At 35.5% G+C, this 61,537-nt stretch overlaps 1 protein-coding gene and 1 long non-coding RNA gene across 3 annotated transcripts; one reads left to right on the plus strand and one right to left on the minus strand.

The window, feature by feature from the left end:
* Positions 1 to 403: 403 nt before the first annotated feature.
* Positions 404 to 24,639, minus strand: LOC125674786 (uncharacterized). Of its 2 annotated transcripts, XM_056158754.1 has the most exons (9): positions 23,973 to 24,639; positions 22,101 to 22,163; positions 20,991 to 21,045; positions 20,504 to 20,676; positions 12,918 to 14,171; positions 12,797 to 12,833; positions 12,291 to 12,708; positions 10,234 to 10,412; positions 404 to 3,925 (listed from the first exon to the last, which is right to left on the minus strand). In XM_056158754.1, the coding sequence occupies exons 2-9, from the start codon at positions 22,160 to 22,162 to the stop codon at positions 2,552 to 2,554; spliced, it is 3,552 nt and encodes a 1,183-aa protein (XP_056014729.1). In that variant the 5' UTR covers position 22,163; positions 23,973 to 24,639; the 3' UTR covers positions 404 to 2,551. The 2 variants fall into 2 exon arrangements, with proteins under 2 accessions (XP_056014729.1, XP_056014730.1); XM_056158755.1 differs by lacking the exon at positions 23,973 to 24,639 and having other exon boundaries at positions 22,101 to 23,889.
* Positions 24,640 to 27,661: 3,022 nt separating this feature from the next.
* LOC130052790 (uncharacterized) lies at positions 27,662 to 37,195 on the plus strand. The gene is made up of 3 exons (XR_008801182.1): positions 27,662 to 27,746; positions 29,428 to 29,499; positions 37,065 to 37,195. It is a non-coding gene; the product is annotated as an uncharacterized LOC130052790 (long non-coding RNA).
* The last annotated feature ends 24,342 nt before the right edge of the window (positions 37,196 to 61,537 follow it).

Genomic DNA, 61,537 nt, shown 5'->3' on the forward strand with positions numbered 1-61,537 from the left:
AAGTTATCGTATTTAAAAGTAATGTTTTTAAAAGAATGGGACATGTGGGTGTAGTAAGAGAAAATCTCTCCTTGCTCAAAAGCCGTAAGCGCTAAACATAGGACTAAATATTGCAGCACTTCACCGACAATGGTGACACCTCCATACAAGTAAAGCTTTTTAAAAAAGCTTGCCGTCTTTAGCAGCAACTCTATAGAGCGAAGTTGAATTATGTCCCTTGTCTTCATTATTGAATTGAGCTAAAATAAATAATCTCACGGACATCATGCCTACAAAGCTGTGTCCTGACTCCCATTGTAAAAGTTTGTATTTATGAAGGGTATATGTACTGGAAATCAAAATCACTGTTCCCTGTATTAGCACTGATAAAAGCCTCTATATCAAATGAAACTGAGATTTTCAGTGTCTATATCAAAATATTTATTTTTTAACAAAGTTATGAAACAAAACAAACTAAAAAGATTTAAATTGCTCAAATTTGCATAAAAATTTTTCTTGCATATTGTACAGTACAACTGCTTTAGAAATTAACCAGGATAAAGACCTGAGAATATTGTAATAGTTTTGCCAAAAATTATGTCATAAAATACATAGAGTTTGATGGAAAAGATTAATAATTGTTATTCAAATTTGAGCAATTGTAAGAAAAAAAAATATTCTGAAGGAATAGGATAGTTTTAGAACAGATGTGTTGAAAAAAAACAAAAAACTTTAAGTTTACCTGATACAGACAGTCTAAACTTACAGCAGGGGTAATTTTAAGCAACATAATATGTAATGAAATTTTACTATCCTATTCCTTCTTAAGATTAACAAAGTTCTCAAATGCCACTGATAATACAAACAAAAATGGTTGCATTGGAATCACTGATTGTCAATTAAAATTATTCTAAATGTCTACTTGCAACTTATTTTAATAATATGACATATAAACTAAAATGACAAGTGAATATTGTAATTGTCTAAGATTAGACAGCAATTTTTTTTTTTAATTTGTGCATGAAAATCTTACAACATAATCTAAATGTAACTGTTCCTGTAGTGACCTGTACTTGAGACAAATCTTTATCACTATCATACAAAGAAATTCAACATTTATCACTCAGACTACTTTGTCTTCAGCATATGAAATGTTACTGTCCTACTCCTTCGTTAGCAAAGTTTTCAAATGCCGCTGATAATACAAACAAAAATGGTTGCATTGTAATCACTGATAATCAAAATTATTTTAAATGTCTACTTGCAACATATTTTAATAATATGACATAAAACGTAATATGACATGTCAGTATTTTAATTGTAATTGTCCAAAATTAAAACTAAAATGACAAGTGAATATTGTATTAGTTGCTTTTAAAAAAGTAATGTGTCAATTTTGTGTCAATTTCATGAATTGCATTTTTCTTTTTAAAATTTGTTCGTTTTGTCGATTTTTTTAAGATTGAAAATCTTGAAAAATTGTTAAGTCGTACGAAAATTAGAACACCAGAAAATTATCTCCCTTGCCTTGAAGAGCATTTCAACCAATGAAATAATTGAAAATTTTCACTTCATGCACTTTCTACCAATGAAAAAGGAGAGGAAGTGCAAAGTCCGAAGACTGTAAAACACTTCAACTCTGTATGCCGTCTTCCAAGGAAGACGGTAATGAGTTAATTTTTTTCGAGAGTATTGGTTTTGTTTTGCAACGCGGTTGTTTGTATGGGCGTATTTTGTTTGTGAAATAGGAACACCGTTAGTGTGGTGAACACATGTAATTCTTATTTCTGGAGGGAAACTTTGAATCGCATGAAACTCCAAATTACTTGTGATTTTTATGCAGCAAGGTACATATATAGTCTACTGAGCCTAAAAGAAATATGAATGAAGAGATGCTATAAGTATGTCAAACGGGGCATGATTCTAAGGCAAACAAACATAATTACATTTCGTACTTTTATTAGAATAGTACTGCATGTTTGGATTTCTACTCTAACAGTCTTCCTGTATATGGAGAGGAAATGAAACAGCTTTCAAAATACACCTGAATGCATCATAAGTATGAATCAATGGCAGATGGTTGATATCAGCCATTGTCATCCAATTCAAACTTTGTCTTGAGATCGAATCGTACTTGCGCTTTTTTGCAAACCCTTTGATATTCTCATAAGTATTTTCAGCTTTCTACAACTCTATTTATACTCTCAGATCATTCATAATTCTAAAGAATGTTTGGAATGTTTAACACAAAGTTTCCCTCAGAAATTACAATATATGTGCTATGATAGTGCATTACATTAGACCTCATATAATTATGAACAGTGTTAACTTAAATTAGATATTGACATTCAAAAACTATCTGCAACAGCATTCAAACTCATGTTCAAAATTAATTTTAACCACAATGTAAAGAAGATGATGCCGGTTATATTCATAACTGGAACTCAGATCATCAATACAATTATACACAATACAATTATACACAATACAATCATACAAGTTCTTTTTGTGGAACAACGTAACAAACTCTTTTCAATTCGTCTCTATTTTTAAAATTGCATCCGTCCAATTATCAGAAAAATTTCTTTACGCATTGCCAGGACCGTTCCACAACATTTCTTTTCGAATTCCTCTTTCTATAGTCGCGTCCAGTCTTTTCTTTCACAGCGATTTGGGTTTCATTGACGGAAGTTTCAAATGTCTTTACTCTAGAATCGAGAAAAACAGTTTTCTGGAAGTTTAATAACATGTTGATTCTTTCTTGGTACCCAGGCAATTTGTCGATTTTTTGTGCTTCTATCAATAGATTGATATGTTCTAAAGAAGTAAGCGGATCAGGGCATAGTGCAATTTCTTTTAATTGCTCTTTGCATATACGCATTCTTTCCACTTGTAGTGTGATATTTTCAGACAAATCTTCAATATTTTCATTGAGCTTTTCAAGGTATTCCTCATGAGTAACCTTATCTTTCGAGGCTCGTTCAAATTTTTCTTTCATTTCATGATACGTTTTTTTTACTATTCTTGTCTCATATTTGAAAAAGTATTTTGCGTTTTTGTGATGTGACCAGATGCAGTTTCCTGTACAAACTTTGCAGAGACCAGTTTTCTTATCCATTGCGCTGCAACGCTTTTTTTTATCATCGTCGGCAACGCTACAATCTGCATGGCAAGTGATATTACATTGCAAGCAATTTGTTACATGTCTTCCTCTGGGTAAGTTTGTTTTAACCTGCACAGTTTCATTGACTTCGTATGTAAAATTTTGATTGTTTTCAATCTTTGATTTATGTTTCTCGAATATGTCTAATTGAGTTTTCAATTCACTCAGAGTAGAAAGCCCCGCGTTCATCTGAGGTTCTAAATTTTCAATGATTGTTTTAAGTTGTTCTCTCTTGTCAAGAACATCTTTGGTTTGCGAAAGACTTCGTGTTTCAAATCGTTTTAATTCTTCAAAAAAAGATTCAAAACTTTTGAATCCCATTTCCCAAAACATTCCAGTCAATGAAGCCGAGGATAAATTATTTTTTTCGAAAAGAGCTGAGTTGTTAAAAAGATAATGAGGACCAAAAGTTAAGTTCGACTCTCTTAATGATGCTAACACGGGCGGTTTTGCCCCATCGGCAAATGTGACAAGGGTACAGATATTGTTCTGTATATCTTTTCCGAAAAGGGACATAATTGCTGTAAATACATATTTCTGTGAAGCAGTAAGACGGGCGTCGGGGGCCTTCACTATGAAGCAAACGCAGTCCAAAAATGATATGTTTTGCACGCTTTCCTCAGCGAAAAGATTGTGGATCTGAGTAACAATTTCGCGATCCCTCTCAATACCTCTAGTATCTCCGAAACCTGGTGTATCTATAACGTTTAAGTTATATACAAGTCTGCCATCGTTCTGAGCTGCTATCTTATACACGGTTACCCATTCTGTCTGTGAAATAGCCTGAAATGAATATACATTGAACGAGTGTAAAATTATGATTATAAGCAATCATATCATGATTAAGTCTACACCTTAAGAAAAAAAATTAACATGGAATTATCGAAGTTTGCATCTGAGATCTAGAGTAATGTCAATGTTTTGGGAAGTGCACTTTTGATTTCTACATAGAAGGACAATTAAAAAAGAAGGAAATTAAAAAGAGAAAATGGCGTCGGAACACTTGTTCCCCAGCTACAGTGTTCTAAACATGACCTTTTGGCACCTAAAAATTATTCAATTAAACTTTATTATTTCTGTTGGTGTCAACACAACATAAGCAACACAAATCATCCATTACATAAAATAGATACATAATCATGTCTTCTAACATTACAGATAAAGAAAAAAATTAATACTTGTAATAGGGGTTGTAAGCTCGTGAATGAGATGACGCGAGATTTGAGTACTTCCAGTGACAAACAAACCTTTACGGTTTGCATACCAATCATACAAGTTGGAAATATCCTGCACTTTTTATCATTTTTTTGGTCAAACCAAAGAAGTGGACGTTATGGGGAAAGTTGTGCAGGTCAGTATAAATGCATTCAAATACCGGTAGTAAACTTGATGTCCATTAAATAATACATATCTTGGTTTTGTTTGTTACCACATCTAGGGCCTTCATACCGATCATCAGTCTTTTGTTACATATACGCTCAAGTAGATATAAATAGATTTACATTTATTTATTTACAATCCACAAATTAAGATGTACAGTTATATGTCACATGCAATCACGCTTGAAATTGTATAAATCAAATGTTTATAAAGGATGGAGCATGAATTTACAATCTATAGAGAAAATTTTACGAAAACTATTCCTAGACACAACAGCTGTAGTACTACTAAATAGTACTCTTTCCATATACAACAAAACTTCATCACTGATTTCTTATCGGCGCCGCGCGTGCATGACCTTGATTAGCTGCAATAATGTAGCCCTCACCTTTAAAGGGGGATAGAACGTCAGAGTTAAAAACTCGGAGAGGGCTACATTATTGCAGCTAGACCTCGATAAGTGTAATATTTACACATTTCTCAAAAAGAAGTGATAATGTTCAATATTATAAAACAATAAATTATTGTTTTAGAAAGTGGATTAATTGAGATTCGGTTGGTACTTGGTGAAGGAGGGGGTATAATTTGATAACATGATATGTTATGTTTTAAAGTTCGTACCACTGTATTGATGGTTTACTGGGGATATTATTGTTAAACAAACCTTACCCATCCGCATTGAATTTTTCTATCCTCTCTCCCTAAACCAGTTTCATATTGTATAAACACAGTTTGGTGTATAGATATGTGGCTTTAACTAAGACTTACAATTAATAACTTCCTTGAGATAAAGAGAAACGTATTACATGAGAATGATTTTTCTTCCATTTTTTTAAATTTAGATTATATGGATCAATGTCATTGAGACTAATCTCTTGAAATATTCCCGGACACAGTTGGCTCATAAAAAAGTTGAACTGTGTTACATGATAGGCAGGGGAGTATTTACGTCGAGAGGACCAAAGAAAGGTTAAAATCCACTTACCAGCAGTCTAGAGCCAATATCAACCAAGATAAATATGTACATGTGATGCATTAAACAGTATATTTAATATTAATAACTGTTTATTCAACCGCAATATTTTTATGCCCCCGAGATCGAAGATCGGGGGGGGGGGGATATTGTTTTGTCCTGAAAATATTGAAAGTATAATTATCTTAATGTTATGTGTCCATTCAGAATCCTTTATGATCCCAGATAATTCTGCAGTCAGCTGTTGTCCAAATAATCAAGTTGCAGAAATAAAATTCTATCACTTTGCAATATTCTTTGTCCACTAAGAGTCCTTGATGATCCGGATAATTTTGCATGCAGTCGACTGTAGTCCAAACAATCGAGACGCAATAATTCCTATTGCATAAAAGCTGGCCCTGTATCAGGTGATAGTAAGGATGACTGGACTTGGGAGAGTAAATAATCTTCATGTATTCTAAATGTAACAAAACACTTTATTATGTTTCCAACAATCTGGTAACACTCGGGATCGACCACGTTTTGAGCGTCCTCGTGTGACCTCGCGTCGACAGGACAACCACATTAGACTTGTGCACCTGAGAAATCGTTTCCAGATAGAAAGTTTGACTGCTCGTAGCATTCTTGGACTTCGACCAATCAGTCCAAGAACTGTGCGTAATCGTCTGCACGAGCACAACATCAGACCAATACGTACATCGCTAGACTAGCGTGGTGCAGACGACACCTGTGATTCAGAATACAGAACTGGGCCAATAATCTGCTCACTAATGAATCCAAATTTCATTTGGATAGCAGTTACGGCCGTTGTAGAATGTTTCGTCGCGTTGGGAAGCGGTAAAAGGACGCTTGTGTTGTGCAACGTCGACCAATTCGGTGGAGGTAGCGTTATGGTGTGGGGTGGAATAACAGCACGTGGAAGGACCACTTTACAAATTGTCAATGGAAATATCACCGGCGTACGCTAACGAGACGAAATTATTCAGCGCCATGTGATACCCTTCATACAGAGACAGCAAAGTCACATCACTCTATAGCAAGACAACGCAAGACCACATGTTGTACGTGTAGTCAAGGACTTTTTTGTTTACCAGAATGTCGATCTCTTGTCTTGGCCAGCTATTTTCCTCGATTTATGACCGATCGAGCTCGTCTGGGATGAAATGGAACGACGTCTACGCCGTTTACCAAATCAGCCAGTGATATTGACTGATTTAGACCAGGCTTTAACCAACATCTGGAATAACATCCCTCAAGCATTTCTGAACACTTTAGTGGTATCAATAAGGCGCTCTTGTCAAGCATGCGTGAATGCAAATGGTGGTCACACGCGTTATTAATTTTGTTAATTCAAGTTCGAATACCATTGTCGTTCGAGTGTGCTGAAATTGACGTTATTCGACGTTAACATTAATGGATTGTGAAATGTTGTAACGAATACAGTATTACAAAAAATAAAATTTGTTCATTGTTATTTTTTTTAATTATTTTTTCATATCTTAAATAATGCACAGTTTCTATTTCCCGCTAGTATATATATCAGGAACAGCACCTCGAGTTTCTGGTGACTAGTAACACATCACATGTTGGTAAGAACAGGAATAGACCATCGGGAGATGCACTTCAAACTCGGACTTGTGCAGCCAAATCCCTAAATCTATTACATTCATTTTTTTTTTTAGAATACACTAATATGTTAAGAACTCCTCAGCCCAGTAAGACATTTAAATGTCCTCATTATTTAGTAGATCACTCCCAATGATTCATCTATAACTGTTAATAACATCTTTCTATTACTTGAACCACTAGTATATACCACACGCATGAGAAATAATATTAGAAAGAAAATATTGGTGAGCTCAGAAATTAATTCAAGACTTTTCTGATGCTTAACAACATTTCTTTTTTTTCTATCTGGCTGTAAACAGGCGTTAATTATACACATTCTACAAATTCTCTGTCACATCTTTTGGAGGAAATACTTACTCTCCGGCGTTTGCTTCCTGATATCTTTAGACAAGAAGTGCCCCCCCCCCCCCCCACCCTTTAATTTCTTGCTAAATATATACACACTTAATCAAGCCATAGATAATAAAGTGATCTTAATAATACCAATTGCTCCAAATTGCTTATATAATGATAATAATCTACTTGAGTTACATTATACATTTGTATGTCTAATTATTAACAATAATAGGCTTAGTTGTTTGAATTGAAAGAGAGGAAGTAAGTTAAATTAAAAGTATAAATGAATTGCGTAATTATCGAATAATCATTCATGAAGTTGAAGATGAACGTATACTTGCAGTTACCTGGTTAGTTTATACAACTTCTTCATCGACACTTGAACCACTGCATTGACAATGTACGTCAACTTGTTAAACAGGGACATGACAAATGGTTGTGGTACACAGTGTTCTCTGATTTACGCATAAGTGTTGGTTTTTCGGACGTGTAGTTGGCCCAATTCTATACTCGTAATATACTTAATCGAGTTTGTTTGTCACCGGGAACGCGTCACCGGAAGTGACGAAAAAGAGACTTACAGCCCCTAGTAATGGAAAGAAATAATTACCTTTTCCAATTGATATACAAATATACAAAAAACCTTTTTGATATCAGAATTGAAAGATGAAAAGGACATACATTGTATTAGGAATAATGCAAATTTCTAAAATTTTACATAATTTTCAAGGTTTCGTCTTACAATTTAAATTGGAACTTAAAAAGGTGGGGATTGAGATAAAATTTTTGAATTGTTGAATTGAAAATACTGAATTTGTGTACAAAATGTCGAGTAAATTAATCAAAACTTTTTTAAGAATCGGTATTCTGTTTGGAAAAACATATCATCCAAATTAATTAATTACAACATTTGAACTAGTTCCGTGTCTTAACTACCTGTATCATAAATTGTAAAACTGAAATACACGTATAGGAGTATAAAGATAGACGATGCATTGGATGAAACAGAAACTGTAATACCATGCAGATTTAGAACTTTTGATTAATGAATCCTTCCGCCACAAAATACAGTGCCTGCCAAACCCTATCAAAATTTGAATTGACACAAAAAATTTGAACTGGATAGGGTTCAGCAACAGATGTGTAATATGTTTGCACCAATGAGATCAGTATTGAACCAGTAAACCAGCATCATGCGCAGTTGTGCCCAAAAGCCCAGGAGCTAACTTCCTTAAGTTTTAAAATATAGTTTGATTGGTTGATTTGATTTAACATATTCTAAATTGTGTAAAGTAAATTGACGTCCAATCGCGTTAAAATAGTCCAGGGCACGCCAACCATGTTTTTCTTTATTTTGTTGCATCGATAATATTGCTCAACGACAAATTGAATTCACTTTTTCTATAAAGTCATTCTAAATGACATGAAATGCTGTCTTTGAAGAAGACTATATTATAAAAATTATTATAGTTATAATAACTCAATTGATAGGATATAACGTAAGTTTAAAACAAATAACACCCCCCCCCCCCCCCCCGATAATGAAAGGTGAAGATAACGAACAGTGATCAATCTCAAAACTGCTATAAGCAATACAAAATAGATAGTTCGCCAAACACGGACCCCTGGATATTCCAGAGATCGGATCAGGTGCTTAGGTGGAGTAAGCACCCCTTGTCGACCGGTCACACCCACTGTGAGCCATATATCTTGATCATGTAAACGAAGTTATCTCTAGTGAAAATCAGTGTGCCAAGAACGGTCTAACAATCGGTATGAAACACATCAGACAGCATTTGATCCAATGAAACACTGTATAAGCAAACTATTTCGTTATAACGGCCATAGCATTCGCGAAATGCTGACTTTAAATGAGACTGTTGAAACCCCTGTACCATCAACTTGCTTGTCAGTAGCTTACCTCGATTTAAAACTGACCATACGCAAAAAAGCTCCTGTGTATCGAATCAATTGAGAGACATAACACCATATGCAGGCGATAATGGAATATTGCTACATAGATATGGAAAGTTGACGACGGAGAAGCTGATATAATCTCGTTTGTCATTAAGTTGAGTTGTTAGTTTGCCGTTAATAACTACTTTCAATAAAATATCTGAGAATGAAGAAGAAGTGGACGACTGTGTGATGTCTTTTATTTCGAGCTCATAGGGATATATCGAATCGATTGTATCTAACGAGAATTTTTAGCTCATATGGAGACGTCACCAAGACCGGTGAAGGGCTTTACATAAAGAAGAAGAGGACCTTTGCTCGGCGCTTACAGCCATTGAGCAGTGAGGGTTCTTTAGCGTGTCACACATACTATGACACGGAACATCCGTTTTTAAGGTCATCTCCGAGGACCCGGGACATTCACACCTAATGCTGAGCGTTTGGTGATGGAACAGTCACTACCTGTTTTAACGACTTGGGTCTGTCGCGGCCGGACTTCGAACCTCGACCTTCTACATGCGGGGCGAACGCTCTAACCTCTAGACTACTGCGGCAGTCTATCGTCATATGTATAAAGTTATATATATATATATATATATATATATATATATATATATATATATATATATATGAGTATTTCCTGATTTTGTAGGAACGCCAAAACCTGATATTATAGATGATGAGATACAGAAAAAAAAAACGACTGAAGAAGACCGGTAACACGATCGAAATATTTCTACAAAGTGTTTAGAGTTATATATATATATATATATATATATATATATATATATATATATATATATATATACTTCAATACCTGGTTTTCAGTTTTTCTCTCTTCTTCCTCAAGTTGTAATAGACTAAATCGAAAAGGATCCTCAAAATTGACACCAAAAGCATAATTCGCAATTCCATCTACCAACGTACTTTTTCCAGATCCAGTTGCCCCGACTAACATTATGGTCTTCTCATCTGTAATATGATGTTTTGGCGTTCCTACAAAATCAGGAAATACTCATTGAGAATGCTATCCATTTCAGAATAGCTTTGCCATATAGAAAACTGAATTACGATTTGCTAGTGAAGCCATCGAATCATTGGTTGGAAGAACAGTTGCACACAAGCTAAAATGTCATTCGATTGAGTATTTGATATGACAAAATAATAACGCGAGTCCTCTACCAGATTGTCTTTTTCTTTCTCTTTTTGCTAGATAGATAATAATCACATTTCACAATGGTCGGTAAAAGTATAGTCAAAATTGAAAAAAAGAAACAAGAAGACATTAAGTAAAACTTTAGCGCTTTTATTTCAAATCTTCAGAAGTTTTGCATTTACTAGCATAGCGACATGCTGTTAAACTTGCATATTGTTTTCTATCTTTATACATGTACATTATACCTGAGCCCACGTCTTTGCCCAACTCTCTATTTTATATTGCTTATAGGATTTATGAGATTGACCACTGTTCATCATCATGTAAAACTTATACGGTACCAATTTGGATGCACCAGATGCGCATTTCGACAAATAATGTCTCATCAGTGATGCTCAACCGAAATGTTTGAAATCCGAAATAACTATGAAGTTTTAGAGCTAAATATAGCCAAAAACAGCGTGCCAAAAAAAGTGGAGCCAAATTCGTCCAAGGATAAGAGCTATGCATGAGGGAGATAATCCTTCATTTTGAAATGAATTTCTAAATTTTATAATAGCAATTAAATATACATCCTTATTTTCAAACTAGTAATGAAGTACTTAGCTACTGGGCTGTAGAGACCCTCGGGGACTAACAGTCCACCAGCGGAGGCCTCGACCCAGGGGTCATAATGTAAAACTTATACGGTACCAATTTGGATGCACCAGATGCGCATTTCGACAAATAATGTCTCTTCAGTGATGCTCAACCGAAATGTTTGAAATCCGAAATAACTATGAAGTTTTAGAGCTAAATATAACCAAAAACAGCGTGCCAAAAAAGTGGAGCCAAATTCGTCCAAGGATAAGAGCTATGCATAGGGAGATAATCCTTCATTTTGAAATATATATATATATATATATATATATATATATATATATATTTATATATTGCTTTCTATCTATATTGTTTTCTAGCTATAGAAATTAAAATCGAATACTAACTATACTGCAATAAGTGCATTTCATTTGTGTTCGTCATACCGGTATATACTCTAACAATGATTAAATTCCTATGTTATCTATGATTTTGACTACGGATTGCTCCGTTTATCTGATTAACATATAGGACTCACGGTAAGTGTGACCGGGATGTAGGGGTGCTTATTCTTCTTTAACACTAGATGCAACCTCTGTTATCTTCAGGTGTCCGTGTTTGTCCAGCTCTCAAATTTGTAATAGGAGTTATGGGATAAGCCTCAGATTGATCACTGTTCGTTATCTCCATCTTTCATTTACATCACTTCGATTATCTTCACATTTCATAAATTAGTAGCTCTTGATGATTGAAGGCTTTTGAGATTTATTGATACATGTATCTAACTAAAAGTTAAAATGTAAGAAATTATTATCTTGCTTTCACTAAATAGAGCATCCGTTGGACTTGTTTCCAACGCTACCAATATACTTGATGACTTCAGTTTTTAAATTGAATTACCTGTATTTTTGGTTCCGTTAAATTTCTCTATTGCAACAATTTTAACTTTATTTCTCGAAAATACAATAATTTCAGATTAGATTAAAAGATAAAGATAACGAACAGTGATCAGTCTCACATTTCGTATAAGGAATAGAAAGTTATGAGTTGGGAAAACACGGACCCCTGGACATACCAGAGTTGGAATTAGGTGTCTTGAAGTAGTAGCCGTCGACATCCACAGAAGAACTTATACTTACCCACTTGTATTTGTTTTGTCCTTGCTTTTGGGTTTCTAGTCTTCAAATCCTCTTGAAAGGGGGGTTGAAATATTTTGGGAAAGCAGTCATTCACTATAACAGAAAATTCTAGAAGTCTACTCGCTAATGACTCTCGAGTTTCAACAGGGTCGGTACTGTCACTATAAGGCAGTTCTGTGTCATCTTTAACAACGCGAACTTGAAAAATGTAATACGTTTTCGCCTTTAATCCGTTTACAGTGACACAAGTGTCCTGTATCTCGGGTGGAAAAGATCTCCATTTTTCAGTCGTTTCATGTGCTGCTGGCTTTCGTATTTTGTAGCGAACTTTATAAAAATCTGCCTTTTCGTCATATTCATCCCAGCTCAGCTGTACCGAATCCCATGCAACCTTTCCTATGAAAGGTTTGCAGAGTTTCTGAAATACCAATCCCATAGAGTATATATCATAATGGAATTTGTTTGCCAATTCAATGAAAGTTATTAATAAGAATTGCTAGAAATACCATATTTGATTTTCCATTCTCTGTAATATCTTGAGATCTGTAAATAAAATGTATATTAAATCAATATGTGTTCTTTACTATCTAAAACAAAGAAAGGAAATCAATATTTGAATTTCAGTACCTATTCAGCATGGTATCTGGAATTCTTCTGTGAACGTTGGTCAAGTCGAAGTCAATTTTGTGATTTCTAAACAAGTTAATTTGTAAATGGTCCTCAATGCAGGAGGCACAGAATGGTGTTTGTGCATTGCAGGAATAACAAACCCCAGAGGCTGGAGTTTGATGGTCATTTTTCATACATGGATCGCAGTAAAGAACTTTTTGGAATTTAGATGATTCTTGATCTAAACTCAATTCATCGTTTATTTCTTCTTTATTGGAGTGTTTTTCATATGTTTTAGGAATTTTGTATCTCAAATCCTTTTCAATTGGCAGAGCTTTGTAAATTTCAAAACAGACCTCATGTCCCCTAGTCTGCCGTTGTTTTTCATGGGATTTGCCACAATTTTTGCACATAGGTTCAGGGTCCATGCAGGTAAAGCAGATCGACGTCGCAAAATTATCGACTTTGTCGTATAAGCAAGGAATACATCTTGTCTCTTTTCTTACACTCTCAATAAGAGGTAACAGTTTAATGTTATTGCATACTTTATGCCCACGGGACATTTTCTGTTTCAAATGCTGCTGCGCACATGATCGACACATCGGTTCAGGTTCAATACAATCTACACAGAATGCTTCAGCACAAACTTCTTCATCGGAAAAAGAACATGGTTCGCACATTACAAAATTGCGACATTCTCCGTACTTTGATAAATCATTAGACAACGTATGATTTCTGGTGAGTTTCTGTTTCAAATGTTGTAATGAGCATTCGTCACAAAGTGGTTCTGGTTCCTCACAAGTTAAGCAAAACCCTGTTGCATTTTTGTCTTTATTTTCGTATTCACAAGACCCACATTTGTACATACTGTAAGTTTCAGACACAATATTTGCATGCTCTTTTAAAACAGTGTCCTTCTGACATGCTTGGTTGCAGTTTGCGACATCATATATAGCCTTCGGAGTTTTACCATTTCTCAACAATGACGTAAAATCTGTGGGCTCATTTGTACTTTTAATCATATCCAATATCTCGTGATTAATTTCTCCACACTTTTTGTTTTCGCCACCTTGTTCAGAAATGGTATACAATCTACTGTAACTCGTTCCTTCCAGATTATGTTCATTGAATAAAGAAGTTTCAATGTCATCCAAACTTGCTTTGCTATCAGATGCCTCATGTTCTGCAAAATTAAGTGCACTAACAACCATTCGTCCTCCCATCAACTCGTCCGAGTCATGCCGAGAATCATTAGCTGTTTCTTTTTCTTCACTGTAAAATTACCAGATCATATTTAACCTGTTATAAGAACAATGAAGTTGAAATTCATGAATACTCTTTCTCCCTTCGTAAAAGGGAAGTCGTCACCAACTGTATGTGAGGTACCAAACATTTAGACCTTCATTGTATGCTCAGCGTTTATGTAGCAGTGAGGGTTCTTCAACGTGGCAACGCCTGCTGCGACACAGAACATTACGTGTTAAGGTAATATCCGTAAAATCCGTGATTCTCACTTCCAAATGCCAAGCGTTTGGTGAAGAAACAATCACTACCTATGTGTATGTCTTAGGTTTGACGTGGCAATAGCAAGAACGGGGTTCAAACACATGACCTCACAGTTATAAAGCGCACGCTCTACCATTAGGACACCACGACCAAGGGCGTATCCAGAAATTGCGGTTCTCCATCCGCAACTTTATAAGACAAGGGTCTGGGAGCCGCGTCGAGGTTCAGCGAAAAACCCTGAGGGCCCAGGTCTTTTGGATTTTAATGGATTTTCCTGGATTTTACAGAATTTTTAATAATTTTTACTATTTTCTGTCATTTTTGATTAGATGAAATTGATAAAATGACGCGAATTTTAAGAGTTTTGGGGGGAAATCGAAGTTCTTCCAATACAAGTAATTCATTAAATCAAGAGTTTGTCATTTATTTTCGAGAATGGAAGACAGTGTTGCTTCCTTTATCGCTTACATTTTTCTAAACAAGCGACCAAGAGTTACCTTCAATTTCAAAATTTTAGGTCGGGGGCGTCGGTTGTCCCCCCCCCTAAATCCGCCACTGACGACATGTTTTATGCATATCTTTGGAATATGTTTCGACCTTACTGTGAATTTAAGATTATGCAATACCGTAATTGGATTGTAAATATACAAATTCAAAAACGTTGGTAAATTAAAAGCTAAAATCATTTAGTGTTTAAAGATCCTTTGATATTGACATATGCAAGGTGAAGATAACGAACAGTGATCAATCTCATAACTCCTACAAGCAATACAAAATAGATAGTTGGGCAAACACGGACCCCTGGACACACCAGAGGTGGGATCAGGTGCCTAGGAGGAGTAAGCATCCCCTGTTGACCGGTCACACCCGCCGTGAGCCCCATATCCTGATCAGGTAAACGGAGTTATCCGCAGTCAAAATCCGTGTGCCAAGAACGGCTTAACAATCGGTATGAAACACGTCAGACAGCATTTGACCCAATGTGAGGTTGTATTGACGAACTAGATCGTTATAACGACCATAGAATTTGTGAAATGCGGACTTCAATCGAGACTGTTGAAACCCTTGTACCATCAACTTGCTTGTCAGTAGCTTACCTCGATTTAAAAACTGACTATACCCAGAACAAGCTCTTGCATATCGAATCAGTTGAGATATATAAACACCATATGCAGGTGATAATGGAATATTGCTACATAAATGTGGGAAGTTGACGATGGAGAAGCTGAAATCATCCCGTTTGTCATACAGTTGAGTTGTTAGTTTGCCGTTAATGTCTACTTTCAATAAAATATCTAAGTATGAAGCAGAAGTGGACGACTCTGTGGTGTCCTTTATTTCGAGCTCACAGGGATATATCAAATCGACATGTGAATGAAAGCTATCATTGTTAATAGACAAAACGTCATCGATATATCTAAAAGTCGAATTGAAGGTCACAGCGAGAGATTTTTTCTTCTCACGTAGAAGTTTTTGACTAAATTCTGCTTCATATGAATATAAAAACAGGTCAGCTAACAAAGGAGCACAATTCGTACCCATGGGAATTCCAACAGACTGTTGGAAGACCTGATCACCAAAGACCACGAAGATATTGTCAATAAGGAACTCTAGCATATTTTGTATTTGAACTTCAGAGTACTTGTGCGTGGAATCAGAGTGGTGTTTAACAAAGTAAGTTTTTGAATGACTGATCACTAGATATGAATATTTCCGTTTTCCGTTTTTGTTGAAGAAGCAACTGTCTATGATGTCAAAAAGTCTAGTCTTTAATTTATCGTGAGGAATGGTCCTGTATAGTGTTGAAAAGTCATAGGTTTTAATGCTATTGATTTGCGAAAAATTCTGTGATTTCAAGTTTACTAAAAGTTCTTTAGAATTTTTTAGAATCCACATTTGATTAACACCACTTCTGGCATATGTAGTCGCACAGTAAGTTTGAAGTTTCTCCTTCACAGCTGTTAACATTTTCGTGAGGAGCAAAGATAGGGGCTTGGTAGAGACATATCTATTTTAAAGGGAAAGGCAACCCTAACCACATAGTTGGTTTTAGGAATAAAGTTTTACTGACTGATATCGTAATTAACAGTCCTTAACAACAAAATTCCTTGCTTAACAATTAAATCAATATTAATCTATCATGTATTTTGAATTACCCGCCGCTAAGAGGGTGACCATTGAAGTTTGATTTATGACGTCACACCGTCTATTCCGGTTTATTTCACCAGCAGCACTGTAAACATGACAAGTCACGAACAGTTTAGTTTGGAGCCGTATAGATTTTAGCCCGCTCTTTCGCAAGAAGAAATTAGGAAAAGAAGACGTTCAGTCAAGTCGCAGAGAAGGCAGACGGTAAACCTTTCTTCATACAAATGTCTTGAATCTCAACTTGTCATTACGCAAATGATGGATCCACAGCTTACGTAGTCTTTTCAATTCAAATGACTTGGTTGAGTCGGGAATTTCGAAAAAAACAACAACATCTTTTTCACATCTCCCCTTCGCACTAGTGTAATCAACTGCTTGCCAGGAAGGCATCAACCTATTTATTCGTAAGATCTACCACATGCACATCTTTGATGATCCCACAGGTGCTTGGGTTCAGGACCCCCCCCTCCAAATAAGCTACATGAGTTCATTTATTTAATATTTTTTTGAAAATATTTCTAATGCATGTCAACAACGTCTTGCATAACCATAAAGTCCAAAATATATATAATTCAAAATAAACCCTTAAAAAAAATACCCTCACTGGTTATTATAAGTTCTATTATAATACCCAGTGAGGGGTTGTTTTTTTTTTAAAGGGCTTATTTTGGACTTGATGGGTATGCAAGAAGTTGCTGATATGCATTAGAACTATTTTCAAGAAAAAGATAATTAAATCAACTCATGTAGCTTATTCGGAGGGGGGGGGGGGTCCTGAACCCAAGCTCCTGTGGATGATCTTAGAATCTCATCAAAACCGGAACAGACGGTGTGACGTCAAAATTATTGATTTTTCTGGTCTTGAATAAAAAAGAGTTACACGTCATGGCAGCCTCTATAGATCGCGGGAACTTCAATTTTTGACATTTTCAAATTAGTCCTGAAGCTTATCTAGGCCATATATCAACAGAATGTATGACAAATCTTTATCATATGATTAATCCTATGATTTATCATGTAAAAATTTTTGATTGCCTTTCCCTTTAATGATCTGTTATACATGTAATACAAACTTGTAATACACATATATCTAAGCCTAAAGTTCATCATTTAAATCTATCTTGCGCAGTTAAACGTATTTCGTCAGAGGATTAGGTCCCTATGAGTATGACAATTTCTAATTTTCATTCAACATAATAGGGAATTCGGACCAATTGAGTCTAAATCAACTACTTCCTGGCTTACGAGGTTCTTTATTTTATTCATTTTGTGTTACACTACAATTACGATATAATTGTGTATTCAAAGCAAAGTTAATTTAATGTGTGAAAGATGAAGATAACGAAGAGTGATCAATCTCATAACTCCTAAAAGCAATACAAAATAAATAGTTGGGAAAACACGGACCCCTGGACACATCAGATGTAGGGTCAGATGCCAAGGAGGAGTAAGCATCCCCTGTCGACCGGTCACACCCGCCGTGGGCCCTATATCCTGATCAGGAAAACGGAGTTATCCGTAGTGAAAATCAGTGTGCCATGGACGGCATAACAATCGATATGAAACACGTCAGACAGCACTTCATCCAATGATAGGTTGTATTGACGAACTAGATCGTTATAACGACCATAGAATTTGCGAAATGCTGACTTCAATCGAGACTGTTGAAACCCTTGTACCATCAACGTGTTTGTCAGTAGCTTGCCTCGATTAAAAAACTGACTATACACAGACCAATCTCTTGCGTATCGAATCAGTTGGGAGATATAAACACCATATGCAGATGATAATGGAATATTGCTACATAAATATGGGAAATTGACAATGGAAAAGCTGAAATCATCTCGTTTGTCATACAGTTGAGTTTTCAGTTTGCCGTTAATGTATACGTTCAATAAAATATCTAAGTATGAAGCAGAAGTCGACGACTCTATGGTGTCTTTTATTTCGAGCTCACAGGGATATATCGAATTGACCTATGAATGAAAGTTATCATTATTATTAGACAAAACGTCGTGGATATATCTAAATCTCGAATTGAAGGCCACATCAAGATATTTCCTCTTCTCGCGTATAAGTCTTTGAATAAAGTCTGCTTGATATGAATATAGAAACAGGTCAGCTGACAAAGGAGCACAATTCGTGCCCATCGGAATTCCAACATACTGTTGGAAGACCTGATCTCCAAAGACCACGAAGATATTGTCAATGAGGAACTCTGGTATATTTTTTTTATTTCAACTTCAGAGTACTTGTGCGTGGAATCAGAGTGGTGTTTAATAAAGTAAGTTTTTGGAAGACTGATCACTAGATTTTCCATTTTTGTTGAAGAAGCAACTATCTATGATGTCAAAAAGTATAATCTTTAATTTATCGTCAGGAATGGTCGTGTATAGTGTTGAAAAGTAATAGGTTTTGATGTTATTGATTTGGGAAAAGTTTTGCGATTTCAAGATTACTAAAAGTTATTTTAGAATCCACATTTGATTAACACCACTTCTGGTATATGTAGTCGCACAGTAAGTTTGAAGTTCACAGCTGTTAATATTGTGTGTAATCCTGATAGTTCTACTCTTTAAGTATGCATTCTTATCCGATACGCTAGTGTCGAAACATTGCGTTCGAATATTATCTACAATTTCAGTCCTATAGTTTTTGCATTTCACTACCCTTTTACAGTTGGAATTCCTCAATACAACTTATTAGTGTATCATTCTATCATTTTTCTTAAGGATGTAGATTATATATATATTTGCTGTAGTGTGCAGTAATCGAAAATATTAGGTTTTAGTAATCAACAGTGTTGCGCCTTTTCCAGTCCTTATATATATATATATATATATATATATATATATATATATATATATATATATGAAATGGTTTGAAAAACACGCACAGTGCTTCGTCCTACAAGGCCCCGTTCACAAACTCCAACCACGGAGGCATGGTAATAGCGTATAGCGGTTGTGGTGGCTCTGTTGTTAGAGCGTTCGCCTAGTGTCAAGGGATCGTGAATTAAGTCCTGATCTAGCCTAAGCCACGAAGAAGGTAAGACGTAAAAATGAGTACATACAACTTCATCAAATTCTATGTATCGAAAAGAGAGTCGCGGGTCCTTTGGTTGAGTCGTTACAAGGAAACTTTAACGTGTCCAATGCAGGGTGAAGATAACGAACAGTAATCAATCTCATAGCTCCTATAAGCAATACAAAATAGATAGTTGGGCAAACACGGACCCCTGGACACACCAGAGGTGGGATCAGATGCCTAGGAGGAGTAAGCATCCCCTGTTGACCGGTCACACCCGCCGTGAGCCCCATGTCTTGATCAGGTAAACGGAGTTATCCGCAGTCAAAATCAATGTGCCAAGAACGGCTTAACAATCGGTATGAAACACGTCAGACAGCATTTGACCCAATGTGAGGTTGTATTGACGAACTAGATCGTTATAACGACCATAGAATTTGCGAAATGCTGACTTCAATCGAGACTGTTGAAACCCCTTTACCATCAACTTGTTTGTCAGTAACTTACCTCGATTTAAAAACTGACTATTCGCAGAACAAGCTCTTGCATATCAAATAAGTTGAGATATATAAACACCATATGCAGGTGATAATGGATCGTATACATAGACCTTGAACTATGCTGGTTGTCAAGGTAAACAACATGATCTCTGGTAGAATATATCTTTTTTGAAAGCACTAACTTGTTAATGTTCAAGTTATAGAATCATTTTCAAATTTCACTCAATACATGTATACTGAGTTCAAGGTCAAACTGCAATGGCCACGTTGTGATAGTGTTACCAACTTTCCAGAGGCCTTACGGAACTGATATCTTCTTTGTTTCATAATACAATATTTACAATTTCCCCACCATCAATTAAATATATGCATGTGTTAACTGCACGTTCGTGATAATTTTATCATTTGATGATATGCTAGTACCCTTTTGTCATTGATTGTAGATTTGCGAGATGGGTTGATATCTTATGATGTTTGAATTTCCTGGACGACATGTGGCGACGAGTGCAAGGCAGACACAATATCTCTGGATCATCACAGTCTTGGCAGTATCCATAGCCTGCTACTTTGTCATCCTTGCAAAGCTCACAGAGGACCTGAATGCAAACTTTATCATAAACGAATTTCTCGTTTCTAAGAAATTTTTCTTTTTTAACAATACATGAATCGTTTCTCAATTTCTAACAGTTGTTACCTATGCTGCTGTATGTAAACAGAGCAAAAATAAAAAATATATAAAGAATAACTTGAATAATAATTACAATTATTGAAAGAAATGAAAGCATAAATGTAAGAAGGCTTGTCCGCAGTCAAAATCAGTGTCATTATATATATATATGTGCAAATACTGTTTTCCTAAATCTAGAATGAGAAAATAACAAAATAGGAATCTATGTAACAAAATACATACTATTGGATTTTTGGTATTTTCCATATTATCGTCGAATTCCTCTTTTACATCTTGACTGAAATAAGATTACAGGATAACTTCGGTATTGAAACTGAAATTAATGTAAATGTTGAAATATTTTCTTTCATTATGTGATAGAATGATCATTTCAACTCTGATCAGCTGAAGATATTGGTCTACAATATGATATTATTATCACACTAACTTACACGATTTCCAATTTCCTATCCCATTCTTGTCCAAATGAAGAAAAATGATAGTAATAAAAGAATAATTTGCTATCTTCACTTTTGGGAAGGGACCCGATGATTTATTAAAACAATATGGATAAATTTCATATTTCTTATATACCCAATTCCTCGTATTCAAAATTCCTTTAGCAATTCATATTACAATTATTAAAAACGTGTAGTTATATGAAGCATGATAGCAGAATAATGGAGATTTAACTTGTATTCTATTGTATCTACTGAACTACCGCAACCGGTCGGGCATTAGGATACATTATCATGTTCGAATACGTACATGCACCTACATGTATATAGATCTTTAAAAAATGCCTTCTTTTGGAAGAAGAACATTATGTCAAATTAATTTACTTCATCAAGATTGTTCATAACAGAACTCCGTAGATTATTAACGCCTGACTAAAGAAGGGTTTTTGTTTTCATATCAGAAGGTTTTTTTAATTGTTTATGAAGAACCAAAAGTGCGCAAAATATCAATTTCATGTATAAAATCCACTAGTAAGGTAGTACATTTCTAAGTTTGTTCTCACTATGGTTTACTAGATTAGGACGGGGAGTTGAAAGAGATTCGCAAGATATATAACATTTCAAAAATCTTCTCAAGAACCACTTAAGTACACATTACCAAACTTAGTATGCACATATTCAGATTTTAAGTTTGTACTCAACCAAATGCCAGGAGAAAAAACAAGGATGAAGTGCAATCAATCTACTAAACTCGATATAATTTCATCCTCATTATAATGCCATTAAAGGGAAAATGTGACAGTTTATAATTGGGCTACTGTGAACTAAAACGTTTCAAAGCCTTACATTTAACAAATGGGTAAGAGAATATCTTCAAAAACGTATTAGTAATTACCTTTGCACATTCTTTGCATCCAATATCGGCTCATGATCCGAGTCCTTGATGGCCTCTGACATGCTAAAAGTTTATATAAAGGTATGATAAATTTAGCAGAGTTACAGGTACAATCCATATTGAATACAAAATTCACAAGACACCCTTTGCATAAAATGTTAAAAATTGGTTCCAGCTGAATGGATTTTTAAAAAAGGTATAGAGAATGCAAACTTATCGAAAGATAACATATAAATTTTCCTATAAGGAATACAAAACTACTAGTAGAGCAAACATGGACGCCCCTGGATATAACAGAAGTGGGATCAGGTGCCTAGTACAAGTAAGCATCCCCTGTTGACCGGTCACATACATCGTGAGCCCTATATCTCGACAAGGTAAACGGAATAATCCGTAGTCAAAATCAGTATGACATCAACGGTCTAACCACGTCAGACAGCACGTATTTAGGACTCAAAGCTGGGGTGACCAATCAACACGGTATACCTATCCGTGCCAGGCACCTGATCACTTCTCGTTTTACTTTTGATTATTTCAAAACATTCTTTTCAAGCACAAGGGTTCTACTGGCTAAATGTGAACAAAAGTGATCCATCTCCCAAATCCTATAAAGAATACAACATTAAGAATATGACAAACAAGGACCCTTGAAGGTGAGATCAGATGCTTAGAACTAAGCATCACCCGCTGCTTATTGAAAAGGGAAGTAGAACATTGCGCCAACTCTTCTCCCACGTAAGAATTTATTGCTCATACCTCAATCCCTCAATCCACCCCACACCATGTATTATATAGTGCATTTATTTTTAGATCCAAGATCATTTAACAACCCTACATTGTATGTGTTTTCGAAATGTGGTGTAATACCCATCTATTTTAAGTAAATTCTAGAACAATCGATAATCTTTGCTCATATATTCAAAGTGCTTTTAAAAATAGAAACTGGGTTTCCTGTCGATTTTCTTCAGGGTCGTATCGATGTCCACTCGTTATATCAGAAGATGTTTGAATTTCAAAATATGAATTAAATGACATCAATTTGACTTCAATTTGATATAAGCATGCCTAATACAATTATATTTATCATCTGCACATCATGGAACCTGATTTTAAGAAGGATTTGGTTTTATTTTACCTGAACAAATACAGAGGGTCAGCTGGGAGACGTGATAATGGATCTCTTGTTTTCCGAGCGTTTAAAAAGAATTTCGAAATGAATAGTTCATTATGATTAAGTCAATCAAACCCGAATTCAGACTTTAGATATAGATTCCCTTTAGAAATCTAGAATATCACTATGATAGGATTTGATCGGTATTGCTTTGGAAGTTGGTCAGGTGTGATAAACGTTTAGTAAGGTAGAGTATACAGAAAAATAATGGTGGACTTCCTCGTTAGTTTTTTAAGCTTCCAAAGCAAGGTATATGTATAGTGTCAGAGGAGTTTTGCATTTCGAAAGGTGAATATAACGAACAGATTTATTAGATCATCGAGGTACTTGATTCCAAATTATCAAATAGAATATTGAAAACACCCTGTTCAGTGGTCAGAAAGACACTTACAAATCATCAAACATGTTTGGACATGGTTAGAACGTTTTAATTATTGCGTTGTTTTTTCACATTTCATTTCAATATTGATATTTTGCAAATTATCAGAGATTTCAAGTCAACCTTTTGTATATTTTAGTCGACTTAATAATCGGAAAGGGTAAATTCAAAAATGTAGGTATGCACTCTTGACCTTCAACCACATACCAAAGCGCATATTTCCTTTACTTATATTTGCTTATAATTCCAATTCATGTTTTGCAATAGAAATATAATTTAATTTTCAAATTATTCAGAAAATATTTATCAATGTTATACATACATTTACATCACTTGTGGAATCTCAATGGATCCTTTGCTCGTACATAGAATCATGTGCTACTTATTTGATTTCGTAACATTTAAAACGAAAGTAAATTTCCGAAAACTTCATAAAAATCAATTACCATATGCAAGTTCTTACGTCTCCTATGATTAGAGACACCTAAACTAGGCTATATATCATCTATTATTCTATGTTTAGTAAAACATAACTGATAAAATAATTGGATAGGTTACATTAGGAATATGTTTTGGTTCCAGCTGAGAAAGCTTTTCAGAACATTGTCTTTGTTTGTAAGGCTCATCATTACAACTGTATTTTAAATGAACCCTTGAACGTTTTATCTATTTAAAATAATTTCATTCATACGTCAGGTGGATATAGCCCAGTGAACACGAAATAACAGACACCAAAGCGTTCTTCATATCTCCTTCGCACTTAAATATTTCATTGAAAATAAATATCAACGGCAAACTAACAACTTAACTTGATAAACGGGTTCTTTTAGCTTCTCCATTTTTAACTTCTCATATCTATGTAGCAATAAATATTCATTACCACCTGCAGATAGTTTTTATATCTCTCGACTGATCCGATACACCATAGCTTGTTCTATGTAAGAGCCTTTTTTGAATCGAGGCAGGCTACTTATAAACAAGTTTATGGTGCATGATTTTCAACAGTCTCGTTAACCCCTGTAACATCAAAGTGTTTCGATTTATCCTGTTTGTCATAAAGTTGAGTTGTTAGTTTGTCGTTAAGATCTATATTCAAAAATTTCTAAGTACGAAGCCGATGTGGAAGAATCTGTGGTGTCTTTTATTTCGAGTTCACTGGGATGTATCGAATCGACATATGAATGAAATGCAATCTAATTATAATCAGATCCTAGGATACGCTTACAATCGCTATAATAGGATCTGACATAACCCCATAGGGGATCATGTCTGCATGACCTTTCGCTTGGAATATTCATGAGACCTATCAGCCAGTCACATTGCGCCATACAGACAATGATAGCTATTTAAGCGGTCCCAGGCAATTCGTAAACAAATTGCTGTAATCTCTCTCCCACGAAGTTTATTCCACACTGTAAAATTGTATGTTCTCGCATAACGAATTTCAAACTTTCGCAATAATGCCTAATCTATTCCGTTCATACAAATAACAAAACGTACGATATGAAATACACCCAAATTAAATTAATTGTGAATTCCGATGTATGTATGAATAGGGATGGGTACGATTTGAATAGTTCAAGATGGTTTACTTAAATAACGCGAGGAATGTAACGCCAGTCGACGTCAACGGTGCTTTGTGACGTCGCATCTAGCTGCGATATGTTTTCTTGCAAACCAAACAATCGCAGCGATTTTCCTTGAATTGTGAACACCGACGATTTCAAAGCCGAAGCGCTGATTGGCTGACATAAAGTTCATCTGAATATGACCCCTAATCGGGTTATGTCAGATCTATTTACGCAGAGTATACGGCGCGGATCTAAGAAGTCTGATTTTAATTAGATTGGAATGAAATGGTTATTGTTGTTCAGCTTTGTTATTTACTTTCTGGTTGATTGAAATGTACGTTGTACCCATGTGTCGTCACATATCATAATTCTATTCATGAACAAAATTTCTTTTTGCGTTTTTATTGACGTAAGACTGGCAAAACTTTACCCGTATTTCCATTGCTCCGGCTGAAGGAGGCGAGGAACCCACCCTGCACAAATTTGCCGCATTCTAAGCTTACTGGTCAAAATATCCTACGCGGGTATATTGAGGCAGACCATGCTCTATTTATGCATGTAAATTATACAGTCTTTAAAATTGGTCCTTCACAAAACGAAGGATCTATAACCTTTCATAACGTATTTCGTGTTTACATGAGAAAATTTTGTTTCAAAAGCAATCATTATTGGTTTTCCAAAGGACAGGATTTTTCTGCGTTAGCGAACAGATTCTAAAATTACATAGATGTCAACAACATGAAGAGCATTTATTCATAATTGATTATAACACATATTAACAAAAGACACGGGATAAATGTAGTGCCCCAGACCACCCCTATTCCAGTAAGGTGAAGGCAGATTGAGGTACATCCCCTACATTATGAAAAGAAGACTGGTATCGGTCAAGAGATGCAATTGAAGTTGGAAATGGTAAAGAAACTTTACGTCTATGTAATAATTATCTCCCTTCGGCTCCCCTAAAATATTAGGTTATTTCGTTTAGAAAATAATACTAGTTTGAGAGATCTTATCATTATATTAATACCATGTCTTCCCAGTTCCGTACAACCCATTTCCCATCTCAAACCATTTGACTTTTCATTTATTGGGTTATGATCTTGTTGACTTTTTTTAAGAAGACAAGTATTGCAACCTTAAGAAAAAGTGTGATGTCAAGTTTGTGGTTTGTTAGCAGTGATTAGGTTTTGGGAAAATGGATATTTAGATATTTATGTCAATACTAAGGAAAGATTGTGCAATATCGTATTACAGAAACTTTTCGTATTTCTACTATAAAATCTTCAGGGACTTTGTTTGGTCCAACACTCAACCAGCAACAAAAAGGGATCAAATATGTGCAATTCATAACCACTTTTGAAAGCCGGTCACACCCCCATCATCCTAAAGTGATTAACACATTTAGAGTTTTAGACGATTTAGAGAAAGAATTGGAAAAAATCCCAACTCCCACAGTAGGTGGAAAAATCGTAAAGGGTACGGGTAATTCATTTTCGATCATTGCATAATACATTCTAGGACTGCACACGTGTAGTATAAAACATTTTAATACACTGCTCTTGTTTGAACAATTAAGCATTTTGGAATATGTGCTGTTATCTGAAGCTTGTATGATTTAACGCCGACCTCAAGGTAGAACACAGATTATGACTATGAAATCAGCATCAACCGGACATAAAACAAGTAGGTAATCCCGAACTGATACTATGTCAGGGTTAAGGAACAGTGCCAGCACAATAATTAATAAAACATGGCACACATATATAACCTGATATAAGATTCATACTACTTGTGAACACTACCGACCGAGGTATAAACTCATTCAAGTGTATGAAATTCAAATTTAAAAACGTACAATAGCATAAACTTAATAACAATAATATATATATATATATATATATATATATATATATATATATATATATATATATATATATCACAAAGCCAATAGAGTATACTCAACTAATTTCTCAGGAGTATGTCGAATATTGCTTAGTTACACATGTACTCTAAACAATATTCATATACTCCTGAAGAATTGAAGAAACTAGTTGAGTACACTCTATCGGCTTTGTGATATATATATATTTTTTATTATAATACTACTTGTGTAGATCTGTTTATACCTATATCTGGATGATATATACATAACACACACACACACACACACACACACACACACACACACACACTTATATATCTATACCTGATCCCACCCCTGGTATACCCAGGGGTTCGTGTTTGCCCAACTCTCTATATTGTATTGCTTATAGGAGTTATGAGATTGATCACTGTTCATTGTCTTTGCCTTTCGTGAATACTCGTGTGTGCGAAACATCTAGTTTCAATTTTCAATGAATATATTTACTTAAGGAATATGCTATCAAAGATATGCAGGTGGAAAAAATGTATTTCAGTCTTATCATGCTTATTGTAGAGAACAGAGGATCCCTACCCTCAATGGTTTCCTTTGGATTGAGCTGATGCAAGTGTCTATAAATCCTACATCTGAGTCATGGCTTCAAGTAAGTTTTTAAAAAAGAAATTAAAGTTTGTAACATATATATGTCAGTCATCAGTTCTTAGCCTGAATTATTTAATCTGAGATTCCTCTGACCATTTACCTCCACTTATATATATATATAACTACAAGTAAGAGTCGGGGGATGTCAGTTTAGCCTGAGCTGAAGACTTATTAAAATTGTCATTTACTGCTTTTTGAATTTCTACTTCCTCTCCAAAATTAAGAAGCCAAGTTCAAAACCAAACTTACCATATTGTAAATAAAGGGGATGAAAGTTCTACACAGAAAAGGAGTATTAAGAACAAATATTGAACATATAAAATATATTCCCATGACCAATACCCCATTTCAATCTTCATTAACTCTAGTGTCAGTCTATTGTCTAATATCAATGGATGGGTTTAAACACGGATGCTACACTTTATAGATTTCAGTAATTGATAGTCATAAATATTGAGGGCCATTTACACATGTTAGATGATTCTGGAAATCCTTAAAAAGTCCTCATTTCCCCTGTTAATTCCTATTTTTTAAAAATATATTTCTATTTTAGCAATTTTGAAAATGCATTCAAGCTAAATTTGACCAGTGAATTCATGTTTCAAGCTGTTTATTGCTTTTGGCTTTGTGATAAAGATGTGTCAGACTATTTAGGTTCTTGTCAATAATAGCTGGAAGACACCCTTCCTGCATGGAGAGTATTTTTTGTGAGTTTCTTTTATTATCAAAATTGTAAGACCATGTAAAGGTCTAAAGCTGCCCTAATTTAGTTATGAAATTCCAAATTTTAGCCCTAAATTTTCTTAATTTTAGTCCTAAAATAATCCCTATGTTGTCCAAGAGTGCTGGACAGCCTGTTGAAAGTACCCATGAGGATGAATATCTGACATCATATGGACTTCACATACGACCTATAGTAGGGGATGGGAATTGTTTCTTTAGGTATGTTAGTCTTGCGCTCTATAGAAAACAACATCATCACCAAGAGCTACGAAATGAAGCAATACATGAAACTGATCAAACTTTGGATACCTTTCACATGTTTTCTTTCATTCTAATGGTAATCTTATGACTTATCCAGAAATTCAACTGGAACTAAATAATCTTAGGCAGTTAGGCACTTTTCCAGGGCAGTAATCAGTTTCGGCAATGTCTAGGCATTTTGGGATCAATTTATTAGTAACTGTTGGTGGTGATCAGGATAATCAAGTTGTGACTCTTGAACATGACTTTGGAAACTCAAATTCTAGAATTCATTTGATTTGGACGAGAGTAGGATTGGGCATTATGAAACTGTGACTGAAACATCACCACCAGACAATCAGAGAGAACCATTATCATAAGGATTCAAAAGTAATTATTGCTGAAATTTTGACCATTCTGCATGTAGGAAATTTGACAAGGTGGACAAAACAAAAATGAAACTTAAAAATGATAAATAAGATAGGTATTCCATTTTATTATCAGATATACATGCATGTCTATTACTTTCAATGTCATGCATAATGCAAGAATGGATAATGTCAACCATACTCTTAGACAGACTCAATGGGGAAGGGTATTTGGAAAATATTTTGTGTAGTTTAATCATGTTCAGTTTTATCTAACAGTTTGTAAGACTAGGTAATATATACATGTAATTGTTCCAGTTAAAATTTTTGATTCAGTTTGTTTTATTGTAGGTATTTGTGTACTGCCTGTCTATCAATGTAAATGTTTATTGCTTCAAAGATTTCAAGGATGCCATTCTAGCAGTATGTGTTATTAAATTTCAATTTTTTTAACTGATTGACAATTGTAACAAGCACTAAGTCAGTCCAGTAGTAGACTCACAATGGCAGATGAGCTTATCCGGCAGCTCTATGCCAGTGTCTCATTGCAGAATTGTCAATGAATTCATGATTAGACAGACAACAGAAGTCAGATCATTTGTTGATTATTAATATTCTATTAACGTAGTTCCATCTTCCTGTGATGTCGTAAGATTTCAGAAAGTCAATGATTTAATTTTAAAGATTCATGCATGACAGGGACATACATTTTGTTGGAGTCCTTTTCAATAGTTATTGTAAAAAAATCTTGTAAACCATAAAATATTTCAAATGTATGAATAATCAATATTACATGTTTTAAGAATATTGAATACAAGGGTAATAACTCTTGTTTTCATTTATTATTCATAAAATCCATTATGCGAAAGATTTCCTTTATTTTTCACTAACATTTTGTATATTTTTTAAAGAAACAGTTTCATGAAATTGTTATGAATACTATCGTATCGTTTTAGCCAGTTTTTGTGAAATTTTGATAATGCTAATTAAGGAGAATTGCTATTTTCTGATGTGGATAACCGGTATATGTTTGCTAATTGATAAAAAATTCATTAATACTGCAACATACTTATTTTATCATTTTTATTTGTTACTAAGATATATTATTATACACCCGTATATAGACGGGACGTATCATGGTACAGCGATGTATGTACGTCCATCCGTTCGGGGTTTTCTCTTTATAATTTCATTTCGCTTTCACATATAATGCTGACACTTGCTATGTAGCTTCTTTGTGGATCACTTTAGATCATCCTCCAATTTTGATCTATTTCGACCTTTTTTCCAGGAGTTTTGCCCCTTTATTTGAAAATAATTATTATATGGAGGGTACATAATTTATCCGCCATACTCCTCCCACAGTTTCAAGTGAGGACCTTCTTATTTTGTGGAGTGTTTGTATGGGTATTGAATATGTGCATGTGGGATGGATTTTGATTTTCTACACTTTTTGAGAAAATTACAGGTTGTTGAACTTGGTGTATTTGGAAATTGATATTCTATGCAGGGTACATAATTTGTCTGCCCAAGTCCTCCGACACTTTTCAAGTGAGGACCATCTTATTTAGTGGAGTGTTTGTATAGGTACGGAAGATGTGCATGTGCGATGGATTTTGATTTTCTACAATTTTTGAGAAAATTACAGGTTGTTGAACTTAGTCTATTTGGAAATTAATATTCAATCAAGGGTACATAATTTGTCCGCCCAACTCCTCCCACAGTTTTCAAGTGAGGACCATCTTATTTTGTGGAGTGTTTGTATGGGTATTGAAGATGTGTATCTGGGGAAGGATTTTGATTTTTTTTCCATTTTTTTGAAAAAAATTACAGGTTTTTGAACTCGGCCCATTTTGAGGAAATCTCCATTTTTAAGCTAAGACCCTTTGTTCACATGAAAGTTTGTCACAGCCTCATGATGGCTGATACTACCTGAAGCAAAGTTATACAAATTATAGCACAAGAAAAACACCATATGTAAGCATTTCACGGGCGTATTATGTACCTTTTGCGGTACTCTTGTTTGAAGAATCAACGATCAAATGTAAGATTAAACGTATAATTCTAGAAGGGTGGAATTACCTTAACAACTTTGATGTGCATGCTAATATAAAGTTATGTTTATATTGGAGGATAAAATGTGTTAACATCAAATAATCTCAACAGTCCAGTAATATACTCGCAGTGTCAGATGTGCTTATTTAGTGTAATGTTGGTGCAGGTTAATTAATGCAAGCGGAAATTTGCAAATACAATTCTCCTCCTATTTAGCTCACCTGAGCTGAAAGCTCAAGTGAGCTTTTCTGATCACTCGTAGTTGGCATCCGTCTGTCTTTCTGTCCGTCTGTCAACTTTTAACATTTTTGACTTCTTCTCAAAAACGACTGGGTCAATTTCAACCAAAGTTGGCGCAAAGTATCCTTAGCAAAAGAAATTCTAAATTGTTAAAATAAAGGGCCAGGCCACCTCCCAAGGGGAGATAATCAAGAAAAGGTAAAAATAGAGTAGGGTCATTAAAAAATCTTCTTCTCAAGAACCACTGAACCAGAAAAGCTGAGATTTACATGAAAGCTTCCTGACATAATGCAGATTCAAGTTTGTTCAAATCAAAGCCCCTGGGGGTTCCATGGGGCCGCAATAGGGGATCAAAGTTTTACATACGATTACTTAGGAAAAATCTTTAAAAATACTTTACTCAAGAACCACTGAGCCGAAAAAGCTGAGATTTACATGAAAGTTTCTGACATAATGCAGATTCAAGTTTGTTCAAATCATGGCCCCTGGGGGTATGATGGGGCCACAATAGGGGATAAATTTTTACATACAAATATATAGACTGAAAATCTTTAAAAATCTCTTTCTCAAGAATCACTGAGGCAGAAAAGCTGAGATTTACATGAAAGCTTCCTGACATAATACAGATTCAAGTTTGTTCAAATCAAGATCCCTGCGGGTATGATGGCGCCGCAATAGGGGATCAAAATTTTACATACAAATATATAGACTGAAAATCTTTTAAAATCTCTTTCTCCAGAACCACTGAGCCAGAAAAGCTGAAATTTACATGAAATCTTTGTGACATAATGCACATTCAAGTTTGTTCAAATAATGGTCCCTGGGAGTATGATGGGGCCACAACAGGGGATCAAATTCTTACATACAAATATATAGGGAAAATCTTTAGAAATATTTTTCTCCAGAACCACTGAGCCAGAGAAGCTGAGATTTACATGAAAGCTTTCTGACATACTGCAGATTCAAATTTGTTCAAATGAAAGCCCCTGGGGGTTCCATGGGGCCAAAATAGATGATCAAAGGTTTACATTCAAATATATAGGAAAAATGTTCTCCAGAACCACTGAGCTAGAAAAGCTGAGATTTAAACGAAAGCTCCCTGACATAATGCAGATTCAAGTTTGTTGAAATCATGGACCCTTGGGGTATGATGGGGCCACAATAGGGGTTCAAAGATTTCCATACAAATATATAGGGGAAATCTTTAAAAATATTTTTATCAACAACCACTGAGACAGAAAAGCTGAGATTTACATGAAAGCTTCCTGATATAATTCAGATTCAAGTTTGTTCAAATGAATGTCCCTGGGGGTATGATGGGGCTACAATATGGGATCAAAGTTTTACATACAAATATATAGGGAACATCTTTAAACATGTTTTTCTGAAGAATCACTGAGCCAGAAAAGTTGATATTTACATGAAAGCTTCCTGACATAATGCACATTCAAGTTTGTTCAAATCAAGGCCCCTGGGGGTACGATTGGGCCACAATAGGGGATCAAAATCTTTACATACAAGTACATAGGAAAAATCTTTAAAAATCTTTTTCTCAGGAACCACAAAGCCAGAAAAGCTGATATTTACATGAAAGCTTCCTGACATAATACAGATTCAAGTTTGTTCAAATCATGGCCCCTGGGGATATGATGGGGCCACAACAGTGGATCAAAGTTTTACATACAAATATATAGGAAAAATCTTCTTCTCCAGAACAACTGAACCAGAAAAGCTGAGATTAACATGAAAGCTTCCAGACATAATTTAGATTCAAGTTTGTTCAAATCATGGCAACTGGGGGCATGATGTGGCCCATAATAGGGGATCAAAGTTTTACATACAATTATATAGGGAAAATCTTTAAAAATCTTTTTCTCAACAACCACTGAAACAGAAAAGCTGAAATTTACATGAAAGCTTCCTGACATAATGCAGATTTACGTTTGTTCACATCATGGTCCCTGGGGGTATGATGGGGCCATAACAAGGGATCAAAGTGTTACATACAAATATATGGGAAAAAAATTCTTCTCAAGAACCACTGAAATAGAAAAGGTGAAATTTACATGAAAGCTGCCTGACATAATGCAGATTCAACTTTGTTCACATCAAAGCCCCTGGGGGTATGATGGGGCCACAATAGGGGATCAAAGTTTTACATATAAATACATAAAAATCTTCTCCAGATCCGAGGAACCAGAAAAGCTGAAATTTACATGAGAGCGTTCTGACATAATGCAGATTCAAGTTTGTTCAAAGCATGGCCCCTGGGGGTATGATGGGGCTACAATAGGGGATCAAAGTTTCACATACAAGTATATAGGGACAATCTTTAAAAATCTTTTTCTCAAGAACCAAAGAGCCAGAAAAGCTGATATTTACATGAAAGCTTCCTGACATAATTCAGATTCAAGTTTGTTCAAATCATGGCCACTGGGGGTATGATGGGGCCACGACATGGGATCAAAGTTTTACATACAAATATATAAGAAAAATCTTTTTCTTGAGAACAACTGAACCAGAAAAGCTTAGATTTACATGAAAGCTTCCTGACATAATGCACATTCAAGTTTGTTCAAATCATGGTCCCTGGGGGTATGATTGGGCCACAACAGGGGATCAAATTCTTACATACAAATATATAGGGAAAATCTTTAAAAATGATTTTCTCCAGAACCACTGAGCCAGAGAAGCTGAGATTTATATGAAAGCTTCCTGACATAATGCAGATTCAAATTTGTTCAAATCATGGCCCCTGGGAGTATGATGGGGCCACATGAGGGGATCAAAGGTTCACATTCAAATATATAGGGAACATGTTGTTCTCCAGAACCACTGAGCTAGAAAAGCTTATATTTACACGAAAGCTCCCTGACATAATGCAGATTCAAGTTCGTTGAAATCATGGACCCTTGGGGTATGATGGGGCCACAATAGGGGATCAAAGTTTTACATACAAATAGATAGGAAAAATCTTCCTTTCCAGAACCACAGATCCAGAAAAGCTGAGATTTACATGAAAGCTTCATGACATAATGCAAATTGAAGTTTGATCAAATCATGGCCCATGGGGGTATGATGGGGCTACAATAGGAGATCAAAGTTTTACATACAAATATATAGGGAACATCTTTAAACATCTTTTTCTGAAGAATCACTGAGCCAGAAAAGCTGATATTTACATGAAAGCTTCCTGACATAATGCACATTCAAGTTTGTTCAAATCAAGGCCCCTGGGGGTACGATTGGGCCACAATAGGGAATCAAAATCTTTACATACAAATACATAGGAAAAATCTTTAAAAATCTTTTTCTCAGGAACCACAGAGGCAGAAAAGCTGAGATTTACATGAAAGCTTCCTGACATAATGCACATTCAAGTTTGTTCAAATCATGGCCCCTGGGGGTATGATGGGGCTACAATAGGGGATCAAAGTTTTGCATACAACTATATAGGGACAATCTTTAAAAATCTTTTTCTCAAGAACCAAAGAGCCAGAAAAGCTGATATTTACATGAAATCTTCCTGACATAATGCAGATTCAGGTTTGTTCAAATCATGGTCACTGGGGGTATGATGGGGCCACGACATGGGATCAAAGTTTTACATACAAATATATAGGAAAAATCTTTTTCTCCAGAACAACTGAACCAGAAAAGCTGAGATTTACATGAAAGCTTCCTGACATAATGCAGATTCAAGTTTGTTCAAATCATGGCAGCTGGGGGCATGATGTGGCCCATAATAGGGGATCAAAGTTTTACATACAATTATATAGGGAAAATCTTTAAAAATCTTTTTCTCAACAACCACTGAAGCAGAAAAGCTGAAAGTTACATGTAAGCTTCCTGACATAATGCAGATTCACGTTTGTTCACATCATGGTCCCTGGGGGGGTATGATGGGGCCACAAGAAGGGATCAAAGTTTTACATACAAATATATCGGGAAAATCTTTTTAAAAAATTCTCAAGAACCACTGAACCAGAAAAGCTGAGATTTACATGAGAGCTTCCTGACATAATACAGATTCCAGTTTGTTCAAATCATGGCCCCTAAGGGTATGATGGGGCTACAATAGGGGATCAAAGTTTTACATAAAAGTATATAGGGACAATCTTTAAAAATCTTTTTTTCAAGAACCAAAGAGCCAGAAAAGCTGATATTTACATGAAAGCTTCCTGACATAATGCAAATTCAAATTTGTTCAAATCATGGCCCCTGGGGGTTCCCTGGGGCCAAAATAGGGGATCAAAGGTTTACATTCAAATATATAGGAAAAATGTTGTTCTCCAGGACCACTGAGCTAGAAAAGCTGAGATTTACACGAAAGCTCCTTGACATAATGCAGATTCAAGTTTGTTCAAATCATGGCGCCTGGGGGTATAATGGGCCCACAGCAGGAGGATCAAAGTTTTACATACAAATATATAGGGAAAATCTTTAAAAAAAAATTCTCAAGAACCACTGAACCAGAAAAGCTGATATTTACATGAAAGCTTCCTGACATAATTCAGATTCAAGTTTGTTCCAATCAAGGCCCTTGGAGGTATGATGGGACCACAATAGGGGATCAAAGTTTTATATACAAATACATATGAAAAATTTTCTTCTGCAGAATCACTGAGCCAGAACAGCTGAGATTTACATGAAAGCTTCCTGACATAATGCAGATTCAGGTTTTTTCAAATTATTGCCCCTGGGGGTATGATGGGGCCACAATAGGAGATCAAAGTTTTACATAAAAATATACATGTATATGGAAAATCTGTAAATTTTTTCTCAAAAACCACTGAGCCAGAAAAGCTGATACATGTATTTACATGAAAGCTTTCTGACATATTTCAGATTTCAGTTTGTTAAAATCATGGCCCCCGGGGGTAGAATGGGGTCACAAGGGTTGGGGGTATCAAAGTTTTGCATACAAATATATAGAGAAAATCTTTAAATATGAGCCAAGTGACTCAAGGGAGCGATGTGGCCCTTGGGTCTCTTTTTTTGCTTACATTTTAATAAATAACTTTTGAATAGGCCCATAATACTAACTTAAACTAACAGATTTATTAGAGAATATATTCATTTTAATATGATTTGTTTCATTGCTGCAGAATTTCAGTTCAAAATGGGCCGAAACTTTCCTGGTTTCTTGAATAATGTTTTAATGTTTAAACATGTGAATTTTGAGAATATGTGAAAATAAAACTTGTAATAACATACATGCATTTCAAATGTATATTGGAAACCAGGAAGGTATCAGAGATTATCCATGACAAATTTGGTGTCTCAGTTTGATCTCTTCTCTGACTGATGAGGCCCAGGGAGACAAACTTACATACATAGTCATCAGATCCATTTACCACGAAACTTGGTAGGGCTGTATAACCTTGTGATTGTCATACAGACCCACTTTTCAATTATGATAGGCTGTAGAAAACCACAAGATTTCTATGCATCACATAACTTATATACATTACAGAGTTGGTCAATTCTGTAGATCAATATTAGCTATTTAAATCACTTTAAAGGGAAATTGATTTAAAACACCTTATTAAAATGTAATAAATATTATCTCTACCTTGCCACATGGATTTTGCAATATTTGCAGAATTAGTTTTATTGTGTAATATAATTTACTATAAATTGTTAAAATGAAAATTGTGCACAAAATTAACAAGACCAAATTTCCTTTACAGAGATAAAGTTCCTGTGAAAACGATAAATGTACCAAATTGATGAATCAACTCCTGCAAGGAAATTTGTTGGGTATTGTGAAATAAAAGCGTAATATTTTCTCAAGATTAATGGATGTTTTGATAAGACTTAACACATGTATTCATTATACAGATGTAGTAAACAGTTGTTACTATTGCATACCAGTCAACATGGACAGAGGTAAAGGTTGCACATGTTCAGTGAAAAGTACATCAAGGAGAATACATTTGGCAGAAATTTCTTTTTTTAATAATATCATCTAAAACATTCAAAACAACTGGATCCTGCATGTACATGAGTATTACACTTGTAAGCTGTCTTGGTTACTGGGAGTACAAGACCAATAGTCTGGTATAATAATTTATAACTAGACTGTTAACAGGCACTGTCCCTTGGTACACCCTGTAATCAAGTCAACAAATCATGATTTCTTTAACTTTTTAGATAATTTTTTTTTTATTCACATAGCACAATTTTCACTTATGCAAAGTGAAGAAAACGAACAGTGATCAATCTCATAACTCCCATAAGCAATACAAAATAGATAGTTGGGCAAACACGGATCCCTGGACACACCAGAGGTGGGATCAGGTGCCTAGGAGGAGTAAGCATCCCCTGTTGACCGGTCACACCCGCCGGGAGCCCTATATCCTGATCAGGTAAACGGAGTTATCCGCAGTCAAAATCGGTGTGTCAAGAACGGCTTAACAATCGGTATGAAACACGTCAGACAGCATTTAACCCAATGCGAGGTTGTATTGACGAACTAGATCGTTATAACGACCATAGAATTTGCGAAATGCTGACTTTAATCAAGACTGTTGAAACCCCTGTACCATGAAAAGCTGAACCAGTTCTAACCAATTTTGTTGTAAAGTATCTATGAGTGAAGGGGAACAAAAATTGGGAATTTCATTGACCCTGACTCCCCGGGGGCATGATTATGATAAGAAATGAGCCCTCTACCAAAATTGTGAAATTTATAAACCCTAGGTTTAGGACCCCAGGGGCTAAATTGGTCATATATTGAAAATACGTTATATCTTTGAAAAACTTATTTAGTTCTAGAGAGCTAGGTGGCAAACTGTTTTCATGATTATAATGAGTCATCTACTATAACTGTGAATTGTTTACTTGAACTACATGTATAAGCATATGAAGTGCAGTGACTCTTTCCTTCTTGTCCAATGTAATTTTGGTGGCAGGGGACAGTTTCTTTTGGTTTTGAAACATGTGGATAGGGGGTATACACCAAAGTCAGATTATGACAGACTAATGAAAAATCACATTTCTCTTTTTTGTCAATACTTGTATTTCATATTAGTGTACTTAATAAATTATGGCCCTAAATTACATGTAATCTATAAATACTGGTGCTGGTGCACAAAACCTGCTCTGAGCAGGTTCCCCTTTTTTGCTTTGGTTTTTCCTCATTTGGGCTAATCCGCACCACCCCCACATCATCACAGTACCAAACATGGAGATTTAGACACTGTTGCACAATCAAGAACCCTATCTGCCCTTCTCAAAAATCTACCTTTCATATGGGGCCATCCACCTTTTCTCACAGCTACAGACCTTTTGGTAGACCCTGCTTTTTTTCACCAGAATTTCTTCAGCAACTGACCACGTGTCATAGTTTCGTATTTGCACCCATCTATATGCTAGGAATCATGGTGACACCTACATGTTGTATATCAACATTTTTACTAAGCACTCAGCTACATTTGACATGCATCCTAAAATTATTGGATACATTTTTACACATGTAATATCACTTCAAATATGGGGTATTTCCATTTTTTGAAAAAGTTGACCCGGCCTGTAGTGCGAAACTGTCCCCTGCTACCTTTAAGAATTCTGACATCTCATGTCATTGACGTCAACTCCCATTTTTGACAAATCTGACTTATTCTGAGTGAAACTACACCAATACATCATGTCGACTGCCCTAAATGTGTACGCAATAAAATTATTTAAAAACCCTACATTTCTGTGTGTGATGTTGTCATTTAAGAGTGATAAGAGTGTTCGAGTAAGATCCCTGTTCCTAACAAATAATATCGCCAGTATATTGTATCTATGGTAAAAGTGACCTTATATGTGGTGCTACATGCTGAACATGTAATCATGAGAACCTGTGTAGAAAATGATGGATTAGAGAGATATAAAGGGACCTAACTGCTCTTAAAATCAAGAAAATTTCCCACTTCACTGTCTACTTCTTTACATACTGAATATGTATAAACCTGAAATATGCTCTAATTAAGTAAACAACTCCCCAACAAGATTTTGAATACCTGTTCTCTTCTTACATTATATCCTATGCCAGCACTAATAGTGAAAACTAAAGATTCATGTAATTCAGCCAAATGTCAAAGGGGAGGTGGCTTGTTTACAAGTACCACCCATAAATGAGAAAATGGTGTAAACTGTGTTTTTGTGTACAAAATGTCTCTAAAATGACTTATTTCTCTATTTACAAGTATTTTTTCATAAATATACATCATGGTGCTGAGAAGAAATGTGATCTACTGTACTTGAGACCTGTGAATCAGTACAATTTGTTAATTACATGTAGAACAAGTAAAACTACATGTAATCTATGTAATAAAGTGCACCGCCACGGCACATGATACGCCCGTCACATATTGTTAACAGTATAGATTGTACCCATTAAAACATTTTTTTATATCACCTTAATTGAATGTCACAGTGACCTTAAAGTAGGATGCGACACACCTTCTACCTAAGATGCATTAGTTGACCAATTTTGGTGAGTCTAGGTCTAATAGTTTTCAAGTTATGAGCCGGACAGGTTTTTGCCATATATGGCCATCTCTTCTTAATGAAAAGTCACAGTGACCTGGTTTTAATGTGCGACACACCTTCTACCCAAGATGTATCTACAGACAAAGTTTGATGATTCTAGGCCTTGTAGTATTTAAGTTACGGGTCGGACACGAAAAAGCTAACAGACGGACGGAGAGACGAATATCTTCTTAATGAAAAGTCACAGTGACCTGGTTTTAATGTGCGACACACCTTCTACCCAAGATGTATCTACAGACAAAGTTTGATGATTCTAGGCCTTGTAGTATGTAAGTTACGGGTATGACACGAAAAAGCGAACAGATGGACGGACAGACGGATATCTTCTTAATGAAAAGTCACATTGACCTGGTTTTAATGTGCGACACACTTTCTACCCAAGATGTATCTACAGACAAAGTTTGATGATTCTAGGCCTTGTAGTATTTAAGTTACGGGTCGGACACGAAAAAGCGAACAGACGGACGGACAGACGGACGGACATGAACGCCATACCATAATACGTCCCGTCTTGAGACGGGCGTATAAAAAGAACACACGGTATATGAAGTACCCCAAATAACATTATTTTAACCACTAAGCTGATTTACATGCACTTACATGTCACTATGATACTTGACCAGATTCTGGTTTTCCATAGTACTAAAGCATAGCTTACCTCCCTTGACTCTGTTGTCAACCATTGTGATACTAATGTGATACATCTATTGAAATAAAGGGTTGTGTTACATATCTAATACATTTATCTTGATAATATTAATGAAATTAACTGAATTCCATGGGTTTCAAAAAATACCATTCTCTTATAGGTGGCATGGGACAGTTTCTTTGCTTTTGAAACATGTGGATAGGGGGTATACACCAAAGTCAGATTATGACAGACTAATGAAAAATCACATTTCCCTTTTATGTCAATACTTGTATTTCATATTAGTGTACTTAATAAATTATGGCCCTAAATTACATGTAATCTATAAATACTGGTGCTGGTGGACAAACCTGCTTTGAGCAGGTTCTCCTTTTTTGCTTTGGTTTTTCCTCATTTGGGCTAATCCGCACCACCCCCACATCATCACAGTACCAAACATGGAGATTTAGACACTGTGTACAATCAAGAACCCTATCTGCCCTTCTCAAAAATCTACCTCTAATATGGGGCCATCCACCTTTTCTCACAGCTACAGACCTTTTGGTAGACCCTGCATGTTTTCACCAGAATTTCTTCAGCAACTGACCACGTGTCTTAGTTTCGTATTTGCACCCATCTATATGCTAGGAATCATGGTGACACCTACATGTTGTCTATCAACATTTTTACTAAGCACTCAGCTACATTTGACATGCATCCTAAAATTATTGTATACATTTTTACACATGTAATATCACTTCAAATATGGGGTATTTCCATTTTTTGAAAAAGTTGACTGAGCCTAAAGTGCGAAACTGTCCCCTGCTACATGTACCTTTGTCCTGTTTTAATTCATGTGAACTCTGTCTTCGCTTTTTTCTTCTTCTTTTTTTTGAGCTCACCTGAGCTGAAAGCTCGTGTGATCTTTCCTGATCGCCTGTTGTCCATCTTTTTACTTTTTCGACTTCTTCAGAACCACTGGGCTAATTTCAAGCAAACTTAGCCAAAAGCATCCTTGGGTGAGGGGCTTTTGAATTCTTCAAATGAAGGGCCATGTCCCTTTCAAAGGAGAGATAATCATAAAAATGCTAAAATAGGGTGAAGTAATTTAAAAAGCTTTTTCTCAAGAACCACTGGGCCAGAAAAGCTGAAATTTACATGAAAGCTTACTGACATAACGCAGATTCAAGTTTGTTCAAATCATGGCCCCCAGGGATCGGATGGGGCCACAATAGGGGATCAAAGTTTTATATAGAATTATATGTAGGGAAAATCTTTAAAAATCTTCTCAAGAACAATTGGGCCAAAGAAGTTGACATTTACATGATTTCAAGCTTTCTGACATAGTGCAGATTCAACTTTGTGAAAAGCATGACATCCAGGGGTAGGTTGAGGCCACAATAGGGACTAAGGTTTTACATGCAAATATACATGTATATGGAGATTCTTCAGATATGGGCCAAGGTGACTCAGGTGAGTGATGTGGCCCATGGGTGGCTTGTTCCCTTATGTGTGTAACATCTTATGCCTTGTTGGGGGTCTGAATTAGAAATAATTTTATTCTATGGCATTCTATAACTTATGATAGTAAAAGACATAAGTTTTAGACTAATTTTTGGCATAATTATGTATTGAAATCATTGTGTGAATTTCTTCCATTCCTCTAAACACATGTTTTCTTGCTATATAAGAAATACAGAGTATATCCTAGATTCATGTACTATCCCTAGAATGATGTGACATTAAAATAATGTTTACGTAGAAGGTTCGTTTTAAATCCATAGAATACTGAGGCAGAATTTGCAAGATGTACATATGTAGTTCAATAACACATTTTATTCTGTGTCATTGTTATCTTACTGAGCAGTATAAAGTCATTGTTGAACAGATGAGTATAAAACTATAGGTAAATAGTACAGGCTGTTGAGATCTCTTAAAAGAATTGTGTATGTACCAGTAGTGTGTCTTTGTGATGCACTTTTCTCTGTATAGCTAACCATGTGGGCTCATGTAGTATTGAGATACGGGTACCACATATTAACTGAAAGGGGGGGGGGGGTAAATGTCCCATTGGCACTGCACCGAGTTTCCCTATATGTTCTGAGAAACATCATCATTGTTTTAAAACCTATGCAAATATTGTGAAATATTTTTACTAGCATTTTTAATGGTTTAATCCATATATAAACATTATGTGCATTGTGTGTTCGTAATACATCAAGAAATTATGTGCTTATCATTAGGGTTGGTGTGTTTGTAATATGTACTGATGCTATGACACACGTCGATTGGTCTTTTGTTTACAAAAACTGAACAAATTCGAGCTAGATATTTGTTGTCAATATGTAGCGCATGTGCAATAGCCTAGTCCTAAAGTTGCGAACGTTTCTGGACCTGTGGGCGGCAAACGGTAAATGTAGTACGGCCGAAAGCCGAAAGTCCCGAATAACGATTTTTGCATGATTTTTCTCTTAATGGTAGATAGAATGACATCAAACTTATTGTGATAACTGTTTGTGACCTATTAAACAAGAATCTTATATCTTTTTTCTGGGAATTCCATAAAGAAAGTACTGAACCAGAGTTTTCATCTACCAAAAAGCGGTAAATCTAGTATGTTTTATAAATGCCGAAACCTGAATACGGTCGCTGATCATGCGATCTACCGACCTACTGTAAGTCCGCGTTTTAGCATTAAACATAGACAATATTGAATCAGACTGAGTTCTAAATATCTAATGTAACTTAAATAAATCGCACTTGCATATATGGTGCATTTACATGCGCATTTTATTGTGTCACCCTACATATCATTTGTAATTATACATGTGTAGTACACGCACTCTTTTGCAATATTTCAACCCACTTTGATATACACTATAAATAGTGTGTTTCTTTTTAAACTTCGGTTGTTGAAGCATATTCGTTATTGAATTAAATGAATATTTTCATAATTCAATTGATGCAGTGTAGGCTACTAATGCATAGGAAGTGTAATTTAAAGTAGCCATAATTAATATGTAATTTATCGAAGAGAAGCGACAATATCATTTCATCATCAAGACGATTAAAGACTGTATTATCATAAGTTGATTTCTTAGGAAAATGACGAAATATTGTAAAAGCACACTACTTGGGTTACAGTATCTACTTTAAAGTTTCCACCCATCTACAGATCACATCGTTTAGAAAATATAAAACTTTTGGGGATATATTCTGGGATTATATTATATTATGGTGTTTCATACCGATTGTTAAGCCGTTCTTGGCACACTGATTTTGACTGCGGATAACTCCGTTTACCTGATCAGGATATGGGGTTCACGGCGGTTGTGACCGCTTACTCCTCCTAGGCACCTGATTCCACCTCTGGTGTGTCCAGGGGTCCGTGTTTGCCCAACTATCTATTTTGTATTGCTTGTAGGAGTTATGAGATTGATCACTGTTCGTTATCTTCACCTTGCATTGTAGGAAAATATAAGAAAATCCTGTCGGAATGAAGAAAGGTATGCAAATCTCAGCAAGGAATCTGAGCAGTCCTCTTGTAAACCATAATAACTCACTCATATTAAGATATTCTTTCATTTGGGAAAGTTTCCATTTATCTGCGATACTACAGCTATCAGAATATATATAGTTTGATAAGAAGTTTTCTTATAATACTATGGTTGAAAATCCTGCCGGAATGAAAAAATATGGACCAATTTTTTCCGGGAAAATCGTGTCGGAATGGAGGTAGTGTCGTATATAAAATCGCATTATCTCCGCTAATACTAAATATATTTTCATTTGGTAAATATTCTTTATATCTATGGAAACAGGGTTATTAGAATATATAAACCTGTTCGAAATAAGATAATAAGGTGTATTGATAGAAATGATTACATAGACAGGTGGTACTATAATCCGGATCGAACTAGTTTGCATTCATTGTCTGTGATGAAAGCAACATGTCAATTTCAAAAGAAATATAAGAGCAAAAATTCAGTTAATGTAAATATTACCGATTATCTCCGCAAATTGCAACAAAACATGGGTCTATAGGTCGATTGTTTGTTTTATAACACGAAGTGCTTTGTACTGACACCGCGCAGAATGAAAATTTATATTCGTTGTGTTGAAAAATAAAGTATCATTGTTTTATTATCACAATGAATTGATACAATATTTATTACAGAAAAATCTTGAAATTATTGCTTTGGCAAGGTAATTCCACTCCTCTATTGTAGGTTGAATCTTATATTTGATAGTTGATCTTAGTAACAAATAAAAATGATAAATTTAAAAGTATGTTGCGGTATCAATAATTTTTTCACCAATACGGGACTTTCGAGATACGGATCCACTTTGACTTTTATCGCGCGTTCAACGTTCGTAGGACATGTCATTTCAATAACAACTAAGTAAACAAGCATAGAGTTCTTTAATTGATAGCAAATTACCGTACTAAAATGCTATTTTTCAAAGAAAGAAATCACTACAACTATTTAGGCCTATAGGATAATGCATTTGATTAAATTATGTGAGGAAAACAAATCTAGGGAATAATCTTGAGGATATCCGTAAAACTTCAGGCCTTCCTTCAAAGGATACCCATCTAAATGTGCCTTTTTCCTTCCATCTAATCTATACTCAGGTACTAAGCACCAATAGTGACTTGGATCGTCACCGTGGGACTGTGCATAGCTCTTTACGGACCGTCTTCTAATGAAACCCCAGATGCATCGATTTCAACTTTGCCCTACTTTGCTTACTATCACGTGACCACCGTGTATAAACGTCAAGTCTAATTGGTCGTTCTGGACACATCCCGAAAGTTCCGTATTAGCATAATAGACGTATTATCAACGTCAGAAAATTGCAGTTTTCCTTATACAAACAGCATTATCATAATTTCACAAAAACTGGTTATAGGCCTAACAATATAATAATATTCATAACAATTTCATGAAACTGTTTCTTTAAAAAATATACAAAATATTTGTGAAAAGTAAAGGAAATCTATCGCATAATGGACTTGGTAAATAATTTAATATGAATACAGAGTTATTGCCCTTGGATTCGATATTTCGAATCATATAATTTATTATTCATATATTACTTAGACTTTCGAAATATTTCATGGTTAACAAGATTTTTTTACAATAACTATTGAAAAAGACTCCAACAAAATATATCATGGATAATTTAAAATGGTTGACTTTGAAAAATCTGATGGCATTATAGGAAGGTGAGAATTCCTTGACAAAAAAAATTGAATTCAAGAGGTTTTACGCTATTTTTAATTACTGAAAAAGACCAAATGTAACCCCTTTTGTCTTTAGGAGTCAAATCCAAGTTAATTTTCCAACTTTTATTACAAGTACAGAGTTTACCAACAACTCTCCAACTCTTTCTACTTCTCTTCCCACTCTCAGTACAAAATACATGAGTATTTATATTATTTTCCAAGGACTCTGTCCACCTATGACACTTAGAAGTAAACAAATTCCAATGTTCTTGCTTAACAGACATTTACGGTGCCAGAGCAATAGAACTGTCCATCCTGGTGCTGAAAATACAGGTACAGAGGTTGTAAAATAGGAACTTTGCTGACAATTTGTTAATGAAGTAGTAATTTCAATCTACGGTATCACTGCACGTGAGGTTATAATTACAGTTGCTTACAGAGCAATTACATAGTAAGAATTTCAATTTCCTGCATCTCCTCACATATAGATAGAGTTGTCAAAACAACAATAAACCAAGCAGTGGTACTGTATAATGACCGATAATTGAGAAAAACAAACATCCCTGTACATTGTCATCTGGTTACACAAAGCTATACGTACATTTCGAAAATCTACATGTCGTCAGAAGATAAAAGGTAAGACTTCCCGAGTGGAGATTTCAAATATTTTCATGTTAGAATAATTTCGTTCATGGTAGTACGAAAGCCGGCTGGTCTTATTTTTGAAAGAGTGAAAAAAATCTACATGTACTCAACTCGACATAACTAGTTCATTATATCGTTTTAACGAGTTAGTATCTCGTTTCAATGAGTTAGATTGATTGAATGTTGTTTAACGTCCCTCTCGAGAATATTTCACTCATATGGAGACTTCACCACTGGCGGTGAAACAACATCTCGTTGTAACAAGTTAATTATCTCGTTATAACGACTTATTTACGGAAACGTATAACCGCCTCGTGTTGTTGTGTTATACCTCAAAATGGAAAAAATAGAATTAGTGTCATTTTCCAATGAAATGTTTATAACGTCAAAATTATGTCGACTTGTACAAGGAGATCAGAAAAAAATCGATATACTTTGGATGATTTTACCACCCTCTTCCAGCTTTATTGACTTTAATCATGTCATGATAACTTTTTACGTAATAATATTTGCTGCAATAAAAAAATGCGTAGAAATATTCGTGCAATCCTACACAAGGAGAATTAATCATGTCGATATGATACCGTTTTTCAGGTTTTACGTTCATATTTTGATAACTTCTTGTCTGTTAATAAGGAATGTCAATTTGAGTTTGTCGTCCAAATTTTGAGCAACAATTTCACTGTATTTCACTGTATTTCAACTCTCACATACTAGTACAGTGTATATAATAATACTATAACTACTTGAAAAGCTCGATGTTGGGGAATTTTTTTTTCATGTGAAGTTGAAATAGTTATAAATTAGACAAGAAAATTTCGGAATGAATAGAAATAAATACATGTAATTGCAAGGCAAATAAACCTTTTTTTTAAATGGCCCTACGGACAATTTATTATGGGGGGGGGGGGGGGGTATTAAAAGTGAGTGGTATATGAATGTCTTCCCCTTCATCCAAATAAAACATTCTGGATCCACCTTTGACATTCAACCAATAGCAAGAAAATTAAGGAGATCAATTTAGAACATTTTCAATGTTATTTCAATGTTTCTAGGTCCAGGGGAGGATGTAACAATTTTTGAAGGGGGCCCCACACTCATGCATAGAATCATACACACAGGGAGAGAAAAATACTCCGTTTGATGATTTATTTAACATAGTTCCTTTAGGAAATGGTCCGAAAATGGCAACCGAAAGTTCGCTGGAATCTTCCGATAATATCAAATTGAAACCTCACATGTGACTTATCGTATACATTGAAGTAGAATATACTTTCATTCACTCATAAATGAACATGCTTTGTGATAGACTTTTTGTTTGTAAATTTGTAAGCATTCTTGTGTGGGTGGGTAAGTAGTGAAGACAAACAGATGAAAGCAAATGAGCGATACTCTATCTAGCGAGTAGAATTAGTGCAGAGATTGCCGAGTAATTTTGAACTATTTTATTATTCAAACGCATTAGACATTTATTTCGTAAATTACAGTAGCCGCTCTCTCTCTCTCTCTCTCTCTCTCTCTCTCTCTCTCTCTGCATAAAAGGGGAGGGTCCAACCCATACCCATCCTCCTTGATGTATTGCTCTAAACTAAGTTATTATTATCACTATGGTAATTATTCGAGGGTCAATAATGCTGTAAATAAGTACATTTCTGAGTCTTCAAGTTTTATCGGACTTCTTATTTGTGCCATGGATGTCGATCATTACTGTTTATGATAGTGATAATATGATTACACATTACAGCTGAGTTAATGGTTATTGTTGTGAACCAAAGGTATATATGTGAAAAAAAAATCATAATTATTCTATGCCGAGTAGGAATAAAAATTGTTCCGTGTACTTAAATATTTAATTTCTATCGGGCGGCCGGAGCCTGCATGCAGAAAAGACAAAAGCGGGTGACTCAAGCAAGTTTTTCTGATCAAAGTTTGTCAATTGTCCTGTCTCTCTATGATAGCTTCTTGTAATTTCGAGTTCTTCTACAGTACAACTTGGTTACTATTAACTAAACTCGCCACAAAGCATCTGAAGTTTATGGGAGTGAAGCCCCCCCCCCACCCCCCCACCCCACCCCTATTAAGGAAGTTTATTAAGAAATACCAATAATATGGTGAAATCATTTCAAAAATCGTCTTTACTAGAAGCAGTGGGATAGAAAACTCGAACACCATTTCAGAGCTTTCTTATGTAGTGAAGATTCAAGTGGTTCAATTCGAAAGTCGCACTTTTACGATGGGCCCATAAAGGAGTTCAAATGTTTTACATGGGTCGGGAAACATATTTTGAAATCTTTCTCTCACCTACAATGTTACAACATGCCACATTAACATCCTCAAATAAAATCTAAATGTATAAATTCGAATCAAATCACACGAGGTTAGGCTGATTTCACAATGGGGGTGCAAAGTTTAACATATAGAAAAATACAGGAAAATAACTTTTAGATAATCATCTTCTGAAGAAGAAGAAGAAGAAGAAGAAGAAAAAGACTACAAATTCCCAAATTTACATGCAAGCATCGGCATATAGTCTAGATTCACTTTTGTACAAATCATAGCACAAGGGCTAGGGTGGCGCCATAAAAGGGGTTGAAAGATTTAACATTGAAATATTAAGGAAAGAATCAAATTTACCTAAGTCAAGATCCCTAGGCCAGGGACCGCCAAAAAAGGGGTTCAAAGTCTAATAGAAAAATACGTTGAAAAAAAAGAGAACCTCAGCAAGAGCTAGCAGGCTAAAACAAAGTTTCGATGGGACAGTTATTTGGGGTTTCCAATAGCGAAACTTGGATTTTCTTGGTACACTCGGAGGTAGCATCACTTGTCAGCAACTCCTCTTACACCACTGAAGGCAATAAGTTTAAATTTTCACAGAATCTTTATTACATAGTGCCATTTTGCACCTCTTAATTTATGTGTACATCAGAGAGATATTCGGTGTTTCCCTTAGCAAAACGTTGCTATTTTAAATTCTTTAAAAGAAAGGTACAACAGCAACTACTTGATGCTTATTCAAAACGTTTTCCTGAGGCCAAAGTGGAACCGCATAAGGAGTCCGAGTTTAAATTGATTTATATATGGAACCAGTTCACCTTGATCATCCTTCTACGATGGAGCTTTGCAGGTAGTTAGTATTTGTAAAGCTCTATAATTATATACACTGTACTAAAATGTGAGAGTTGAAATACAGTGAAATTGTTGCTCAAAATTTGGACGACAAACTCAAATTGACAGTCCTCATTAACAGACAAGAAGTTTTCAAAATATGGACGTAAAACCTGAAAAACGGTATCATATCGACTTGATTAATTCTCCTTGTATAAAATTGCGAGAATATTTCTACGTATTTTTTTTATTGCAGCAAATATTACACAAAAAGTTATTATGGAATGATTAAAATCAATAAAGCTGGAGGATGGCCGCAAAATCATCCAAAGTATATTGATTTTTTCTGATCTCCTTGTACAAGTCGACATAGATTTGACGTTATAAGGTAGCAGGGGACAGTTTCGCACTACAGGCCGGGTCAACTTTTTCAAAAAATGGAAATACCCCATATTTGAAGTGATATTACATGTGTAAAAATGTATACAATAATTTTAGGATGCATGTCAAATGTAGCTGAGTGCTTAGTAAAAATGTTGATATACAACATGTAGGTGTCACCATGATTCCTAGCATATAGATGGGTGCAAATACGAAACTAAGACACGTGGTCAGTTGCTGAAGAAATTCCGGTGAAAACATGCAGGGTCTAGCAAAAGGTCTGTAACTGTGAGGGAAGGTGGATGGCCCCATATGAGAGGTAGATTTTTGAGAAGGGCAGATAGGGTTCTTGATTGTGCAACAGTGTCTAAATCCCCATGTTTGGTACTGTGATGGTGTGGGGGTGGTGAGGATTAGCCCAAATGAGGGAAAATCAAAGCAAAAAAGGGGAACCTGCTCAGAGCAGGTTTTGTGCACCAGCACCAGTATTTATAGATTACATGTAATTTAGGGTCATAATTTATTAACTACACTAATATGAAATACAAGTATTGACATGAAAGGGAAATATGATTTTTCATTAGTCTGTCATAATCTGACTTTGGTGTATACCCCCTATCCACATGTTTCAAAACCAAAGAAACTGTCCCCTGCCACCTAAACATTTCATTGGAAGATGACACTAATTCTATTTTGCCATTTTGAGGTATAACACAACAACACGAGGCGGTTATACGTTTCCGTACTTTCTCGTCATAACGACTTAGTATCTCGTTATTACGAGATAATTCTCTCGTTATAAGGAGTTAACTTTCTCGTTATAACGAATTGATATCTTGTTATAACGAGTTAAGGTTATCTGTTATAAAGTATATCGTTATATCGAATTATTATCTTGTTATATTGAATGAATTGTCTCTTTATAACGAATTAACATCGTATATATGGAAATGTTAAGGGCATGTTCTTTCCAAATTCTACAAAAGCCGGCTGGGCTCATTTTTGAAAACGTAAAAATATCTTAACTTATTATAACGAGTTAGTACTTCGTTATACCGAGATAGTATTTATGAAAATGTTAAGGGTCTGCTCCTTCCAAAATCTAAGCATAGCAATTATAAATTGTCAAAATCTACAAGATTTAAGTTAATAAGATGTTTGAGATACACACGATGATTTTATGATGACTGCATGAATTACGTAACAATTTTATTCGTCGTAAAGATGAAAAGGAATTGTTTATTTCTAGCAAGCAAATGAATAGGTGACGACACGTTTTTTGATGCAACAAAAATACATGTACTGATTTTCCATTATCAAGAATAAGTCTAGATTTTATCGTTTTGATATATCACAATGGTTTGATAAAATGTTCGAGCTAATTCAATATTTGAGTAACACATCAGCCAGCCTAGATGCAGATGATTTTATCGATTTATCAAGAATATAAATATATTTGTGCTACCAATGCAAGCATGTCCATGTAGATCTAGTTGGTTTCTCCCTTTTTAGCTCACCTGAGCTGAAAGCTCAAGTCAGTTTTTCTGATCACTTTTTGCCTCCCTCTGTCTGTCAGTCAGTACAAAATATTTGAAATACATTTGCAACTTCCTCTCCAGAACCGCAGGTCCAATTCTAACCAAACTTGGCACAAAGCATGCTTGGGTAAAGGGCTTTCGAGTTTGCTCAAATGAAGGGACAGGCCCCTTCAAAGGGGATATAATCACAAAAATGCTAAATTGAATGGGGTCATTTAAAAATATTATCAAGAACCATTGGACCAGGGGCAAATGTTGAAAAATCTTCTCAAGAAACACTGAGTCAGAAAAGTTCAAATTTACATGAAAGCTTTCTGACATAGTGCAGATTCAAGTTTGTTAAATTCACAGCCCCCGGGGGAAGGGTGGGGCCACAATAGGGGATCAAAGTTTCAAATGCGAATATATAGGGAACATGTTTAAAAATCTTCTCAAGAAAAACAGGGTCAGAAAAGTTGAAATGTACATGAGAGCTTCCTGAAATAGAGTAGATTCAAGTTTATTCAAATCATGGTCCCCAGGGTTTGGGTGGTGCCAAAATAGGGGATCAAAGTTTTATTTAGATACATAGGGGACATCTTCTTAAGAACCTCTCTGGGACAGAAAATTAGTAATTCAGATGAAAAATTCCCGACTTAGAATAGATTTAAGTTTGTTCAAATCGTGGTCTACGGGGATGGGTAGGGTGGGACCATAATAGGGGATGAAAGATTCATATGCTGATATATTTAGGAAAACTATCTGTATATCTTTTGAACTGTTTAAGCTGGGGCTTTCATTTTGTATACTAATTTTGTCTTTACAGAAAGACCTTTTATGTGATCCCATGGTGTGCGATCTTATGAACCTGACCTAGAAGTTTGACCTACTTTTATTAAAATTCTGATATATACAATATGTCCTGAACTATTTAAGGTTGTACTTTTCTATTTTGTATTTAAATTTCTTATTGGAAGACCTTTCATTTCATATCATGTCCTTTGACATTGTGACTTAGTACTTTGAGTTTGACCTACCTTTTAGAAAACATACCCTATTAAATATATCCGGAACTATTCTATGTAGGGCTTTCTTAATCCGTGTATATATTTTTTGGCAAGACCTTGTGACACAATGGTGTTTGATCTGTCAACGTATGGTCTAGTTGAACGCCCTGCATTCGTTAGACACATCAGAGATATGCACATATACACATTTACATGTAATACGACTGTTACTTCTCCAAATTCCGGCATACGAAATGAACAGAAATGACCTAAAAAAGAAAGAAAAAAAGACCGGAGATCCCGTTACAAGGCAGGCGTTGGCACTATATAAGATATACAAACTCTCAGATCTACTTGGTTCTATGTTTGAATAATGCAAACTGATATCATGAGAGGGGAATGGATAGAAATGTATATGCTCTTATTTTCCAATCTCAACAATTCAAATGATATGTATTTAATCACGTTCTTGCCTCTTTGAAATAAATATAGTTTAAACTTTTAAATCATTTGTCTTTAGAAAAGAATAAAAATACAGAACACACACACTGTTCCAGATAACTCGGGAAGCTGAACTAAGTTCATCTACCCAAAAATGTAATGCAAATCAGTATGCAATTTTCAAAGGTAGAATCAAGTAGGTTGATACTATTATATCGTCTATAAGTCTTGTCAACAGTTATCTTATGCATTTTAATTGAAATTCTCAATCTTTTACATATTTTAAAAGTTTGCCATTGACCCCACCAGAGGTGGTGAGTCACGTTATCCAATCGCTTTCTCGTGAAACAGCTGACGTAATCTCAATCGCCATGGGACTAAAACGTAAACCGTGACGTTTTCTAGACACAAACAAAACCATACCAGAAAGACAACCTTTTAATTAATGGCTTGTAAATCTGAAGGATCAGATGATATAAATCAACAAAATCTCTGATGGTGAAATGATGTTGTCAGGTTGTAAATCTGAAGGATCAGATGATATAAATCAACAAAAGCTCTGATGGTGCAGTGTGATCTTGTGAGGAAGTCTGAGGGATCAGATGATATAAATCAACAAAATCTCTGATGATGAAGTGATGTTGTCTGGAAGTCTGAAGGATCAGATGATATAAATCAACAAAAGCTCTGATGGTGCAGTGTGATCTTCTGAGGAAGTCAGTGGTAACTACAAAAGATTCCGTGGGACTGAAGGATATGCTTCCTTAGTGAGAAACGGAAACTCATCCTGTTAAGAACTAACTTAGGATCATGTTACCATCAAATTCAGAGTGGAAACTGTTGTTAAATATAAATCACGAGACATTTTGTAGGAAGTATCGTACATACAGTGTATATAGACCACAAATCAACATCCAGGGTAATGTTAAAGCGGTGAAGGGGTTTATTTCATCGACAGGCATCAATATCGTACTTGTACAGAATGTCTTCTGGGATCTGTACAACGACATTGTACGTGATAAATCGCCTTCTGAAGCATACAGAAAGACTGATGAGAACCAGGAGCTTAAATGTACGTGTTTTTAGGATCATACACGGAGCTAGACGTGGACCAGGGGTTTCATTGTACGTGTTTTAGGATCATACACGGAGCTTAATGTAAACCAGGGGTTTCATTGTACGTGTTTTTGGATCATACACGGAGCTAGATGTGAACCAGGGGTTTCATTGTACGTGTTTTAGGATCATACACAGAGCTAGATGTGAACTAGGGGTTTCATTGTACGTGTTCTAGGATTATACACGGAGCTAAATGTGAAACAGGGGTTTCATTGTACGTGTTTTTAAGATCATAAATAGAGCTAATTGTGAACCAGGGGTTTCATTGTATGTGTTCTAGGATCATACATGGAACTAGATGTGAACCATGGGTTTCATTGTACGTGTTTTTAAGATCATACATAGAGCTAGATGTGAACCAGGGGTTTCATTGTACGTGTTTTTAAGATCATACATAAAGCTAGATGTGAACCAGGGGTTTCATTGTACGTGTTTTAGGATCCTACACGGAGCTAGATGTGAACCAGGGGTTTCATTGTACGTGTTTTAAGATCATACACAGAGGTAGATGTGACCAGGGGTTTCATTGTACGTGCTCTCTGAAGCATGTGAACCAGAGGCGTCTTTGTACGTGCTCTTTTAAGCATACACGGAGACAAATGTGAACCAAAAGGTTCATTATACGTGCTTTCTGATGCATACACAGAACGAGATGTGAACTAGACCAGGAGCTTCATTGTACGTTATTTTGGAAGCATACATTCAGAAATACACAGAAATGTAATTTTACAAATACACTCATGGGTACTAGTAATTACTTACAACATACAATAAAAAATGTGATTATAATGAATAGTGATCCGGTAGGGACGAAAATAGGTCTCCATATATAGCGCATTTCTCTGTGCTTTACATGTATATTGAATATTTCTTCACTTAAGGCATTTATGATCATTTTTAAAGAGTTCATTGCAATATGTGCTTTATAAAATATTTCAAATGCAGCGTGGATCTTGTATGACCCTCTTTAATTTACGTCAAATGACTCATTCCCATTGATCGTGTAGCGTGTGACCACATGGCGACAATTCCATTGAAAACAAGTTCGACCATTTTCGATAGATAAAATGTCGATGTGACCGGTCGACAGTGGATGCGTACTCCTCCTAGACACCTGATTCCCCCTAGGAGTCTGTGTTTGCCCAATTCTGTATTCCTTATAGGAGTTGTGAGGTTGAGCACTGTTCGTTATTTCCACCTTTTATTTAGATGTCGAGTTGAAGGCCACATGAAGCTGTCGAACAAAACAAGACTTTATATTTCTATTTTAGATTTAATCTCCGACAAAATAGAAATATCCAAAATATGTATATATAAATATTTACATAAAAATATTTATTTATATTTACATATAAATATCATATTTACATATAAATATTTGCATATATAAAATATGTAGCCGAAACTTTACGGGAGGCCCGGGTTCCACCCCGGAGTCACTTCAAATCTAAGACATTTAACACAGCTAGTGACTATTCCTTCTCCCAAACGTCCGACATAAGAAAGTGAAAGCCACTGCTCTCTCAGATACACATTTGTCCTTAAACACGGAGGTCGCGGTAGGCGCTGGCACAGAGAGAAAAAAAAAACTCACTGCTACGGCCCTGAGCTCCATAAAGAAGTAAAACAATTGTCACTTCATCTACAGCTGGTAACATTTCTGCAGGATTGAAATTTCTCGATTGATTAAATATTGTTTAACGTCCTGCTCGAGAATATTTCACTCATATGAAGACGTCACCACTGCCGTGATAGGCTGCAAAATTTAGGCCAATCTATGCTCGGCGCTTATGGCCATTGAATAGGGAGGGATCTTTATCGTGCCACAGCCGCTGTGACACGAGACCTCGGTTTCTTGCGATCTCATCCGAAGGACCGCCCCATTTAGTCGCATCTTACGACAAGCAAGGGGGTACTGAGGACCTATTTTAACCCGGAATTTCTCGAAGACTAAAATCAAAATACAAAAAAAACTGAAATTAATGGAGTCTCCAGAGGGATTCCAGAATTCATTTATCTAGAAAGCATCTAGACGTAAGACATGGCTGAAAATGACCCACATCTCGTCAGGAAATAGCCTATCACTCGCTGGGAAATGATACAGCACTCGCCGGGAAATGACACAACACTCACCGGGAAATGATTTAACACTCACCGGGAAATGACCATGGGGCTATTAATTGAATAATATACATGTAAAACATGCTAAGTATATCCGAGAAAAATAGACCTAGACAATTTGACTATTATGTCATTATTGTCCCTTCATAGAAAAGCACAACATCTCGTAACGCAAACGTACACTAACTGCACGTCAAAAATATCACACAATTTATAACAACGTGGTTTTAAAAGTAGTAACACCGTAAACTGCACAGCAGAAATGTAATGTATCGTGCGTATATACACCTGTATTTTATACCTATACACAGAACAAAATAGTGGTACGCTTGAGTAAGTCAACTACGAAACGTCCTGTAAAGCTTATATGCATGTTTACGTAAAAACAAGAAAAAATCCTTCTAATACAAAATCTAAATGTACAGTATAAAACATATGAATAAATTTTGAACAAAATATTGAAGTTCATCTCACTCCTGTAGGAGAAATGTTTACCAAAAATTAATTAAGGTTGAACTTCTCTGGGGGGAAAAAAGCCGCCCAGTTTGGACCTGAGAGTCTCACTAATTTCTTGCGGATGGAGTTGGCCTCGGTTTTGATGAGAGTGTCCTGAACATGATATATGGCATTGTGAACGTCTTTTGGTAAACTAAATAGTCCTGAACAAGTCTTTTATATCGTTGTTTGTTACATTTTCTCCACAATTTGCGAAATAGTTTTGTGTTTTCTCCCGTGTTTTCTTGCATGTGCGGTCTTATCTTGATCTTTAGTAAAATCGGTATCATTGGAAACATTATTCAGAAGATGAAAAAATCCCACATTCTATTTATATTATTGTGAACATGGATAACGTGAGAACCTACATTAGCGTGAACATACGTAACGTGATCTGAGCTGTAAACATTAGCGTGAACATACGTAGCATGAGTTAAGCTGTGAACATGCGTAACGTGATCTGAGCTGTAAACATTAGCGTGAACATGCGTCACGTAATATTCGCTGTAAACATTAGCATGAACATATGTAACGTGATTTGAGCTGTAAACATTAACGTGAACATACGTAACGTGACATGAGAGTCTGTAAACTTTAGTGTTACCTCACATAACATGAGAACCTGTAAACATTATCGTGAACACAGATACCGTGAGAGCCTGTAAACATTAGTGTGAACACACGTAACATGAGAGCATGTAAACATTAGAATGAACCCACGTAACACAAGAGTTTGCAAACATTAGCATGAACACACGTAACATGAGAGTCTGTAAACATTACCGTGAATACACGTAGCAAGAGAATCTGTAAACATTAACGTTGAACAAACGTAACTTGAGAATCTGTAAATAGAGTGAACACACGTAACATGAGAGTCTGTAAATATTAGCATGAACAAACATAAGATGAAATCCTGTAAAAACTAGCATGAACACACGTAACATGAGTCGGTATACATTAGCGTGAACAAACGTAACGTGAGTCTGAAAACATTAGCGTGAACACTCGTAACATGAAAGCCTGTAAACATTAGCATGAATGCACTTAACGTGAGAGTCTGTAAAATTAGCGTGAATACACTTAACATGAGAGCTTGTAAACATTAGCGTGAACACATGTAACAAGAGAACCTGTAAACATAACGTGAACACATGTAACATGAGAGACTGTAAACATTATCATCAACGCACGTAACATAAGAACCTGTAAACATTAGTGTGAATACATATAACACGAGGTCCTATAAACATTAGCGTGATCACTCGTAACATGAGAACCTGTAAACCTTAGCGTTAACCCACATTACATGAGATTCTGTAAACCTTGCGTGAACACACTTAACATGAGAGCTTGTAAAAATTAGCGTGAACAAACGTAACATGATAGCTTGTAAACATTAGCGTGAACCTACGTAACGTGATCTGAGCTGTAAACATCAGCATGAACACACGTAACATGAGAGTCTGTAAACGTAAGCATGAACACACGTAACATGAGAGTATGTCAACATTAGAGTGAACACAGGAAACATGAGAGCCAGTAAATATTAGCATGAACACACGTGACATGAGAGCTTGTAAACATTAGCGTGAACACACGTAACGTGAGAATCTGTATAAACATTAGCATGAACACAGATACATGAGAGACTGTAAACATTAGCGTGAACACACGTAACGTGAGAGTCTGTAAACCTTAGAGCGATCGATCGTGGCGTAGCGTCCACACGAGGTTTTTCTCCCAAGTATTGGAAGACCTTATTGAACACAGGTCGCTTATAACTAACACGGCGGGTGTACATAAAATGCAATTCATATACAATGCAATGGACATAGAACGAACTACAGTACTCAACGGATAGATAATGTACACAAATATTACACGTTCCACAAAGGAAATACAGCAAGATCGTAATTGACATTAAGAATTACCACAATAAACCAGTAATTCAATAGTCTTAAACATGTTGATTGTGACACTAGGGCTATCATGTTATCCACAATAAAATATTTGTAAAATTAGATTACATTTAACTTTTGATTACTAAAATTCAAAACATAATCACGATACACCCAACAGCCGACTGCAGTGTCGTATAAGTAAATATTGCGATCTTATCTACCTTATGACACACTCACCTTTCCAGGTGAGATTTCTATACCTGTTTACCCGCCCCACCTGATTCTATCACCTGAGTTCATGTGAATTAGTAAATATGTACAAACCTGACAAATTTTGACAGTTGTTCCACAGAAATAAATTACACGTGTTTTTGCGTGTTACACTGGTGTGTTTTCTCCGTCTTACCCTAACACAAGTTTCCTTACGAAAACTCCGGATGTAAGAACTTCGTAAGTTCTCAGTAAAGATACGACGCTTCTGTTTTACTAAATTATATGTGTTCTTAAACAACATGAGGGAAGTCGTTTTTATTTAGATGAAAGAAAAATATCTTAAAGGGACTGATTCACGGTTTTCCTCCAAATTTTGTTTTTCACATTAAATGATCAAAATCTACAGTCTAATATGTTTAGAGGGTTTCACAAAAAAAGGTTATAATTATTCATCATGACAGAAGCTCATTGTAGAGTGTTTATAATTTGTTTTGAAAACAAAGATTGGAGTGTGTTATTGTCTACAGGGTTTTCAAAATGAATGGATATTGACCATGTTTATATATATCTTATACATGTCTATATCACATCTAAAGTATACTTTAGGTAAAATGTGTCATTTAAAAGTTAAAAGTTGTGATTGTACAAAATGAAGATGCTTTAAATTACAAAATTAACGTTTCTCAGGTTTGTTTGTTTACATAAAAAAGACTCGAGTCTTTTTTACATAACACAGAGTCAAAGCTAAACTATTGCTCTTATCCCATCCTCATAAGTCAAGGTCTTGTGATTACGTACTCTTGTAAGGAGAGTACGTAATCATAAAACCTTGACTTGTGAGGATGCTCTTATCCTTGCATTCAGACGGTCCAAAGTTTGGTTGTAAAGATATTTTTTTTTATCTTTTATTGATTTTCATCATCATACATATATTCATATCCTTACGAAGCAGAGTTTATTCAAAAGTTTCTACATGAGAGGAAAAAATATCTTGTTGTGGCCTTCAACTCGACATTTCGATATATCGATGTGTTATATATTCTGAAGTCGTTATAACGATCTAGTTCGCCAATACAACCTATCACTGGGTCAAATACTCTCTGACGTGATTTATACCGATTCTTAGATCATTCTTGGTACACTGATTTAAACTACGGATAGTTCCGTTTACCTGATCAAGATAGTGGGCTCACGGCGGGTATGACCGGTCGACAGGGGATTTGTACTCCTCCTAGGCACCAGGGCACCTATTCATAAAATATCTTACGACTAAGATCAAAATTTACAAACACTGTAATTTCCTTATTTTTCATTTCTTGTAAACTTTCTAAATTAATATGTAAAGTACATTCATGGTTTATAAAAGTTGAATACATACTTATGACCTTGTGATCGGAATTTGATTATCAGACAGAATTCTTTTTTTCATCTTAGTCGTAAGATATTTTGTGAATAAGGGCCCTGGTCCCTCTCTGGTGTGTCCAGGGCTCCGTGTTTACTTAACTTTCTATTTTGTATTGCTTATAGGAGTTCTGAAATTGATTACTGTTCGATAAATCCACCTCTCTTATAATAATAATCATTTTCATTTATAGGTCGATTCGATATATCCCTCTGAAGTCGAGATAAAAAAAAACATAACGGAGTCCTCCACATCTGCTTCGTACTTAGATGTCTTTATTCAAAATGGATTTTAACAGCAAACTAAGAACACAACTTTTTGTCAAGCAGGATGATTTCATTTTCTCTATCGTCAACTTCCCATATTTATGTAGCTATATTCCATTGTCACCTGTATATGGTGTTTATATATCTCAACTGTTTCGATATGCATGAGCTTGTTCTACGTATGATCAGTTTGTAAATCGAGGCAGGCTACTGAAAAACAATTTGATGTTACAGGGGTTACAACAGTCTCGTTTAAAGCCAGCGTTCTACAAATTTCTATGGTGGTTATAACGATCTTGTTTGCCAATATAACCTATCAAATGCTGTCTGATTGTTACGCAGTTCTTGGCACACTGATGTTGACTACAAATAACTCCGTTTATCTGAGCAAGAAATAGGGCTCATGGCGGGTGCGACCGCTCGACAGGGGATGTTACTCCTCCTAGGCACCTGACCCTTCCTCTGGTATATCCAGAAATTCGTGTTTGTCAAACTCTGTTTTGTATTGCTTGTAGGACTTATGAGGTTGATCACTGTTTGTTATCTCCACTTTTCATTGAACAGGTCAGAGATTTTTAAAAAAAAACCCACTAGGTCCAAGGTCAAACTTAATGAAAAACAATGATTTCCCACAAAATATTCATATATAAAATCCCTAGCTTAAATCATTCAAGAGATATTTCAAAAATTATTCCTATTTATCAGCATATAACACGTTGATCCCCTACTGTAGCCCCACCCTACCTCCGGGCACTATGAATTGCATCAACTTTGATCTACTCTGTCAGGAAGCTTTCGTGTAAATTTCCACTTTTCTGGCTCCGTGGTTTTTGACAAGATTTCCCCCATATACTCGTATGTAAAACTTTGATCCCCTATTGTGGCCCCACCCTAATCTTGGGGGGGGGGGGGGGGGGGGGGGCATGATTTTTGCAAACTTGAATTTGCATTATATCAGGAAGCTTTCATGTCAATTTGAACTTCCCTGGTTCAGTGGTTCTTTGGAAGATTTTCCCTATATATATGTATGTCTTGTATGTAAGCCTTTGATTCCCTATGGTGTCCCTTACATCAGTGGCCATGATTTTAACCAACTTAAATCTGCACCATGTCAGAACTTTTAGCTGTGAAATAAAGAACTTTTCTGA

The sequence above is a fragment of the Ostrea edulis genome, chromosome 3 (genome assembly GCF_947568905.1).
Source record: "Ostrea edulis chromosome 3, xbOstEdul1.1, whole genome shotgun sequence".
Classification (NCBI taxonomy): Eukaryota; Metazoa; Mollusca; class Bivalvia; order Ostreida; family Ostreidae; genus Ostrea; species Ostrea edulis.

What these genes read in the sequence shown, in the direction of transcription:
- LOC125674786 (XM_056158754.1), bottom strand. Translation starts at nt 22,162, where the DNA reads ATGTCAGAGGCCATCAAGGACTCGGATCATGAGCCGATATTGGATGCA. An exon ending in AAAATACCAAAAATCCAATA is followed by an intron (nt 20,677 to 20,990) that starts GTATGTATTTTG and finishes GTTTGCATTCAG; the next exon opens with GTCCTCTGTGAGCTTTGCAA. An exon ending in CTACAATCAATGACAAAAGG is followed by an intron (nt 14,172 to 20,503) that starts GTACTAGCATAT and finishes GTAATTTTACAG; the next exon opens with TGAAGAAAAAGAAACAGCTA.